Genomic DNA, 60,948 nt, shown 5'->3' on the forward strand with positions numbered 1-60,948 from the left:
GAATCTGATCTACCCGATGGACTGACTGTCCTCATTATATATTCTGATCTGATCTCTGTGTCCGGGTGCCAATCTCATGTTCGGGTCTTGATCTACCTTGGTTGCTATAGTAATGGTAGTGCACCTGGAAGTAATGCAGACATTAAACTTGTAGGGCACTCGGAGAGAACGGTCAGACCTCCAAAAGCCAAGGCCATATCTTACAACATCAGTCAAACTGCCCCATGAGTCGGACACACTCCAAAATTTGATGCATTCTTCCTTGGTCCATGCTGCACTTCTCCATGAAGTTTCATGAAAAGCGCTCCAGTAGTTTTTGCATAATCCTTCTCCACACAGACAGACAAGCTGTACCGAAAACGTAACCTCCGTGGTAGAGGTAATAAAACCAACATGAAGGGAAATGAACTAATTGACCCCAATGTCATTGTGCAGCTGCAGTGTAGGATTCATGCAAGTCTTAATTAGACAGCTTCAGAGACTGAGGAGATGGCTTCCCTGCACAACTCCCTCTGCCACCAAAATAGCAAGTTGTGTGATGCAGGCCTACACATGAATATTTCTACTGAATCCAAAATTTGATATAGACAAACACTTTGAATTCGAAGCAGTCACATAAATGGATTTCCACACAGAAATACAAATACAAATATGAATGGAATGTGAGTTTTTGGCTATTTAGACTTGCTTCCAATATGCACATAAATTGGATTTTTGACTAACATTCTGAACATAACAGCAATGGTTGTGTTCATACAACAGAAATAGTTGAAAAGTAGAATGTTTTGGTTTAAACTGTACTGCATTTATGTAATAGTCACTGAGACACTGTGGGGAAATGTCTGATGTTTAGTGCACAACATATCCTCAAATGGGAAATACAGAAACTGTTGAGGAGAACATCCGATGATCTAACTCACTGCTTGTGCCTAACAAATCAGCACCCGCTGACCATCCAGTGTTGTCCAGATTTGGACAAAACAAACCGGCACGGCATTAGATTGTAAATTTTGTCTGACCCCTGGGCGACCTACAACTTCCTGAAAACATCTGCACGTGACTGGGGCCTTGATGTGGAATGTTTGGGAGGGAAAATCCAGGCCAGGCATGGAGAAAGTGTGCAACACTGGGAACACAACCGGAGGGAAAATCAATTGCCTTGTCTCTTTTCTTTTTTTTAATTTAATTTTGGCAAATGTGGACGTGTGCTTGTGGGTAACATGACCACAGCACTGGAAAGGTGAGAGGTTGAGACCTGCAACAGGAGAATGTGCAATGCCTGGGAGCTGTCCATTTCGACAGACAGACAGAATGCAGGGTAAAAAGCATGAGTTTGCCTCATGAGAGCCCGTACGTTACTGCATCACGTTATTGTTAAGTGTTACGCAAGCCAAGGGAAGGAGGCAAGCAAGAACAAGACAAAAAAGAGAGAAAAGAAAACAATGAGAACAATAAATGAAATTAACTCAGCATTTTAACTCCCCATCTTTGGAACCAAGAGTATGTCAAAATGGGATTCAAAAGGGAGTATGTGTGTGTGTGTGTGTGTGTGTGTGTGGGGGGGGGTTAAAAGCATGCCACTTACGTAACCTGACTGATGAGGGACATGGCTTTTCCATGCACTGGCCAGCGACCACGCAAGGGAAGACTGGGACTTGGACAGGCTCGCGATAAGTCATCTCACCAACACGGCCGTTAATCTTGTGTGGCCTGTTAAAACAGTAACAAGTTATCCAAATATCTGACACCTGGGAAAGCAGCCAGATGTAGAGCTGTCACTGAGGCCTGCCGTCACACATGGCGAGCCACCCAGGGAATGCTTGGGGAGGGATGGGGGGTTGGGGGGGTGAGAGGAGAGGATTTGCAATTAAGAGTTCTTCTGGAAACAAACAAGTTTTCAAAAGTGTGCCGATCCCTCTCTTCTCCTTACTGTTATCCCTTCAGGAGCAACCATCTCACACATACTAGAGTGGCTAAGCGACATTAATCAGTGGTATAAAATGTCAGAGGCTGACACAAGTTGACCCTTTCCTGTCACAACCCACCCCTTTCTCTCCCACTCTGAGTTTGTGTCCTTCAGACACTTGGCAGCTTTCAATTGACTATGGAGGCCCCTGCCCCCCCGAAGACAGTCAAGTGTAATTATCAAAGACGTGTGCGCAAGTCCACAGTCAGCCTCTAGCGGGAAATGTCCCAAACGCCTCTTATGTCTGTTTCCCCCCTAGTGTGAACAGACTGTGGCCTGGTTGCTATGGCACCTTCACTGCTGACTGGGATATTACTGGAACTGAGGACTGGGTCATCCAAACACTCCACAGAACAGAACAGAACCTCCATATTGAACGGTCACCTGCTGGGTAACCACAGAAACAGAATGATGGCCACCATTCCAATAGAATTAGAACCCCAGGGTTACCCTGTGTGAGGTCATCTCCTCCCCGCAGTCCAGTCATCGCATCATGAGGCCGAATACAAAGCTCTCTCCCATTTTATGGTAACTGAACTTGCACCCTTGGCAACAAAAGTGTACAGCAATAAATTCAATGAACCTCCTTTATCCGACATGTCCAATTATCTTGATGATGAGTGAAGGAAGCACAGATGCTCTTTCGTGATTGATACTCAGTGTATTGTGCATAATAGATAGATGTAGATATCTCAGGGTAAAAGTGATTTAAAAACGTTGATGACAATGATGATTGTGGATTTTCTTCAGATCAAGCTGCAATAAAACAATCATTAGATGGGATAAATTGATGGTAATAAATAATTGAACTAAAGATTGAGAAATTTGAGGGACTATTGTGTCTGGACCTTTCAAACTGTCTTATTCGTTGAAATGCATACTGTTCGCCATTCTGTGACAATGCCGGATAAAATATGGATCTGGGCAGACCAGCATATTCTTTTATGAGGGGAATGGTTGGCTTGCTAGTCATTTCTGCACTGACTTATTCACTGCTTCTCTGCTAGCAGCATTAGGGAGTCATTGAACTCCATATAAGGCTTTTCCCCTAAGAATAAAATAAGGGTAGCAGTCAAGTGGCAAATATTTGACATCTTTATGGAAGGAATGCAGCCTATATTAAATTTATACATCACACAGGAATGGACTCTATCTCCATTCCTGATTTGGTCATTGAAAGGGGTCAAAGTCTATAATTCTGTGGTCATGTGTGTGTGTGTGTGTGTGTGTGCGTATGTGTCAGACTATACTGTTAACCTGGCTGCACGTGTGCTGTGTAAAATACTCAAAATTCTCCTCTCATCTGACAGCGATTACTGACATGCCATTCCGGCAACAGCCTTACATAAGAGCCGGGCCACGTACAGTGGTTTCAGGAGTTTGCAGAGCACTTTATGTAACCTCCAGGACGTCTTGGACGGTGACGGACGCGGGCAATTATGCCTGAGACGGCGTTCTGCGCTAGCAGCGTCTCATCTTCAGCACATTATCCTTCAGGCTAACACAAACAGTCCCCCTGCCAGATCCAGCCTCTCTGTTATCCCCGGGCCCATCAGAGCGCCCTTAGATTCCGATCTGATCTTAATTATCGCCGATCCTACAGAGGACGCAGGCTTCCCCATAATCCTCCTCTCTGTTGATGTTGGCCATGGGCTCTGCTGGGGAACCTGGAGGCAATCTCTGAGCACCGAGCACTTCTCTTTCCCTCTCACTTGTCCACATGTTGCAAAACAGCTGTGCTGATTCCAACACATGTAGCTCGGAGAGCGCTCACATCGTGTGCAATAACGCATAAATCTGAACACACATGACTGGGATTTTTGGCCAAATCTACACAGGAAGATGGTATGAGCTTCACAAACGGAAATGTGATCCGACGAATCCAAAAGAAAATTCTAAAGGATTATAAGCTTGAATGTCAACTTGGATCACAGTTAAAAGGGTTATAATTTAAAAGATTACAATGGCTGCAGACAACCAAGCTTGAACACCAGCAACAGGTAAGAAAGCATTTGGGGTCTCTACAAAGTATGTTAAAACTGCCTGACAGGAGAACTGGAACTTGCCATGCAAGAAGAAGCCACTTCAGATGTTCCAGGTTACAATGGAGCATCACAATGTCAGTGTGCAAAGCTGATCATCCATCATCCGCCTGAAAGGTGCTGCCCTCTTACGTAAAAGCAACCTGTCATCGACTATCGCCTGGACAACCAAGCGTTTGAACAGTGGATAAACGTGGAAACGATAATCGGTCAATTCATCTTGCCCTTCCTGAGTTCCTTTGCATCAACAAAATCAAAAGCTCCAAGTACAGTTAACGTCCGTGCGGACATCCATCCTCATTAGTTGCTCAGCCATTGTTATGAGAGCAGCCATTTCTTTTCATTGTCACTTCAAAAGCCCAGAGCATTTTTCACGCACGCTTAAAAACAAAAACAGAAGCGCTTCACACGACTTGAGTAATGCCACTACACAGCAGCTTTTATCATCATAGATAGATAGATAGATAGATAGATAGATAGATAGATACTTTATTGAGCAGCAAATTCAAGGTCACAGTAGCATACAGACAACACACACACATTCACTAACAGCAGAACGTAATTAAAAGTATATGGTATAAAAAGCACAACTAAGCAATAAGGACAGTAGAAGATAAATATATACTAAATATACTAAAATACAAATTATACTAAATAACACAATTTTAAAAAAAACAGTATCCACATAGTGGGTGATTAATCAAACAAGATGCGCTTGCAATGACTGAGGCAGGGACTGAGCCTGTGATTCTCTGTGCATAAGGTAAGGTAAGGTAAGGTGCTCTGTGTGAATGAGTGTCATGGTGATGGTGCAATGAGTAAGTCAAACAGTGCAACAGTGCAATTATAAAGTCTATATATCTATATATATATAACTATATTAAGGAAGGTATAAGTGTGGTCACAGTTCGGCTGTGGCATGGAGGGAGGGGTTGTGCATATGTGGTAATATAGCACGCAAACAGTGAGGCAGAAGACAGTGGTAAAAAGTGGCTAGTGGACAGACAGTTCAAGACATGGAGGTGGTGAAGAGGCAGACAGATTATGCGGAGAAGTCTATTTCTCCTCTTCCCTTAAGTGAAGGGGGGCCCTGGGGACGAATGACTTCCTCAGTCTGTCTGTTGTGCAAGGCAGTGAGCGAAGTCTCCAGCTGATCAGGCTCTTCTGCTTAACAATAGTGTTGTGGAGTGGATGACACTCATTGTCCAAGATGTTGATCAGTTTGTTCAGGGTCCTTTTGTCAGATATTGAAGTGATGCACTCCAGTTCAGCTCCCACTACAGAGCCAGCTTTCCTTACCAGCCTGTCAAGTCGCCCCGCATCCTTCTACTTTGTGCTTCCTCCCCAACATACCACTGCATAGAAGAGGACGCTGGCAACAAGAGACTGGTAGAACATCCTGAGGAGCTTGCTGCACACATTGAAGGAGCGTAGCGCAGCCTGCTCTGCCCTTTCTTGTAGAGTGCGTCAGTGTTGGCTGACCAGTCCAGTTTATTGTCCAGGTGGAGACCCAGGTACTTGTTGGTGCTTACCACCTCGACATTGACCCCATCAATGGAGACTGGTAGCAGAGTGGGCTTAGACCTGCGGAAATCCACCACCATCTCCTTGGTCTTTGAAGTGTTGAGTTGCAGAGCCTCCACCAGGCTCCTGTACTCCTCCTCCTGCCCGTTCCTGATACACCCCACAATTGCAGTATCGTCAGAAAACTTCTGCATGTGGCATGACTCAGTGTTGTAGCAGAAGTCAGATGTGTACAGGGTGAACAGGACTGGAGAGAGCACAGTTCCCTGTGGCGCTCCGGTGCTGCTGATCACAGTGTCAGAGAGACAGTTCTTCAGTCTGACGAACTGTGGTCGCTCAGTCAGGTAATCTGTAATCCAGGTTACCAGATGAGCGTCCACACCCATCTGCAAGAGCTTGTCTCCCAGTCTGAGGGGTTGGATGGTGTTAAAAGCACTGGAGAAATCAAAGAACATGATTCTCACAGCACTTTTCCCCTTGTCTAGGTGAGAATGTGTCCTGTGTAGAAGATAAGTGATGGCATCGTCCACGCCCACTTTCTCCTGGTATGCAAACTGTAACGGGTCTAGTGCATGGCGTACCTGGGGTCTGAGCACCTAAGACCAAACGCTCCATTGTCTTCATCACATGTGATGTTAGAGCGACAGGTCTGTAGTCATTAAGCTCACTAGGATGTGGCTTTTTAGGGACAGTGGTGAGACATGATGTCTTCCACAGTGTTGGAACTTGTCCAAGGCGTAGACTCAGATTGAAGATGTGCTTCATCATCACTGTTCCCCTCCCTTATCGTCACGCACTCGGGAACATCTCTGACCTTGTCTGATTATTTCTTTATAAGTCCAGAAAGCTTTGATTAAAACCACTGCGAAACACACTTGTCTGCCACGGCCGCAGCTGCTGCCAGGAACACCGTCTGGTCCAAGACCTCTGGTCCTCCTACTTTTCCACTGCGACTGCAACACATCTTGGTCACAATTAACAATGAAACCATAACACGGTAACACATGGCTTTAGCCCAAAAGCCATTAAAGCCATGGCCAGGTGGTGTACACTGCCATGATTTTCTATGAGGAATAATTTCTAATTACTTCTGAACCAGGTTTGATAGGTCTCATTTGTTGAAGCCAATTGCAGCTTGTTAACATGTGACATCTGTTATAGCATGTAATAACATTGGTTACTAACTGTTAGAACAGGTAATTACTGGATACATAATCTGAAGTGACATATCTATAAAGTCAGGTTCATCTTTTGATAGAAGGTATAATTAAGCTGAGTGTGTTGTAGTGATAAACTAAAAATCTAAACACTTTCAAAGAGAGCAAGAGCATAGGCTGATTGCATGAGTATCTGCAATAAGATGTCAGCCTGCAGCCAGCCTGCATCAGTAAAGTACATATCAGCGTACAAACTGAAAGCAGCTCACGTTCTGCTGCCTTCACCACTACAAGGAAAACATATGCAACAAAGAAAATACATTTAAACACAAGCACACAAAGAGAGAGAGAGGGAGAGAGACAGAGAAACAAAGGAAGAAAGGAATAGGAGACAGGACAGAGAGGGAAAAGAACAGACAGCTAGAGAGAGAGATAGAGAGAAGACAAAAGAGAGAATGGATAAACATTTTCTAGTGCCCTTAAGCACACAACAACAAATGAGAGAACCAGTGCCAGCGTTGCCTGTGAGAGACGCAACGAGCCAAATCAGCAAGACTTATTCCTCTCAGAGAACAACAAATCCTCAAAGCAAAGAGAATGGACTTATGTATCATGTTACTTTGAAGCCAGAATGCCAATAAGGTAAAAGGAACAATGTTACTCTTGCTGTTCATACATCAGCACTTTGTACTACTTTTCTAAAAAAGGGGCTCCATGCATATGGAAATGCATCAGCAGAAATAAATATTTAAATCTTTTTCCTAAAAAAAGACACTACTCTGTAAACATAATATAGTCAATATAAAAGCAGACATTGACGAAAACAAAATACGGCGTACACTTTTATGACAAAACACATTCCATATGACTAAATGAGTGGTTGGACGAAGACTATAGGCTCTGTTTTTTTAAGTATATGTGCAAGTTGTGTGTTTGTGTGGGTTCTATATGTCTGTCTACACACACAGGGGAAAAACACATGGATCTGATTACTCCTTCAAACATTTGATGGTTATGCATAAAAAATAAAAAATAATAATAAAACTTAATCTAATTTTGTTCCATTTGATTATTTTGCCAATTTGGCGTAACGCCTGCATTTGACAGACATCTCAGACTGTCCGAGTCTGGACCTTTAGTACATCTGGACAATGTGGACATCAGAAGACTACTTTTTGCCTGAGAGGCTATTAGACGAACAGATCGTCAAGATATTGGCCATCTGTAGATGGCTCTTTTATCTGATTCAGCGACGACACAACAGTAGCAATCATAAAAACTAGTGACCTGACTGGTTACGCAATGAAATGGAAAAAATTGGAGCATGGAAGAAAAAATTACACATCATTTAAAAATGTACACGGCCTTGCATTCCTCACTTCACTGAGGACTTTGTCCCAAACACATGCATACGAAAATGGTCATCAAAGCAGCTGTATTCCTGATGGTGAAAAGAAGGACAAAGTGGACTCCATGTGAAGTGTTTAAACACGCACAGGGTGCACTACTGCATAGGGATATCCATGTGCAGGTGAAATTGCATCTTTTGTTTACAACTCAACCGAGAACGGCACAAAAGCACAAAATAAACATCAATCTGTCCTTCAAGGCATTGGACAAGGAAATTATTTTTTTTGTTCCAAAGTCTGTTTTGCAACGTCAAAAATACCTTTGTGCACTGAGCACTCCCTCTTTAATCCTGCACATAGTCTTACCTAGACATCTATTAACAAGGGTCATGTAGTCCACTCTGAGGGATCGTTCAAATATAAACCGCAGGTTTGATTTATTTCAGATACTGTAGAGGGCAAGAGGCCTATTACAGCACCTCTATCATCTGAATGAGAAACAACTCCTGGCCAGTTAACCTACGTCACCCAACAGACCTTTGTTTTTGTTATGTCTCCAGTATCACTACGCTTGCCTCGAATTGATTTGAAAAAGTAGGCCACAGGCGTTGTGATGACTTGTGCTTGACAAACATAAATGTGCATGCAAAATCTCACCGTGTCTAGGCTGAGGTGAAACTTGGAAACATTGTTCATGTACTTGTGTCAGTGCGCACCTGTCTGACTGTGGGTGTGTAAGTCTCCATGGATCAGTCTTCAGCTCTCTGATGCAAAAAAAGGACACAGTGACCTAGAAAGATGTGTTGAGTAGGGCAATTCTCTATGAGACCTGCGGCAAATGGTCAGACATACAATCAGCACGGTGAGAATATACTGTAAGTAGGCAACCTACTTAAGCAATGGTCACTACAATATAATGGTGATGTACATGGAATTAATGACATTGATCTTGTACAGTGCATGCATGAATAATTTAAACTTATATAGGAATCACATCTGAAAGTTCAAATGAATATGAGACTAAGTTTTTATCTGTTTTCATTTTTTGATATAATTACAAAAACAGGTTTAACACCAATCAAGCAATGATAAGCTTGCATGTGACATATACAGTATGGGTTCACCACATGTTATGCAGTACTAACATAACAGACAAATGTGGTATACAAATATGTTAAACTGGTCTATAAAAACTTGCTCTATGTTACAGTAAATATACAGTTTAACAGATACTGGTAAAAAAACAAACACATATTTACAACTCAGATACTAACAGGAAGTGATTCCTAAAACCCATTAGTTGATTTAATATGCCAACATCACATCTTGGTCTTGGTCAAAACTGTATCCACACTAGTAGTCACATAGTCATATCGAGACCCATTTTCAATTAAAACATTTCCATCTGTTAAACAAACCTGATTTGCCATTTGCTATTGAGAACGAATAAATTGGCAACACTGACATTTTAAATCTACGTTCCAGACCAACCATATAACCATTTAAAAGTTCTTGAATTTGAACAAGAATGCTATACAGAGCAGTGGCTTAAAGGACATCTCACATCAACAAAAGTGTGGAGAGAGGGAGAGGGTTCATGGAGATGTTGCGGTTCTCTCCACATCTCGGGAAAGACTTTGCAGAAGGGATTTCTGAAATGCCTCCTCCGAGGACTCTGGAATCAGAAACTCCAGCAGCAGATCGAAGATGCAGTACACCAGGTGCCTGAACATATGACGAGATGTCAAAGGGGTGAATAGACTGACACCCACCTGGGCCGTCAGTTACACACACACACACACACACACAGATACACACACACACACACACACACACACACACACACACACACACACACACACACACACACACACAGTACCATAATGAGCACATATTCCAAATCCCATGAAGGCTCAAAAAGAGGCTGATCTTTCCACTATACCAGACATCCTACATACCTCCCTGATGTGACAAAAGCACATTCATCATGGCATGTTACGTGAGCATTAAGTGCAAATAGAAACTGGATGCGAGTTCATTTTGCACTGAAAGTGTGGTCTCTGTGTATGACTGAGTGGATTACCTGTTGATGTTGGGGTCCTGCAGGGATCCAAGCATATGCTCCCAGCTCAGTCTGTACTTCTCAGAGCCCAGCATCTCCGAGATGAAATCTACACACACACACACAGGCTCATACAAAAGACACTGATGTGAATTCAAGACACTAATGCACTGCATTAGTTGGTGGTATTGTTGGGCTTTTAATAACCCACGTGATTTTTTTTTTACTTTGCCAATGTATTCCGAAATGCTAAAGGCTAAACGACTTAAAAAAACACATTTTTTGCAGTTTTTCTAACTGATATTGCGATTTGATTTGATTTGTGAGCATGACTGTCACACAAAGACAAAATGATAAAAAAAAAAAAATTAATGAATGAATTTAATTGAAGCCTTTGCGATTTGCTTATTGCATTAAATCAAATACCGTTAGTGATTTAGATTCTATTGCGATTCTATTTCAATTAATCTTTCAGCCCTACAAAAAGCCCAATAAATAAACTAGGCAAATGAAAACCATCGTTTTTAAACCCATATTTGGAAAACAATCCTCTACAAATGACATCCATATGTGTCTAATGACTGTCTGTTTTCAAATACAAAATGTATTAAAAAAAATTAAGTCCTCTGCAACTCTGGAAATGTTAATACTGTCAAAGTCTTGAGGGGAAAAAACAGCCACAGAAATGTTACATCTTAAAAACATTCACCAAAATCAGCCAACTAGAGAGCGACATTCCTCTGAGCTATCAACAGGCTTAATAGCACCAATCAGTCGTTTAAGATTATTTGCACATATGGCCTACTGATATATCTTTTTGTTGCCTTAATAGCATGTTGTTGTACTGACTGACAGCATTACTCAATATAGCCACATTAATGCTAATATCTGACACAGACTGACTGGTAAATCTGGCTCCACTCTCCCAAGTCATTAAAGAGATACAGTTTAACAAGCACAGCATTAAAGCGTGTGCATATTTTGTACACTCCCCAAAACGTATTAAACTGTCTTTACACAGGCTGGTGCTTTGGAATGAGGACAAAACAATGTGAGATCGCAACTCTAAATCCTCCAGACACAGACGTAGCTGGCTGTGTTGTGGTCTGGAGGCGCAGGGGGTGATGGAGGTGAGGATTGGGTGGGTGGGATGGCATGGCATGGCATGGCATGGCTGACCTGGCAGCATCTGGGTGAGGCAGTCAAGGCACTGCTGCCGCGTCTCCTCACGCTGCTCGGGGCTTCGCTCCGGCTGCTGCTCGGCCGGCAGCTCCCCGCCAGGCCACACCGCCTCCTGCAGCACCCGCAGATAGATCACCCAGCACGGGGCGCTGGTCAGGTGTCTGATGCCCACGTCCAGCCACCTGGAAGTGTGTGTGTGTGTGTGGGGGGGTTGGAATTGGGCATGGCGTAGAAAAACACATGCTGTTAATTAACTGGTAATCCCTCTTAACTTCTCACATCATTCTCCCTGACAGCCTGTGAGAGCGAACAGGCACTGCATGAGTTCGTTTGTTTTGACCGGCAAGTTTCACAGCGTCCTGGTGTGGGGGGGTGCAAGCATGTGCACATCGGAGTGACGTCCTAGACGCGTGGAGTCGACCTCGAGTTCACCCACTCAGACAGACAAACAGCGGGGGTCTTTAGCCCTATGGGTTTTGGGGAATGATCGTTTTAAGTGTTGACGCACATACCTCAACACATAAACACACACACACGTAGACACACATCCAGACTTGCACACACAAACACACACAGAGAGGGGTCACCGACACCGACAGGATGATACATAACACAGATCTGTGTTCACGTAGAGTGCCTGGGCCTCACCCCGATCGCATGATGTCGAGTGCGGAAATTTCGCCTGGACATCTTCAGAGCTGTGCGTACACAGTGCGCTTACGGGAATGTAGATGGACACTTTCATGGAGGGAACAATAGAACAAAGCAGTAAAGACCACTGTGGACTCGTAAATCCGATTTAGCGGCACACAAAAGTAAGTTCACGTACACTGTGCATACAGTGCATCCCTGAACTCTCGCTGCTTTTACAATAGGCTTATGCAAGATTTAACATTCACAATCCATCAAATCTGATAGAGGCAAGACAAGACCAATGAACATTAAAATAACGTATTACAGATGTTGTTATGCAACGCTGAGAATTCCTTGAAAATCACTAGAAAATTACAACACGGGTCCGTCTCCTTCAATCACAATTTGTTTTGCCCGCTCTCACCCGACTACTCCGTGCATTTCTGTGCGTCTAATCTAATTAGCCTTTTAAACTGTTTTGACTTCCTGGTTTTTGGGCCGAGACTTGCACAAAGCTGCAGCTGCTCTTTCAGGGGTGCAGAAAAGGGGGAAAAAGGAGGGAAAAACAGACAGAACAGAGAGAAGAAATGGAAAGTGTGGACATCACTCTGTTTATATATCCATTGGGAGGCTGTTGTTTTTTTTTTTTTTTTGCTTTTTTTTTGCTTTGCTCACTTTGTTCACTTTTATTCATACGACGTGACAGAGGCTTCCAACGAACACACAGCTCGGCCAGACGGTTACGATCAACCACAAGCGTCCAGACATCATCTGGGAAGGGATTGCTGTGCCGCGTCTGAGAGATTGGGTCAGACAGAGGGCCGTTCACCTTCTGGTCCACTGTGTGCACTTACTGCCACGGCTGCGGTGGGTTGAAGCTCTTTCAGGCTACGCTGTGGGAGCGTCCCTAGCTTAGCTATCCTCAGCCCCCTAGCTTAGCTAACCTCAGGCATCTGCACTTCAAGGCCTATGAGAGAAGTTGGACTAACTGTTGGAATGGGGGTTTCTCTGCCCCCACCCCTCCACTACCCCCCCTGCCCCCTCTTTGGCCCCCCACCCCACCCCCCACTAGAGCCCATCAACAAGGATCAACGCTGGCGCCATGTGAGACTGTGTAAGTGTTTCATTCACGTAGCTGCTTTCACCAGTCCCCCCTGTGCATCTCATGCACGCAGCGAACATTCTGGTATCCAGAGCGGGATCCAGACGCATTGACACAGTCAATGGTGAAATGGCCTGCAGAGCAATGGCACCGGGACTGATGCAAATCTCAACCTATTTCAAAAAGAAAAAGCAGTCAGTGTGGATCAACACTTCAGCGCGCGCTAAAATTCTGTTTGACACATCTAACAAGGCAATTTGGCATGACACGCCTGGATGGAGACTCGCCGCTCGCTGCGGCTCTTTGAACCCCGGCTGCGTCGCGCTGCTGCGGTCTCGCTGTCTCCACTGCCCCAGAACCTTAGTCTCAACATGTCTCTCAACTGAATCAAGTCGCACGCAGCTTTTACGGAGACGGACTGGCTGTGAAGTATGAAACATATAAGCCATCAGCCGATGAGAGAGGGAAAATGTTTCCCCGAAACGCACCGAGAGCTCAGATAATGCTCTGGTAAAAGCTTGTAGGAAAGCTCCACACATGTTTATTTTCCACTATGGCGTGTTTTGCACAGTTCTGGAGGTGGCCAGACCATGCTGATATCACATTCACCAGAATAGATGGAGAGAGGGAGGGAGGTCATTTGTGCAGCAGAAATAGCAGGATGGATAGAGGGCATTTATTTTTGTGAGCCATCAGGGTCACGCACGCACAAATACACACACACACACACACACACAGGCACACACACAGACACAGGCATGCCCGCCCGCACGCACACACACGTGTGTGTCTGTCCGCAGACTAAACAAGAGCGACTCCTGTGCAGGCCTCCGGCACAAAAGGAAGGAAAACAGGACACCCCTCATCAGGCCTACAGACACCAGACATCCCTCGCCTTTCCCAGAATTCCCAAGGCCTTCGCGGAAAACGCTCCAGATCCGCACCTGCACCTGCGCCCTCGACTCCTTCATGCAGCTCGCCTCCCTCTCCCTCTCCTCCGCCTCCTCCTCCTCCTCCTCCCCTGTCAGTGATATCATTCGGTTAGTTTAGAAGCTGATGCCATGCTTTAGCTACCTCTATCCTCATTGAGTCTAAATGGTTTCAGACTAGACTAAATCCAGTGTTATTCCTCTGTGTGTGTGTGTGTGTGTGTGTGTGTGTGTGTGTGTGTGTGTGTGTGTGTGTGTGTGTGTGTGTGTGTGTGTGTGTGTCCCATTCCTGACATTGGTGCAACTTGAGCTGCCCAGAGGTCACCGTCGAGAGTGTGCCACAAAAGACCCTGTGGAGATCGGGTGTTCCTGGAAAATAAACACCTCACAGCTTTTGTGAACACACCAATTTCAACCTTTAAAAGGAGAGGTCAAAATGTGGAGCGATTTCCAGGCAATGGGACAAAGCGTGTGGCTCACTTTACTGTTAGCTAACCCTCACAGGAATGCTCACTAAGATCAATGATGATGGGTTATTGATGGGCAGTTAAGACGTGATAACGGCCTGGGCCCCTCTCTCCTCTCCTCTTCTCTTCTCTCCTCCTTTCCTCTCCTCTCCTCTTCTCCTCTCTGTCTGCAGAAGTGTAATGTTGTGGCCATGGTGGATGACTGGGACTTTTCCCCCATCTGTTAGCGGACAGCGTCGGTCGGTCGGCACAGCCGTGACTCCAAATGACCTGATGCTGGCTCAGATCGCCTGGGCCCAGTCGCACTTCGAGCACTGAGGCATAGGAAAAACGTGAAGTGCCTCTAGGGCGACTAAGTAGAAACACGCTGTTGAGTTAAGTCCATGAAAAACCACGCTTTTGCCAATCACATAAAAGAAAATATGGCTTGGAACCAGACCTGAAAAAAAAACTGTCTAGGAATCAAGTTGCATAAGCATGTTCTAGTACAAGTATAAATAGAGAAATAATAAAATATGACCTTACCACACATTCAGCAATTGCCAAAAGTTTATCTATATGCTTTTTTGAAAAAATCGTTTGAACTGGACAAACATAAGCAATAAATCTGCTTAGCTATTGTGAGGCTTTTATAGTGTCTTTGTTATGTGCTCACAATTAACTGGAAAAAAGCGTTTTTTAAAATTTAAACTTTTGAGTTTCTAGATCCCAGTGTCCTTTAGATGAGCATTTAGCCTTACTAAGCTAACCCATATTCTTGAGAACAATACCTATCTTTCCCTGAATAATACTTATTTCAAAGTGAATAGGCTACCCTCACTGTGTTGTGGTTGGCTTTGCACTGCCCTGTGCTCCATTCTCATGTGCTGTTATGTGTTGTGTTACCAAGTGACCCGAGCCTTGATCTAATCACGCAAACGCTCTGACTGGCACGATGAGGAGAAAACAAAGGAAGCGGAGCGTTCCGTGCCGGGTGTCTGTCTGAGAAGGGGCCCTCGTCATCGGCCGCACATCCCACCGCGCTCAAGGTTAAAACGGGATCACACACCAGCGCGTCGGCGGCCGTGGGCTCCGGGTGAGGCTTTGATTAAGCCGGGCCTCCCACACACAGCGCCAGCTCATCGCCATGGATCAGAGGGCCTTTCCCAGAAGGCTGCTCGCGGAGGGGCTTGCTAGTAACTCCTGAATAGGCCTTGGCACCAACTCATCGGTCACGGGCATAAGTGGATAGAGGACGCACAGAGAAGGCACTGACGAGAGACTGGGCCTGTGGTGAGACCCATTATGTGCCCCGTTCCTGACAGACAGGGTTGTCTGCCTGCCAGAATATAGGAAGATTGCAGCTATACATTTGCAGTTTGCATCATATATCATCATATTCTTGTTATTGTGGTAACCCCCTACCCCCCATCCTCCCAGTTTGTTTCTGAAAAATATTACCACCATGCTGGTAATTTATCTTTTTCCACAAAAACAGAGAACATTTATCTAACATCATATCAGGCAAAATATGAAGTGACACACTAAGTGGTTTAATAAACCACATTCCAATATTTGTGGAAATATGTTTGTAAGCCCTGTAAATTAACTTGACTGGCTGCATGACTGTATAACCGTGCGATGATGGTGGAAAAATATTTAAAAAATGATGGAAAAATGAAATGCTTTTTAACAACCACCAATCAATTTGCATTTGGTCCCAACACGCAGATCTGAGTGAAGTGATTTTCTCGGCAGTGTTTTCACTGAGAGCAGAAACAGAATCAGAAACAGACAACCTCTCTCATCAGTCATGCACTAGTCTGCCCCCTGCTGTTGGCACCTGGCACACCTGGTGAGGATGCTTCGCTCCCGCTCACTCTCCAGTTTCACGCCAGCGCAGTGGCGTCTGGTGGTACGCGAGCCAAACGGATTTTTTAACAGACCGATGATCTCACCCTCCACCCTTTTATCAAAGGCAAGACAATGTCAAACAGCTTCCTGACTTTTCAGGCCTGGATGTCCAACTGCAGATGCATTTCAGTTGCATTTTCTTGCATATAAGCAACACTGAATAACACGTGTTGCAAAAACTCTGAATTGGAAAAACAAAGGTGAGCATTGCTTATTAGCAGCAGTTTAATGTTGGATTATTATTAAATACGCTTGGCTGCATGCATGCATGCAACATCAGCTGCAGGCTGTGACCCATTACATATATTTGCTCCTGAGCTCTAAATGACCACAGCTAGGACAGACTGTCCTGGCACGACCTAGGTGTAACTGTGACCCGGTCCAGTCCAGTTGGAAACAAATGGTCATACATCTGCATGCCAATACACACAGACACATACAGGGACAGATGTGCACAATGCACTGCTGCACAAGCCCTTGAGGTACGATTAAAACCTCTTCTGTACAGTGTTCAATGCTAAACGGCAAGACTTTTGTATCTCTGTCTGTTTACATGTTAGGATGGGATCATTACTTGCATACCATGCCCACATTTGGGTTGTGCAGTCATGGTCTCAATTAGACACATTACGATACCGCCTGGCGGTGTCCAGAGCTTATTTGGACATCACATTTGTCTAATTAGCTTTTATGGCAATAGTGTGTGCATGTGTGCCTGTGTTTGTGTGTGTATGTGTGTGTGAGTTTGTGCTTCAACAAGAGTTTCCTTTCATTTGAAGTGTCACGTGTTAATCAACAATGCCCTGTTTTAAGTTCCTGAGACTTCATTCAAATCCAGAACAGTCTGTTCTATGAACAGGGAACACCTCATGTTGAGAGAGGGAGACGCGAGTCAAATGGATCGAGACCATTGTGTAATAAGTCTGTTTAAAGGCGTTCCATCTCAGTCATGCCAAGATATGCGTTAAACTGTGAAAACCAGATCAGGGCTCCCAGACTGCGCTCCTGCAGCGAGATATTTGTCCAACCATAGGAAAACTGGTAAAGAAGTCTCTCAAAGTAGGGAATTATGGGCAATAACAGGCAAGTGCCAATGCTCATGGTGAAGAAAAGCCAAGGGGGTTTCAAAATCAGATTATACAGAACTGCTCTCAAATCCAAAGCAGAACCCCTATTTAGGGACTCATAACTCAAGGGGACAAACAGAGCTGACTCCCCCTCCAAACATACACACACACACACACACTCACAGACAGACAGACAGACGGACACACACACACACCACAACCACACACACACCACATCATACACAGCCAGACGGACACACAAACGCACACGGACTTGGAAACATAACCAACCCACCCACGGAGTGACAGTGAGGTTCAGACCTCGTAAAAAATGCCTGCACTCGCCGAGTGCCCTCTCCCCGCAGTAACAGCGCTCCTCCAAGCTCCACTCACACCTTTTATGTCAAACTCGAGCCCTCAAACTCTTAAAATGGCAATTGCAGAGAGATAGAGATAGAGTGTGAGAGAGAGAGATAGACCATCATTTATAATTTTTCCAAAGTGCCTGCACCTTTTACCACGTTACTGTATCAGTCCGGAGCATCTGGCCAGCAGAGAGCTGGCTTGTGCAGTGGGACAGATGCAGACGGGGTCAAGGAGGTTGAATAGTTTCGTCCTGCTCCAACTCATTAGAAATTTCCTAACTTCTTCGACATGCCTGGAGAGGAATGCTCGTCACTGATAAAGAGGGCCTTTGCCAGATGGGGTTAGAACCAGAGGTCTCGGTGTCTGACTCTCCGTTAATCCATTAAAAAATTTAAAAAAATAAAAGTAAAACCCAGACCAAGGAACCGCACAAGCTTCTCGTTGTCTTCACTCAACTTCTTGACTTCCTTTCTTTGGATTTTGCCCATAATTTCAGGAACCTGTGTCTACACTCCCACCTTTGTTTCCCCCTACGACTGAAAGAATGAGTTATGGTCAGGATGATTGACCTGTTTTTGAGGGTGGAAGTACGCAAGAGGAAATTAAGACAGGAGTTGTGGTTTTCATCTTACAGGCACTCCCCTTGACATACTCACCCATAAGTAATGCACCAGCACATTGGACACTGGGCACATGGAGTGCTTTCTGGTTGGCCGACTGTGCAACCTCTGGCCTCCCCCATGCCATGTTTTTGTGACACTTTTCAGGAGTTTATGAAATCCACAATGACAAACCTTATGCTCTGGAATTTAGCTGCACTGGAAATGCAAGGTGTGCAACTGCAAATCAAGATACAAAATGGAAGCAACCTCTATCTGTGGTGAATATTGAATGTCAGGTGTTATCACGCACCTGTCTGTGATGGTGCAATCCATCTTTATGGCCGACCTGAGCTCTGTGCAGAACATGGCAGAGTTTTCAGGACACTGACCCCACGATCCTCATGCAGTCGTGGCTCTGAAGCCCGCTCGCCGGTCCAGCCTAGAGAGCCAGGGGCTCTTCACACTAGGCCCCGGAACATTCCGTGCCCCAGACACAACTTTATGGGCAGAGTCACCACGGGTGGGGGTCCTGTTTTAGTCCGGGATGAGCTAACTATACGCGCTATCAGTTACCGTCTTCACTCCCCCAAACCCATCAACACCCCCGGTCACATTAGGCACATTAAGCGGGTAAAACAATCTCTATAATTATTCCCACATTCAAGTGCTAGCGGGCTATGTCATGGGGCAGCATATAGCACTCGCAGGCAACTGTGCCAGGCCTGACACTTTGAGGTCTTCTTATAGACTAGTCCCCACTGACACATATCCGCACCCAATAATGACATCAGCACAGAATCAGGCGCAGGCAGCAGGGGATTGGGTATCACCACAACAACGTGTCATCACTCACAGGGCACAGCCGCATGAGTAGTACTACACACACAAACACGCTACACTTGTCTGGTGGGTTGTGGGTGGATCATTTCACACTAAGAAAAGAACTCACTGCTCCTGTTTACAATTAGTTTTTTTTTTTAGAAACGAAAACCCTGCTGACACAAGGTCTGCATAATCTAAACATTAAGAAAAAAAAAAAAGAAAATAATTTTCTAAGAAGCTTTACGATGCCTGCATGCATTTCTGCTATTAAACCCCGCCATCTAGCTGTTTAACTAAGCTTCGCTTTTATGCATGTTTTGTAAGGGCAACATTTTTAATATTATCACCTCTTTTATGACGTTCATACTTAATAAGCAATAGCACGCCACAAGATAATTGAATGCACAGGGAGAAAAAATGATCTACTGCCAAAGTTCAGCATTCCATAGCAGAGAGACTTAGGCTGGGCCTGAAGGAATGCTTTCTGTGCGTGCAAATAAACATTACCAATTGAAAGCGGAGAGTGGGAACATTTGGCTGGACTGACACCGACAAGCCCATTACTATCTGGGCTAGGATGGATGCAACCCCTGCTTCCCTAAATCAGCTATTCTCTGCTTCCATGTTGGGTCAGCACCGGCCACTCGGGGCAGTCTCCCACCCTGCTCAGGTCTCTCTGAAGAATCTAGCATGTTTATTCCAGAAGGAGTTGTCAGAGCATTCACCTCTTTTTATCGCCGCCTGACGTCAAGCGCTCAGAAAACACCTGCCAGATGTTTCTTTTAGCATGTGCTTTCAACGGTTAATAATTTCCCCTCAAAAATAAAACAAAAGGAATCCATTTCTCTCTGTAAACTGGGGCTCTGGAGAAAATCAATTACGTTTAATCTCAGAAACGGCTTGTTTGTGATGAACCCAATAATCGTTTCGTTCTCTTGCCTCCCTGGCCGTGACTGTTCGCTCCACAGCAGAAATTTTATACGGGAAAGTCTGTTCACCCTCACTTGGCCTGATTCGCTGACATTTCACCAAGCTCGGCTATCAGCGTCCAGTCTCAGCAGCATACATTTTATAATAGCCCTTTGCCCACTATATAAATAAAATTAGCCTTTTAAATGAACACAGATTCATCCAAAGACCCATTATTTAAATAAATAAATCGGAATATTATGCAACAAGCCCATTTAATCACATCTGCTTGTTGAGCACTGTTGTTTTTGGAACAGACCTCGACAGCTATTGTTCATTATTCTATGGTCGCAAATGGCCCAGTCAAGATCTCACTCAGCCATTCCTGGAAGCGTGCTGTCTAGGCAGCTGACAAGCCAATTCATTACACACTGCGGACGTGTCTATCATGTGCTATTTGACCCCGGCTATAAGACATGGACTGGCCAACACACTAATAAAACAAGACTAAACAAGTTTTGTTTAGCAGGACCACAAGTGCACTCTGTGGGCAACACTGTGTGTATAAACTGAAGCCCTTGATCCAACTCTCCAAGTCCATAAATGGTTCTGGGTGCGCTTTTCTCCCCACAGTGTTTCCCTCACATACTTACAAATACCCAAATACCCAAATTGACAGAGCATGAACAATATTAGCATGATCTTAACGTTTTACAGGCCTTCTGAATTTTCCCTCCTCAGAGATAGACATCAGTGCCGGGACAGTACTGCAGCAGGTTGTTTAGAGTTGTGTTTAGTGTTAAAGTATAATATGCGATTATGTAATTCCACAACATGATACTCCCTACATGGTGTGATGTCTCTTGAAAACACTTGTGCCTGCGTGTTGCAACAATGGGAAGTCGGTAAGTCAGTTGAGGACACTGACTATTCTTGGCCCAGGACTTGATGCTGTCCAACAAAGATACAGTGTCTGTTATCAAAGCTCTGGAACTTATCAAAGTCGGATTCATTTTCCTGGTAGTGCAAAAAACATGGCTGTGTGTCATTAATATAAACAGTGTGATTCTTTGATACAGCAGTGGAAATGAGACACTGTGCATCCATAATCATTCATTATTTAACATTCATCAACAAACAACAGACAACAACCATTGTTGGTTAGAGTTGTGGTAGAAAAGTAAAGGGAATGATTCAATGGGAGTAACATAAATGATTTTACACATATTTTAATTTCAGTGATTTTGTTCCACATTGGCTAAACCTGTCTTTAGAAATAAACATCTACACTGAACCCCTCAGTGTTGATGGCAAATACACTGTTACCTTTCAATGAAGGTGCCAAACAGCAGTCTGATGGTCTTCTGGATATTCTCTGTGCACAACCAGCTCCACTGGTCTTTCATCAGCAGACAGAGGATGTTCAAGGCCACGTCAGCCAGCGCAGTGTCTGCCAACGCAAAAACACGTTAGAGTGCACATACAAGCAATCACACTCATTTACAGACACACACACACATGCACGCACGCATGCACATGCACACGCACGCACACACACGCACGCACACTTAAACCCTTTTGACTGCGTGGTGGAGTGATACTGCCTCCTAGTGGCTGTTTGATGTCTCCATGCAAAGGATGCAAAAAATGAGTCAGTGTTTGGCCAAAACTGAGGTGACACTTGAGAAATGGAAAACGGTTTACTTCGGTTGTCTTCTTTGTTTGAGGATCCATCTTATTTGGGTGCCGTGCCATCCGTTAATACCTGATGTCTTACTCTAATCCCACTGACTCCATTCTGGTTTGTTTTGCAAATTCGAAACTCATGATCATTCAAACATCAGCCAACCCTTCTGACAAAAACATTTGGGCAAAGGTTTTCAAGAGGCTACCTGTCGATCTTGATCTTCTCTCCAGAGTTCTGGAGCGCTCCCGGCCTCCTCTCTGGTCCACTCCGACGGCTTGGCCCTCCTCAGAGGACATCTTCTGCGGGCCACACAGCACCCGCTCCTGCTCCCGGATGAGACCCTCCAGACCTGTAATGGAAAGACCCTGCAGCACCTAGCAGGACGAACATGAAACATTATGTCCATTACATACCGTATGAGCTATATGGCAAATGGAATGCATATATCCATCCTTGATGCATATCCATCTTATTCTCACTTCAGACTGGTGTTATACTTTATATATACCGTATTTTCCGGACTATAAGTCACACTTTTTTCATAGTTTGGTTGGTCCTGCGGCTCAGGTGCAACATATATATATATTTATATATATGTTTTTTTCCTCTTCATGACACATTTTTTTACTTATACTCCGGTGCGACTTATAGTCCAGAAAATATTAGTACTTTATATATTGTTGTACAATGTTGCCACATACAATTGTTTATTAAAGGTTAATTACTGTGAAAAGAAGCTCAAATACAGCAGCTATGCAAAGAACATAAGTGCGACACAGACTAAAAACTTTACAGTTTACTTACAGTGCTCCCCTCGCTGAAAGTGTACATGACTTTGGGTTGCATGTCAGGAATATTGAGGCTTGGCGCAATCTTGCTTGAAAATCTCAGGCGAGATCTGCAAAGAGACATTCAAGTGTGAGTTTATGTGTGTGTATGTGTGTATAGAATGTTAATAAATATCAGTCACTGAGCAGAAACATGAACAATGCCATTTTTATATGATTGTGCTCATTATTCAGTTTAATAGCAGGGTTCCCACTCTAAGTCAAATGTAAAATTCCATGACTTTTCCCTGACTTACCCTGACAAAATAAAAAATTACAGGACTTACTATGAATGGTACTATATACAGTCCGACCAATGATTTTTAGAGCAGCTGCGTAGTGTTCAAGAATCTCGGGAGATGAATGAATGGGCATTGAATAAACAAAGTTGTGCCAAACAGTAAAGCGAATAACCAGATATACACCAATTCAGCATGGAAATATTTGCATTAATGTATTTTGGCAAGTAACTTTTAAACTGCTACAACAAAATCCCCTGATACACTGCAAAAAATGAAATCTTACCAAGTGTTATTAATCTTATATTAAGATTAAAAAATCTATTTGGTATTGTTTTTAGTATGAAAAGACTTACCTAGCGCCCTCTCAAAAGAACATTTTGACTTGATTTAAGAAGACTTTGACTTATTTTAAGGAGTCTTATCAAGACAACTTTGCTCAACGCACTGGCAGACAAATTTGCTTGTTTTTAGGACACATTTGCTTAACGCACTGGCAGACAAATTTGCTTGTTTTCAGGATGAGATGTCTTAAAATAAGTAAAACTTTTTTTTAAATTAAGTCAAATGTTTTCACAAGAAAGCGCTAGGTAAGTCTCTTTATACTGAAAACAATACCAACTAGTTTTTTTATCTTGATATAAGATTAATAACACTTGGTGAGATTTTGTTAGATAAGCAGTTTTTGCAGTGTATTCCATGACTTTGCCCCAAAAATTATCAAATTCCCTGACTTTCCATGTCTGGAATAGACTTTCCAAAATTCCATGATATTCCAGAAATTCCATGACCTGTGGGAACCCTGTAATAGTCATCCAGTAAGTGTGCTGGCACTCAGGAATGCCCCTTACATTCACATTTATTCATTTAGAAGACGCTTTTTTCCAAAGCATATATGTCAATTATATTACAAGGGCTATTGTCCACGGAGCAACTTGGGGTTAAGTGCCTTGATCAAGGGCACAATGGTGGAAGCAGGGAATTGAACCCACAACTTTTCAGGCTATTACATGCTAGACCAGCTCCTTATCCACTACGCTACCACCACCCCTTACCTGATCTTCTTGCCATCTGGTTGGTTCCGTCCATCACAGTCTCCCTCAGCCTCTTCAGTGGGGCTTTGTGGTTCCGAGCGAGGGAACGCTGTCTTCAGTGTGTCCACTATGGCATTCACTACCAACTGCCACCAAACAGTCAAACAGAGGAAACGTCAACAATGACCCAAACTGTCATCTTGGCATCAATATTTTTCATGAAAAAATATGTAGCTGACCTTGTCGATCCGTGAAATGCTTGGCTTCTTCTCAAATGTCATTCTGGCATCTGTGTTGAGACCCAGGAATTCCTGCACCTCATCACTGTTGGCAGTCTCAGGGATGGTGCAGAGTTGCTGCCAAGCACACACACACACACACACACACACACACACGCACACACACAAATGCCTTCATGCAATTCAAGACCTTTTTGCAATTCAAAATGACCAAGGCCCAATGACCATGGCTGTGTCCGAAACTGAAAAAATTCTGTCTTCTATAATAGCATTCGGTGACAGTGAGGCATCAAGGCATGTCCGAATCAAAATTTTCTATAAAATGCTCCCTTCTTTGTTTTGCCGAATTTTGAAGGCAGCGTGTATGCCTCCTTCATGCTGCCTTCAACCAACATTCTTTAGAACGTCACTGCTTCAACTCAACCCATTGATTAAAGTCAGCTGTCAGTATCCTGGCAACGGATGCTATCTTGCTAGACCGTCCGAAAGTTCATAGCTGCTACTTTGATACCTGCTATGGCAAGTGACTCGTTAGACAGTTGAAGGCAGTGAGGCAGCCGGCAGCTGCCCTCCGTTTCGGACACAGCCCATAATTCCGTAACATTAAGGCAGGGGGTTACTTTGAGATATGTCTCCAGCTGGCCTTTCCGAGCCTCCACCTTATCTACATCAGCATTCCCAAAGGGAAGATCCAGGAAGAGTCTCTTGGGGCCTTTCACATCTGTAATGACAGTTGATCATCACAATCAAGGCAAACATCTAGACTTTTGGAGCAATTTGACATATTTACTATATTACATACTGTTACATGTTATAACAATATAGTCTGACCAACATCTTAAATTGTTCCCTGTTAAATTTAAGTATTGTTTTGTATTTGTATGTCGCTGTATTTGTATGACAAAAGCGTCTGCCAAATCCCATAACCAAATCCCATAACCATTTACATGTATTAATTTATATACAGAGCAGGGTAGCACCTCGGGGTAAAGTGCCTTGCTCAAGGGCACAACGGTGGAAACCAGGAATTGAACTTTTTGGCTACTGCATGCTGGCCCAGCTTCTTAACCACGGCGCTACCACCGCCCATATTTACACACTTCAGGGATGCAAACAAGTGAGAGGGGAAAAGGGGTTGGGAAGTGCATGAATCACCTAAGTGACCCATTTTGGTATCAGATAGTCTCATCTAAAAGTTGAGCAGGTTACATCCCTGACACATACAATTGAAACCAGAAGTTTACATACCCTTAGCATACACATGCTAAAGTTGACTAAAAAGAGGAATAAAAAATCATCTTTTGAAAATTGATCTTAAAGTCTTAAATTAAAAAATGAGGAAGAATCCAACCTTTAAGGACACCAATTTTCTTTGTGAATGAATAATGTATCGTAAATAAATAAATGCTCTTCCTTAAAATACAGGTGCTCATAAGTATACATACCCATATGTTAAATTCCCATAGAGGCAGGCAGATTTTTTATTTTTAAAGGCCAGTTATTTCATGGATCCAGGATCCTATGCATCCTGTTAAGTTCCCTTGGCTTTTGGAATTAAAATAGCTCCACATCATCGCATACCCTTCACCATACAGAAGAACATTTATTTATTTATTTATTTACTTACGATACATTATTCATTCATTCACAAAGAACATTATGTACATTTATGAGCACAACTGTACTAGCATACTGTAGAATGACAGGTGGCTTACTTTTCACCACCTTGCGGAGTTCTGGCTTCTCTTCCAGTCGAGTCTGTAGGTTGAGGAACTCACTATAGCGGCGGTTCACTGTGTGATACGCAACAGACTGGTCTGTTCCCGAGCCGTCCGAATCTGTAACAGTCTCATACTGCATACGTTCACACAGAGAAACAGAGAGTGAGTGGCACAGAAAGAGAGTCAGAGAGAGAAAATGAGAGAGAGAGAGAGTTTTAATTTTAGTGTAGAGGAGATTTTTGAGGATAAAAATAGCACCCCAGACAAAGCATCAAGAGCACACCGACATGGCATTACCTTCACAGTGTAGAGTGTGTACGGGTGTGTGCTGCTGCCTCTGTGCTCCTTGGCTGTGACCGTCCCAGTGATGTGCAGATTCTGGATGACCACAGGCCCCTCGGGGCTGCCAAGAGGTTCGAACTTGAAGGGGGGCAGACAGAGGCTCCCGGGGGCCGTCACCGAGCTGCCCTGGTGGAGCGAGGCCGGCATCTCCTCCACCGGGCTCTCGGGCCAGGAGTGCTGACCGGATACCCTGACCTTCGGCGCCGAGCGCTTCCCCGAGCTGAGGAAGCCAAAGGGCTCTTCCTCCAGGCACACGAGTCCGCAGAAATCGGTGGTGGACACGCAGTCGCAGAAGCGGTCCGTCTTGTCCTCCTCGAAGTTCAGGGAATCGTAGGAGATCTTCTTGCTGTCCGAGGACGGGGACTCCAGGTCGGAGGAGTCGGCCTCCTGGTCCCAGCGGGAGCTTCGAATCAGGCGGAGGAGGTCCGTGGGAGGTCTGGCTGGGCCGACACGTCCCGAGAAGAGCCGCCCAGTCCCGCCGCACTGTGTGGGTTCCTCCAACGAGGAGAGGCTGTGGGCACTGCTCTCTGTGCTGGTCGGGCCCACTGAGGAATACGAGGAGGCTTCGGTCAGCGTGACGCTGGACATTTCCGGCGTCCTCCACATCATTGTGGAGTCGAGACCACAGCTCCAGGAATCCTGTTGGGCCTCATAAAATGCTTCCTGCGTCTCTGCCTCATCTCCTGGCGAGCTGGGCTTTGTGAAAACGTCGACGATGGTGAGGTTGAGCCAGTCGGGACTGGACACTCTGGCCACAAGTGGCAGGAGGACGTTGCAAGTGATGAGCTCGACCACCATGAATCGGCCCGTCCGGGTCTCTAGGAGAGGGTACGGCACCAGCGCGTGCATGAGAAGGTCCACCACGGACCTGGAGTAGCTAAGCTCAGCCGCGCCACTCGCCAGGGCTGGGTGGGGGTTGAACGCCTGGCTGTACAGCTGCCACAGGTCCAGGACCTCGCCACCGCCCCGCGCATGTGGCTCTGAGCCGGGATCAGGCCGCGCCTGGGCCTGCTGCTGCTGGTGTTGCTGCCGTGCGCGGCTATAGCTCTGGAGGTGGCAGCCGCATAGCTCCAGGGCCCGCTGCGCCAGTGCCCGCCTGTCCACGTGGCGCGCCCGCCGCTTCAGCTCGGCCGCCGACGCCAGCATGGCGTCCCGCACCACCCACTCAAACTCACCCTCCTCCTCGGCCACCAGGGTGCGGTACCACGAGGAGACAAAGTCACGCACGGCTTTGCTCACCGCGCTGTGGATCTCCCAGTCGAGCCGCCGCTCGCTGTCCACGGCAGGCTGGGCCGGGGGCGACTGGTACAGCGGCAGGAAGTGCTCCAGGTGGAGGAGGCTGTTGCCGTCCAGCATGACCCGGGACCCAAGCCAGCCTCCGAGCACCACCAGCAGGCTGGTGAAAACGCACAGGAGCCATACATTTACCAGCAGATGGAAGAGGACCAGCCAGGCCAGAAACACCCCACATCCCAGCACCTTCCTCTGGGCCAGTATGTTGGTGGCCGGCATCCCTTTTCAAGCTGACAAGAGTGTGTGGATAAACTAGTCAGGCAGCTATATCTGTAATTAAAGAATTGGATGACTACCAGTATATTTCTAATAGCCCACTCATAGAACAATTATGATTAGGCAAAAGCCTACCTAAGAAGCCTACTTATTCCTTAGTAGCCTATAGGCTAAACATTTACAAGAGCACAGTGAATGGTTCTGCTCTTCTGATGTCATGGTAGCTCACTAAGCCTACAGTAAAGTAGGCTTGTTAGATTTACAGTAACGTTGAATTCAGTAGTAGATTAGAACGTTAGATTAATTTAGATTTACAGTCCGTTTGATCTCACAAATGTCATACTGCAGACAGCAGTATATATTTTATGCCTATTTTATTTTTGTAATGAATCACATACGAGGTTAATTGGCAGAAAGTCAGACATTCGTTTTACGATTAATGAAAGGGTAATAAACTGTAGGCTACCCAGACCAAGTACTGTAAACCGGCGTAAACCTACATGGACAATTTAGCTATTTAAAGTTCTAACATTATCACCATATTAGCTATATTTCTCAGCGAATATACTATTTCAAAAAAGATAGCACGAACCATCCGTGTAGGCTACTTCGTCAGGCATTTCTTGGCGTTGCATGCGATGCGATTACTAACACTAATCCACTTTGCCGGTCTGGTACATCCCCATCCCACCTGTGCTTGCCATGGTGATGACTTCCTCTTTGTCCAACAGCAGTGGACACGATTCTGTTTATAAAGCCTGCTGCCCTCTGCTGTTCTGCATGACGTCAAACTGTTAGTATACTATTGTTATTATTATTTATTGTTCAGGTAACTTCTAAGAAAAAAAGTTGTGCTAAGTAGCTTAAAGCATGTCAGTGATAAGAGTCTGATGATGTCTTCTGATACCAACATATTTAAGAGGATTTGAGATTTGAGCTACAAAAGGACAGATTAATTAAATTAATGATTGTTTTTCCTTGAGTGTTCGTTGTTCAAACAATTAGCCCTACAATGATAACCACATGCACCACACTGCAAATAAAGAATGGCCTACATGTTTTTATTTCAGTGATGGTTAAATTACACAGGCCAAGGCCCAATATATTGGAATGTTCAAATAGCACAGAGTAAACAAAATACAGCGACTAAACATAATAGGCTACTACAGGTGCACTATGGATGGCATGCATGTTTGCGTTGGAAGGGGCAAATGTTCTCCCCACAGTCCCAGCAGGGCTGGATGTCGTGCCGACCAGCTGGTTTATTTTGATGACAGCGACTGCACATATCATCTGTGCCATTCTGGCGATGTATCATTTTACGGAGATCCTTGCGTTTGGCATCATCCATACAGCAAGCCACGTCAACCACCGTGATTCTTTTGGGATCCCACACACAGTCCTCTTCTCGTCCTGTCCGGATGGCGCTAATACTGGAGTTGGGGGGCACCCAGGCGCAATCATATCCATTCTGGTGCCAAGTTTTTTGCATCGGATGGTTGTCACAGTCAATCTTTTTGACCCTGCCAACACGTACCTTCAGCTTAAACACAACTTTTTCCTTTTTGTCGGTATTTAGTGGGTAACATTTCGCTTTGTCAATGTTACGGCTGACATACACCCCAGCACCTAGCATTCCGTCCTTAGATTGTTGGAAACCATTGGTGACTATTGTCTTTGCGATGCGCAGGTGTGTGCCATGGTACATTGTGTAGGTACGTCCAGATTTTGGGTCCTCGTCGGCTGACAGAGTGTTATCCGAAACAGACTCCCAACCCGAGAAAGTTATCGCATCGTCCATTTTCCCTACAGGAGAATTTTCGGTTAAATGCATTGCTGAAATAGACTACTGTAAATGTATGTAGGCTATGTATGAATGGTGCTAAATAAGGTGCTGTTGATAAGGCCTACCTTCTTATCCCGTCTTGTTGTTTGGCGTCGTTTCCTGGAATTGCACTTGTTTGTGGCACTTTAGGAGAAAGACAACCAAGACTAAAATAGTGTTGTGTTAAGTGACTTTCGTTTTCGATTTAGACAAATGAAAACCCTTCTCAGCCACTGCGCATGCGTTTTCGTGCGCTTGTCTACTGATGGTTTTTTTAAACCCCTAACTTCATTTTGAATAGTTGAAAATGATCAATTGTTCCTATTTTCCATAGCAGTGGTTCTCAACCTTTTTTCAGTGATGTACCCCCTGTGAAATATTTTTTTAGCCAAGTACCCCCTAACCAGCGCAAAGCATTTTCAGTGTCTAATTTATTAAACTTTGGAACTAATAAACACATACACATACAACTTATATTTTCCTGAAATATTTATTAAATAATTGTTAAAAAGTATTTTGCATGGATTCTACTTTTTAAATATATGAATATTTTATCCCTTAGTTTTTTTAGGGCATTTTCACTACCTTTAGTCGAGGCTATCCAGATCTGCCATCATTTCATGTATTAGTACTAGCATTGATTTTATTTTGATTTTTAAAGAATTAAAATATAAAAAGCGTATTATAAAAAATCTTATATTTTGACATGTATCTCACCACAGCAAGCTCATAACTCTACATGTATTTCATGTGTGTGTAGGGCAGACTGTCCTGAATCTGGCAATATCATTGCCACGGTGGAGGGATTCTCTGGGGCTGAGCAATTTACAGGCAAATGTGGTGTGCGCCTTACAGAAATAAATGACATATTTTTTAATTTAGTGATTAAAAATTACCTTTCTGCGCTCCATATCTGGAACACGAACTGATCTGACCTGACTTGACCCGAGTTTACGTGTGTGTGCCTATCTGCACTCATTATTCTCTACAACTTTTTACTGCGTTGCCATGAACAAAGTAACGGCAAAAAAAGTGTTTCTTTGTCGAACAAATTGGGATGCAATGTGAGCCTTGAGTTGAATGCCATGCAGGAATTTGCTAGGATCTCAAAACTGGATTATGAACATTCTTTCCCATAGAGAAACACAATAGCGTTGGATTATAAACATGCTTTTCCACAAAAACAGACAAAAACGTGAGGTAAGTCGAGCTATATGAAGTTATTATTTTGCTGTGACTTCGTCTGTTTTATAACCCAGAAGGATGTACTTGGTATCAAATGATAGCTCTGTGTCTCATCTTTCATCTGACATGCGTGGCATATCTATCCGATCACAGGTCCGCGAGTAATTCAAACGATAGTGTGCAGTTGGTTTTTGTACATGACGTTATTATTTTGCAGTCACTTCGTCTGTTTTCATAAGCCAGAAGGATCGACATACTTGGATGGATACCAATGGATTACAATGGAATCCATTACCAATGGATAGCCCTGTGTCTCCTCTTTCATATGATATGCTTGCCATATCTATGCGTTCACGGGTTCGCGAGTAATTCAAACGAGAGTAATGGGTGCGCAGGTGAACGCAGAGACTGTAAATATGATGCAAAATGATTTAATTTCATGATTTTTTTTATCTTCATACTTTAACGTACAGACAAGTGCGTGGTCTCGTTGGAAAGCCTCACTTCTGCTCTGTGACACAATAAAGGCTTCTCGCTGAGTATGAACAGTTGCGGAGCAATAACAGAGAAGAAATGGTGTGTTTTTTGACGCACTTTGCGTAATCGGCTTCTAAGGGTTAAAATCTCACGTAACCCCTGGAGTGCCTTCACGTACCCCCAGGGAACCACTGTTCCATAGAAAGCTTAATCATTAAAAAGCACTGAACTGTACGGTTAGGCAACCAGCAACAGCTTGCAAATGGGATAAATTCCAGGGGTAAAATTTTAAATTATAAATTAAGACAACGTGTTGATAAAGTGTAGTGTTATGACTGACCTTAAGGTATTTATGTGTCAGTAGGCATGTGTGTCTGTTTGTGTGTGTGTGTGTGTGTGTGTGTGAGCATCCCTGAGGTTGTGAGATGCAAAAAAAGAAGACATTTACACTGTGATATTGAAGTTCGTTCGTGTCACTTTAGGCCTCTGTAGGCTACTCTGTACTCTGTGCTCACCCTTAAAGTGCTCTATGACTCATGTTTCATTAATTAGAGAGCACACAGAGTTATCAGAGTTTTGTGCTGGCAGGCCAAAGTCCATGTGAATAGAATTTGGTATCATATCCTACTGAGTCTTGAGACATTCAACTACGGCAATATTGTACGGTTTATTTGCATTTTTTTTTATATAACACCAAACAACAAGACGGGATAAGAAGGGCCTTATCAACAGCACCTTATTTAGCACCATTCATACATAGCCTACATACATAGGCCTACATACATTTGCAGTAGTCTATATATACAATAGGATGAGGAGAATCAGTTGACATTTGTCCAGTGTAAGATAGAAACATGCATAATATATACGTGTGATATTATTTCCGTGGCTTCATTGAAGACATCCAGGGGAGTAGAGGAGTACAGCCGTTGAGTACTGGGGAAACCCCATCAACAGAGAACAAGTAGTCTTTGTAAAATCAACAGTCACACAGAACCCTACAATTCACAAATGCAGCTGACAAAGAATGCACACACACAACCAATACTTTCATCATGACAGCAGTCTAATCATCCTTTCTGGACATAGTCCTTCACCACCCCTTTGCTGTCATCACAGCAGAGAGCCTGTCATATTTTCCATTAGCATGGTCCATAGTTCCTCTAATCTAGAATGTTGATGCAAATGACTGTGAAACGTCTTTCAGCCAATAATTTGCATTTATTAAAATTGACTCGCAAGGCACACTGTGTGGGTATATAGGTTGAATGATCCACAACACATCCTCATAAGGCCAAAGGCAAAGATTTGTCCTTCTGCTTGATATAATGACTAAATGAAACATTAACTGGAGTGACTAATTCACATGTCTATTTCCCCAAACTCCTGGAACAACACCAACGCCATGGAAACAGGTATGTTTGGTTGCTGAATAGATTAATATACAATTTAACAATTTACAATATGTTTAGGCTGTCTGATGGTGATAGGGTAGGTTATCGCAAACATTATTTCCCTAATTTCTGTAAACTATAATCTACTTTTATTCAGATTAAAACGTTGTGGCCTAATTTACGAGGAACGTGTTCTGAAATAATGTCAAATCGCTTTCAACCCTATTGCGTTGCTTAGATTAAAGTGAAAAAATTATAGACATGTTTAAACAGCCATACATTTTGTGTCACAATTGATTTGATTCATTTGATTGGAAATTAAACACAATTAAACAAGAACAAATAGGCTTCACTGTAGTCTAGAACTTTACCCCTGGGGCCGGTCTACAAGGAAGATGCTCAAAGCGTTGTTTTCTCAACGATGCTCAAAGTCTTGTTTTCATGCATGCGTGCGTAACACTGTGCGTAACACAATGCTCGTTGTTCCAGGTAGCATGCGCAACATTTTAAGTAATTCGGTAAATAATCTTACATACATGCTTATACATGATTAGGCCAAAAGATAAAAGTAAATAAAGTAAAAACATTACATTACATTTCCAATGTGGCCTACTGGTTAGCACTTCGGACCTGTAACCGGAGGGTTGCCGGTTCCAACCCCGACCAGTAGGCATGGCTGAAGTGCCCTTGAGCAAGGCACCTAACCCCGAGCGCCGCTGTTGATGCAGGCAGCTCACTGAGCCGGTATTAGGGTTGCAAAATTCCGGGAATTTTCTAAATTGGAAACTTTCCATGGGAATTAATGGGAATTTTTAATATGGCAAGTTAGTCTATAACAGGGAACTTAAATGTAGTGGACAAAACCCTATCTTGCAGTCTAATATTAGTTAAAACAACCTGATTTAATGCAATTTCAGTCGAATTTCTACCCTGCACATATGTCAATCACATGCACACAGCAATAGGCATAGGCTGCTAGACATAAAGGAAACCTATGGTGCGTTTATATGCATGGGGGAAAAATGTTCCAACCAATCAGATTTTGTTGTTGAGTGGTGTGGTGTATCTTGGGAAGTTCAGTGTTGCTAGTTTAGCACTCTAGTAAACCATAGGCAGAGAATGCTAGCTAGCTTTGTATGTTAGGTTAAGCAAAATACCAACATACAAATCATATTGCTTATTTCGAAACAAAATGTTAATGTTTGTATATGAAACAGTTTGTATGAATTACCCAAAATTCCCAGTTAATTCCCGTAAATTCCCATAAATTCCCATAATTTCCTTTAATTCCATGATGGTTTCCAATTTGGAATATTTCCAAAATTCCCCAGCTTAACTTCCCATGGTAAGTTTCCGGAAAGTTTCCAGAAATTTACCGGAAATTTTCCGCCCCTTTGCAACCCTAGCCGGGATTAGTGTGTGCTTCACCTCACTGTGTGCTGTGTGTGTTTCACTAATTAATGGATTGGGGTAAATGCGGAGACCAAATTTCCCTCATGGGATCAAAAGAGTATATATATTTATACTATATATAATGTTTCTGCCAGAGACAAACATTTACATTTACATTTATTAATTTGGCGGACACGTTTATCCAAAGCTAAATGCAATGGAACATTTAAGCTATTAACATTTAAGCATTTTAAAATTTAAGGCACAGAGCTACAGCAATAGAATAACATTCAAGCTAACATTTAAGCCTTTTAACATTTCAACTTTTAAACTACAAAGTTATAGCTACCTAGGAATTACCACTGCATTAAAATAGTAGAGGATAGGAGTGCCTGCGTATTAAGTATTAAAAGTATGGAGGATGACAAGAGGTAGAAAAGGAGGTAGAGAGGGAAGTGGAGAGGGAGGAGGGAAGAGGGGGAAGAGTGTGGTAAGTGCTAGGAGTGTGTGAGGTTAAGTGCTAGGAAAGGCAACGTTTAATGTGGAATGTGTTAACAGGAAATGTATGCACCCCTGAATATTGAACAACACTATATTGCCAAAAGTATTGGGTCACCTGCCTTGACTCGCATATAAACTTAAGTGACATCCCATTGAAGTACGACAGAGTTTGGTGTGGATGAACTTGACTGGCCTGCACAGAGTCCTGACCTCAACCCTATAGAACACCTTTGGGATGGATTAGAGCAGAGACTGAAAACCAGGCCTTCACATCTAACATCAGTGTGTGACCTCAGAAATGCACTTCTGGAAGAATGGTCAAAAATTCCTCCTAAACCTTGTGGAAAGCCTTCCCAGAAGAATTGAAGCTGCTATAGCTGCAAAGGGTGGTCCGACGTCATATTAAACTCTATGGATTAAGAATGTCACTTCACTTCATATGCGAGTCAAGGCAGGTGACCCAATACTTTTGACAATATAGTGTATTTGCAAATAATTCAATATAGGCATACACATCATATTAACTAACTCTGAACAACCAGCTAATTCTAAATGAAGGTGACTGTAAGTAACCTGCTTATTACTGTGAAACCTGTGGATACAAGTGCATCAAATGTTAATAAATTGCAGGATGTTGTGGCATGATCTTGGCATTTTTGCCAAGTAATACTAATCTTTGACTTGTGCAAATAGGCCTAAATATGATCATAGGATAAGCTATTATTTTTGGGGGGCAGGAGTGTGAGTGTGTGTGGTGTATGTGAGTGTGTGTGTGTGTGTGAGAGGGAGGGGGTTCTTTTACCTCTGGAATATTATTGTTTTCCATATATTTCTCAGGCGTGTATATAGATCACTCACTTGTGATTATTGTTTCAATCCTTGTATGTGCAGATTATTCCAAAAGAGTCTACCAGGGTGTCAGAGTCAAACATACTGTTAAAGATCTCCTTGCAGAAAAACGATCAAGGCAGACTAACGTTCCCCGGTTTAATGTGAGTTGTGCATCCATTTACATTTACCTGTTTTGTCCTGTTTTATTCTTCCACTATTATAAACATGATTCAGATATATTCTATGATTTCATTTTATGTGTAACACCCATGCTAAAACCTCATAGAAGACAAAATCCGGTTTGTCCATATAAGCAAATTAGAACACCCATATGCTCATGTACTCTGTGGCCAATCAAAGTATGCTGTTCTCTTAGTATTGTGAATCCTCTAATGGACTTCAAAACTTTCAGCAGTTAGTGTCAATGGTATCATGACACATACCGGTTATTATGGCTGAACGTAACAACGAAGTACTCTATCCTAAGTTGCTGGACACTATGAGATTGACATCAGACTGTGCCTGCCAAAACCACAACCTTCCTGTACCTTCCCGTCCTAATATCAATGGGCCGTTGTTCTAGAGGCGGTTAGCTCAGCTGGTAGCAAGTTAATCAGTAAAGACCTCTATCTGAGACAATAGAAGAGTTCAAGGCAGTATACTGTTGCTGGTATTAAGAAGCTAACTCTGTCAACTCTGGAGATTTCACTTATAAATTAACAGCAAAAGCATGACTTGCTGATTCTATGTGATCCCAATATGTTTACAACAAATTTTTCTTTTACCACTATCATTGAAACTAGAAGTAGAAAAAAATCCTTAACAAAATATGTTACAAGCTAGTGCATGCTCTGACAAGGTAACACAATTGTGATCCAATTATGTCAACAAGAGTAACTTTCAAAGTTCCCTTTGAAATGGCGTAGGTCTCTCCTTGATCAGAATGGCAGGTGGGATACCTCACAAGTCATCCATTCACATATTAACTCTGGGAAGAGCACGCAAAAGGTCCAGACACGCAAACGGAAGAGCTGTGGGTGCGCCTCCACTGTCACATGGGCAAATCACATTCAAATATCCACCCACAAAATTTGCCTGTCGTCTAGTTGCCTCAGTCCTTATTTTAGTTTTTTTTTTCTAAGATGTCTATTTTAGCTCCATGTCTCTCATTGTATGGAATCAGCAGTAATGTGTTACAAATTTCAATCCTTTACTTTTTTACTAATTTCAACGTAGTGAGATTAAATTGTAGCTAGTGGAGTGAAAAAGCCAGCATGCTAAATGGGTGGGTGATAATGGATCATAAAAACAAAATAAAGAAATCTCTCATGCAGTATGTGGTGTCTGGGCACAGGACAAAGGTTATAAAATAAATAGTATAGAAATGATTTTTTTCTTTTCTGGTTCACAGGCAGGGACCAATCCCTCACAAGCAGCATTTGTTCAGATGCCAGGTGAATTCTCATATTTCTATACGTTCATCGCAAACCATAACACTGTAAAAATAAGAGTACTACTGAAAAGGATCTTTAGATACACTGACAAGAGCAAAGGGGCCAAATTCAGAAAAAAAATCCATTCTCCTCTTACAGTCTCACATGTTCTTCCAGGTTACTACAGCATGCGGAGACCATTCCTCCAAGACTCTGAGCTCTGCCATCCCATGAAGCAGTACTCCACAGACACATACTCCTCTAGCCTTGGGGGCAAGGCTTTCTCTTATGACCACCCCTCCAGCTACCCCTTCATTGACAGCTACTACCCGAGCGACTCTTTTGGCGATTACCGCACTGCTTCGACATACAGCACAAGTGGAGGGTCTCTATTCCCACCGTCATCATTACCACCTCTGTTGCCACCCATGTCTGCAGAGTCATCTACGTCGCACCTTCTTGTGGTAGATATGCTTTTACTGCAGCTAATGGTGGGGTTGTTAAAGGCTACAGCATTGGCCTGCTCAATGGTAGTTTTCTAGGAGTAATTTAAGAGGTTATCTGCTGATGTGAGAATTAAATGTGAAATTAAAACTTCACTAAATGACTTCTTTTTTCCCCACTAAATTATAATGAGCAACGGGCTGTAAGCTATAGTAGCCTATGCATGAAGGGTGGCCATTTTTCATTTAAACCATTTATAAGTTTCACACCAAAAAAAGCTTACAGACTTGACACTAGGACACATGCATTATCTCTATTGTATTCTATTCCACTCATTCTAAAGCCTTGGCTGTGCCACACCCTACAGAGAGACGCATGGGATCAGCCAACTGAAGTCCCAGTGAGTCAGCCAGATGTGTTGTGTCCTGAGGGGACCACTCCTGTGACCGGATCTCCTTCCATGGCTACCCAAGATTCTGAGAGTGCCTCAACATACCGCATGCCCACTTCACGCACTGGTGGATCAATGTCGTCCAGCTCCCAGCCATATCCAGTGGAGCCACTGGAAGAGGTTCCCTATCCTGCCACGTCATACGCTCCTGTGTCCAACTTCTCCCTTACCCCGTACATGACTGTTCCTGGAGACCTTGCTGTGGCAAAGATGCCAACCATGTCTTCAGAGGAAACTGGCGATGGCTCAGTGGCCCAGAGTGACACATCCACCTGGGCCAAGGATGACGGCAATGGTTCCTGGCTGTCTTATGAGACTAGAAGGGCTTTTTGATGGGTCCTCTTACGGAACTTATTAGGCCTAGAGCAGCCAGAAGAAATTTGACTCTGCACGAGAATATTTTTCAAATGGATTTTTTTCATGACATGCATTAACAACATGAAGGACACTAACGCTATCTTATTTTTTGTCTGTTTTTATTAGTATCAGTGTGGTTGTGTTGTGCTGTAGTATACTAGCGATACGATACCTTAATAAAACAAGCAAACCAGGGGATTTCTCGAAGGTGTAACTTAATGTCATCAACGTTAGAAAAACATGCAGCACAGAAACGTCCAAATAACTAGGCAAACCCCTATTTCCTTTCTTGATGAGTTTGTGCGAAAGACGGACAGACTTGGCATATGGTTGCTAAGACGCAAAGGTGTTGTCATGTTCAGGCCCCATTAGCGTTTAACTGACAATAGCTGTTCAAGGTTTCGCCTGCATCGATAGGGATAGATTTGGTGCTTAAAGTTTAAAAACTAGCTACAAGTTATAATAGGTTTGCGTCATTGTTTTAAATAATGTATGAGTGTTTCAGTACTCGTGTTAGTTTTGGATTACCGCTTAAACATAAGATTACGTTATATGAGTTTTCGAAGAGGCATGTGTTTCTCAACCACGAAGTTGCTAGGCGCCTTTTGTTTTCATTCCTGATGTTACAGATATGTCAAGCGTGCTAGCATCTAGCTCTAAACTTTTTGTGGATCAACTTTTTACTACGCTGGCTAAATTAAGTTAGTTGTTGTATCTAAATACGGGAGCTAGATATATTTGATTTGTTGTTGTGTTTAGTGATATATTCGGAGAAGCTTCTTAATTTATCATGAGATACATTATTACAATGGAGGTGGAGGAGGGGAATAACGTTACAGAAGTTTTCGTCCATATGCTATTTAGCCTATCAACTGCTAGTTTCTTATCCTAGCTGTTGGATGTAATATCTAACTTGAAACAACTAACGTTAGCATATCTGGGGTAGCGTCCGTTGAGTCGGTAACATTACATTACCAACGTTGGTTTTCATGGTCAGACAAGGACTGCTTGAAATCAGTAAAGATACACTCTTGCTTTCTAGCACTACTGTAAGTAATAGAAGCTACAGTTAACGTTATGAAAATGTATGTGAGTGATGATGGCTAACGTTACATTATCAGGTTACAAACAGTAACGTTATTTCACGTTTAACAGGCTTAACAAGCAATAACGTGTATTTAGTCTTAGCACTTCGCACTGTTTATATAAACCTGAAGCTACAGCAAAACCTTTGGGATTGACAAACAATTCAAAGTCAAACTTACAGCTAATGCCAAACCATGGAACTGTACCATGTATTGGAGATGATAGGAGAGGGCTCCTTTGGTCGAGTTTACAAAGGTCGCCGAAAGTACAGCGGGCAGGTAAGCTTGACATGGTTATTCGAAATCTGTTCAGGCTAGGTGGAGATGTATGGTTTTTGACATCTTCTTTCTCCTAACATTGTACAGGCGGTGGCGCTCAAGTTCATACCAAAAGTGGGTCGCTCAGAGAAGGAGCTTCGCAGCCTCAAAAGAGAGATTGAAATCATGAGAGGATTAAGACATCCCAACATAGTATTGCTCTTGGACAGCTTCGAGACTGACAGGGAGGTGGGAGAAACTATCATATCCGATCTTACTGTACAGCATGCCCTATTCCTAAAATGGCAATTCATTTGTATGTTAAACAGACAATTTTGACATTACATGAAAACAGGTTTAGGTTTTACACTGAACTTGTGTGTGAATAAATGAATGTTTGACTGACCGACGCTTCTTGTAGGTGGTTGTAGTTACAGAATATGCTGAAGGGGAGCTGTTCCAAATACTGGAGGATGATGGCAGCTTACCTGAGAGCCAGGTAGACTACACAAGAACTTGATATTTGTCATCTTTTCAATGCAAGACTTTTTTCCCCCAGATCAACAGGGAATAGCTGCATATAACCCATTAAACTTACCCATATTGCTCAGAAGGGCTTTGCTGGCAGTTACACAAGCAGCTTTCAACTTGAGCTCTTAATGACTTAACTCTAAAATAAATATGAATATGAGTATGTTAAGCCATATTAGAGTAAAATTTATGTCAGCTATGTCAACTAGATCAGCTGTTATAGTACTGCTTGATTATGCGTTATCCGTCTTAAACTTATAAGCTCAGCAGCTGATCCATCGAATCTAAACCTGTAAACATACTTTAGGCCTCATGATTATGGTGACTGAGCTAGTGCTATACTGCAAACTCTTGTGTATGTAGGTACGTGCAATTGCCTGCCAGTTGGTGTCTGCCCTGTACTACTTGCACTCCCATCGGATTCTTCATCGAGACATGAAGCCGCAAAACATCCTACTTGGGAAAGGAGGAGTTGTGAAGCTGTGCGATTTCGGGTATGTCTATCTCTACCACACTCTAAGCTAATTTGTATTAGTACATTTCTATTTGTGTGTAATGTTAGATTTATACTCACCAAGATTTCGTAATCTTGTGTCAAGACAGTGGCAGATGTGTGCATGTGTTCTTTAAAACCGTTTATGCATTAGTGTACAAAATGGAAATTTCATTAACAAAGGACATGCATGACGTTAACCATTGCATGCTAAAATGTATTCAGCAATGTTTTCCTTACATATGAACCCTCTTGATTTCCTAGCTTTGCCCGTGCTATGAGTGTGTCCACTCTGGTGCTGACCTCCATAAAGGGAACGCCACTCTACATGTCCCCGGAGCTGGTGGAGGAGAAGCCCTATGACCACACGGCTGACCTCTGGTCCCTGGGCTGCATCCTGTACGAGCTCCACACTGGAGTGCCCCCTTTCTACACCAACTCCATCTTCCAGCTGGTGCAGCTGATCGTCAAGGACCCCGTGAAGTGGCCGGAGACCATGAGCCCGGGCTGCACGGTACTGAAATGCTGCATGGTCATTGGTCGGTCCACATGTTTACACAGGAAATGTTTTTTGTTTCAGTTAATGTTGACAGCTTTGACTGTTTGTTTGTTTGTTTGTTTGTTTTACTGGGTAGAACTTCTTACAAGGTTTGTTGACGAAGGATCCCCAGAGAAGGCTGTCATGGCCTCACCTCCTTCAGCACCCGTTTGTTGCTGATGAAGTTCTAGGTGAGTTTCACTGTTGTGGCGCTGTGTTTTATTTGACCCTAAATCAAGATATGTATAACATTCACATTACAGCATATTTTCCACAAACCTTGCCTAATGGTTTGGTGGGTTTGGGTTTTGGTAGTGCTCTCGGACGAGGGTTCATCCAGTCCACTGACCGTCACTCCCAGTCCAGATGTGCAGGCCCAGAAGCAGCTGCAGACTGCCGAGAGGACGGCTCCCTCCGCTGGGGAGAGCAAGCTGCTGCGCAAAGCCAGGGAGCAGAGGGACAAGGAGAGGCGAGTCAGACAGGTGAGAGCAGCACAGTGTAAGTGCAACCATGAAGTCACATAGCAAAAGTCATAGTAATTTATTCTAGTAGTGACTAAATGATAAGAAAAGATCAGTAAAATCACACTATTCTGTGGATGCTTTTGAGTTCTAGTAGTGTATGGATGTACGCACATCTATAAAATTCAACAGGTGCTGGATAGTAGCCAATACAAGGAAAAAGAATACAAGGAAGAAACAACGTTTCGATCATTTAGGTCTGACGAGGACCTGAGTGGTCGAAACGTTGCACCATTAAAAATGGGAGCAGGTAATGGCCTCCTTACACCAAACAACTTTGACAAGATTTGGGAAAGATTCTTGAAAGGTTGGAGTCTTTTAACTAGTGCCCCCCATTCAAGCTATACTCAAAAGACTACAATCTTTCAAGAATCTTTCCCAAATGTTGTCAAAGTTGCTTGGTGTAAGGAGGCCATAAGACAGTGTGCGGATATCTCTTCTTTTTCCCTGCTTTTGAGTTCTCGCCTTTTGTTTAATGATGAAATTTTGCCTGAAAACGAAAGTTAAAACTCTGTTTCCTAAAAGAATGAATAGTCCAAAAGGAGGAAATAAAGGTTTAACTGGGAAAATGTTAATGGATAAAGGTAGCTATAGAGAGGAGGAGCAGAATAGTGGTGCCTTCAGTCTTGTAAAATTGATGGACTTTTTTCAAGTCCTTTTACATAAGTAATATTTCCACATGGACTTCATTGACTGTTGTTCTTTCCATTCCGCTGACAAGGATCAGATGGGAACGTCTAAAGCGGTTCCACCAAATCATACCCGCTCCAGAACTGCACCAGCTGGGAAAACCTCCTCTGACAACTCCACCACCGCCTGCCCCCAGTTACAAGCAAATAGCACAAGGGTCATAAGGTAACCTACTGTCTGTTAAACCCACCCACCAACACACACACACACATGCACACGCACACGCACACAAAAGACAAAAAAATCCACTATAGAAGTTGTTACAGTTTTCCTGTGGGGAACCGTAACAGAAGTAAATATAAAGTGAAAGTAGCTTTGACAGTATTGTGTTAAAATATACGCTGACATATATTGAAATATACACTGACATATATTGAAATATACACTGACATACATGGCATATGCACTGGGACGAGGCATAGTGCAAGTGCTCATGTCTGGCTGGGCCTGCAGGGTGCATTCGGCTCCGAGTAAAGGTCAGATCAGCAGGGACTACGATCGGGAGTTCCCCTCGGTGGAGGTCGGCCCCAGGCAACTGCTGAAGTGCTCCGGGTCAAAACAAAGCAACCTGGGCTCCGTGCGGATGGACAGTGAGGTAAAGAGCACCGTCACAACATCTCCCAGTGATGTGCCTGGGGAGAGCTGGAAGTCAGGGACCACTGGGAAGAGCCAGTCTGTCATGTCTGCATGTTGAAAAAGATGGAATAAGTTAAGAAGTAGAGGTGTGCAAAAGTGAGGCAGAATTTTCTGAAGAGAGAGATTTAGAATGATAAAATGTATCATTTACTACGTATGTATTATGTTGTACAACTCCATAACACATCACATCAGTGCAAGAACAACATGACAGTGAACAACAGGAAGATCACAACTGCTGCATCAGTCAAGCAGACTTCTTATTGTCCAGTTTTTGCAATGCACCATAATTATGTCTTCCTGTAGGACATTGACAGTGATGAAGAATGGCAAAAGTTTGCTGAAGTGACGGATTGGACATGTCAGGTTTTGGCCAACTCAAATATTTTATCCCGCCTGAAGGGAAAACTGCTTGCTTCCAAAGAAAAGGTAAGAAGTGCTCAGTTTTGTAAAGTATATTGTCATCAGTTTCTGTAAAGTTTACTCCATGCTGTTATTGTGTCCAGGCTATTGCATTTACACCTGGGTGCTGGTCATATAATTAGAATATCATCATAAAGTGATTTATGTCAGTAATTCCATTCAAAAAGTGAAACTTGTATAATGTATACATTCATTCCACAAAGACTGATATATTTCAAGTGTTCATTTCTTTTAATTTTGATGATTATAACTGACAACTAATGAAAACCCTAAATTCAGTATCTCAGAAAATTAGAATATTGCGAAAAGGTTCAATATTGAAGACACCTGGTGCCACACTCTAATCAGCTAATTAAGTCAAAACACCTGCAAAGGCCTTTAAATGGTCTCTCAGTCTAGTTCAGTAGGTTACACAATCATGGGGAAGACTGCTGACTTGACAGTTGTCCAAAAGACGACCATTGGCACCTTGCACAAGGAGGGCATGACACAAAAGGTCATTGCTAAAGAGTCTGGCTGTTCACAGAGCTCTGTGTCCAAGCACATTAATAGAGAGGCGAAGGGAAGGAAAAGATGTGGTAGAAAAAAGTGTACAAGCAATAGGGATAACTGCACCCTGGAGAGGATTGTGAAACAAAACCCATTCAAAAATGTGGGGGAGATTCACAAAGAGTGGACTGCAGCTGGAGTCAGTGCTTCAAGAACCACCACGCACAGACGTATGCAAGACATGGGTTTCAGCTGTCGCATTCCTTGTGTCAAGCCACTCTTGAACAAGAGACAGCGTCAGAAGCGTCTCGTCTGGGCTAAAGACAAAAAGGACTGGACTGCTGCTGAGTGGTCCAAAGTTATGTAAATTTTGTATTTCCTTTGGAAATCAAGGTCCCAGAGTCTGGAGGAAGAGATAAGAGGAGAGGCACAGAATCCACGTTGCTTGAAGTCCAGTGTAAAGTTTCCAGTCAGTGATGGTTTGGGGTGCCATGTCATCTGCTGGTGTTGGTCCACTGTGTTTTCTGAGGACCAGGGTCAATGTAGCCGTCTACCAGGAAGTTTTAAAGCACATCATGCTTCCTGCTGCTGACCAACTTTATGGAGATGCAGATTTAATTTTCCAACAGGTCTTGGCACCTGCACACAGTGCCAAAGCTACCAGTACCTGGTTTAAGGACCATGGTATCCCTGTTCTTAATTGGCCAGCAAACTCGCCTGACCTTAATCCCATTGAAAATCTATGGCGTATTGTGTAGAGGAAGATGCGATACGCCAGACCCAACAATGCAGAAGAGCTGAAGGCCACTATCAGAGCAACCTAGGCTCTCATAACACCTGAGCAGTGCCACTGACTGATCGACTCCATGCCACGCTGCATTACTGCAGTAATTCAGGCAAAAGGATCCTCAACTAAGTATTGAGTGCTGTACATGCTCCTACTTTTCATGTTCATACTTTTCAGTTGGCCAACACATTTCTAAAAATCCTTTATTTGTATTGGTCTTAAGTAATATTCTAATTTTCTGAGATACTGAATTTGGGATTTTCATTAGTTGTCAGTTATAATTATTAAAATAAATAAACATTTGAAATATATCAGTCTGTGTATAATGAATGAATATAATATACAAGTTTCACTTTTTGAATGTAATTACTGAAATAAATCAACCTTTTGATGATATTCTAATTATATGACCAGCACCTGTATATTTTAATTTATTCATTTAGATTATACGTTTGTCCAAAGTGATTTTAAAAAAAGTGATTTAAAAAAATAGCACAATCAAGGTACAGTGTGAATAACAGACATTTTTGGAACAAAAAGTACTACTTTACATAAAAATCAAGGATGGCCCTTCAGAGTCAAGTTAAGTCAAGGGGTGTAGAGAAGAGGGATAGACAGGACATTGTTGCTCTTTATTCCTCTTAGAGAGTGGAAAGACTTTGTCAGAGATGTGATATTGCAAAACTTAAATTAGGTAATTATTTTCATAGTTGCTTAAACACACAAATTACGGTAGGGGCCCTAATAAAGGATTGGCGAAGTGCGAGAACAAATGTCATGCATGAGCTAAAGCTACTGTGTGACGTGTGGGAGCATCGAACTGACCTACCAATGTTTGATCTTGGTATTTAATGGGCAAATAGACTTTGCCAAGTGATTAAGTTAGCTTTAATTAGACATTAGACTTTCCCTTTGCCCATCGTTTAAAATGAGGCCCAGAGCTCCGCCTGATCTCTACCCCGTCTCTTCACTAGCTGCTGGATGGCATGTTGGAAGGTGCGAGTCAGATTCGGGAACCCCTCCAGGTTCTGAGAAATGTTTTGATCTCTGACCCAGAGCAAGCCCGCCATGTTTGTCAGGAAGTTGGTCTGCCACACTTCCTGTTTGATCTCATCGAGGATGTTCTTGGCAACACAGTAGTCCTGCAGGTAAAACAGCCAAGAAACATCAGCTTCTATCAGCTATCTGCATTCACTGAGACTGTATTGAGGTTCGGTACTATTCAAATGAGGAGTAGATGATCTACAGTAATTGTGTTTTGTCTCTGGGGCTTCATCTCTGTAGCAGGCCTGGAGTGGAGCAGTCTTGGGAGACCTGATGACTGTGCTGCTGGTGTACTGGGCAAGAGATCCGGACTGGGAAGTCGCAGGCAGGAGGTATATGTCCACTCCTCTCTCTTTTTCCTGCACTTTTGTGGTTTGAATCTATGGAAAGAAAATCTTTACATTTGCATATACTAATTTTTTGACAGACACTTTTAGTCATTTGGAGGGCAGCAGTTCGATTGTATGTAGCCAAAAACATTGATGAAGGGACTGCTGGCACATTTGCTTGTGCGGTAGCAGCAGACATGATTAAGATATCTGCTCAGACTGAACAAATATCGGGGCTGGATTACTGCTTTGGCATCCAGATATTTAATGTTGGCAGCCACCAAAGACGTTCGCTGTGTGTGGAAAGTCCCTGTCAGCAGGTGTTCACTGTGATAAACAAATCCAAAATCTTGGCATTGGCCAACATCCTGTTCAACCAGTTGAGCTACACAAGCACAGTAGCTGTACTTAAACGTGATATAATAAATCACTCCAAAAGATGCAGAGTAGTTTCTCTCCATAGAAAGAATCATCACGGTTTTATACATATCCTGTAGCTCGTTTGAGAAAGGTTCTTTTTTAAATCTTTACCATAATATATACAACATGCAAATCCCCATACAAATACACACTAGTTCAAATAGTATTTTTACTGTATATGATAGGATAAAACTGATCACAATGACGTGTTCCCTTGAACAGACTGGAAGATCTCTCCAAGCTGTTCCTCCCAGTGTTGCTGCGTCCCTGCCCGCACCCTCTGGTGGTATGTGTGTTAGCACCCTTCTGACAGCCGCTCCCACAACAGATGTTTCTATCAATATTCATGAGATGGCTAGATGAGCAGCTAGCACGGCCTGCACCCCTGCGGCATGTTAAAATGAGCCCAGGCGCTCTGTACTGCATGTCTGAGCCCACTTGTTTGTTTGTTTGTGTGTGTGTGTGTGTGTGTGTGTGTGTGTGTGTGTGTGTGTGTGTGTGTGTGTGTTGCAGCCTCTATCAGCCTCAGTTCTGACCCTTTTCACACATCGTGGTGTGCATGTGGAGGTTGGGATGGACAGGCTGATGCTCATGTTGAAACATTTGCTGACAGACCCTGAAGAGGTATGTCTGTATCCTCTATATAAAATGACATTGATTACATTTAATATAATATATATTTTTTGTATTTAAACTACAATCGATATACATATATTAACATTATAGAAATCTGTCCTTTTGATCACACCAAACTGTGTGATGCACATCAAACTGATGGATGCAAAAATTGATTCTCTGTCCACAGTTCTACCACCTCCCAACCCCCCACTGGGGCATCTGTGATGGGTTACTCTCACTGTTGCTCTATACAGTCTCAGAGGTCATTTAACATATGTTTCTGTATTATTATTTTATCCCGTACGTCTGATTTCATAAGGGGATGCGACTGTCTGAAACATTGTTTACTTGTGTTACCTGTACCAGGGTGAAGTAGACTCTTTGTCTGGCCTGTTGGACTCTGATGTTTGGTGCCATCTATGGGTAAAAGTTGGAACCTCACTGGAAAAAACAACGAAGAGGAACTTTGTGTCTCTCAATGGTACAGATTCTTTCTTTCTTTTTCTCTGAAATGACTTGTTTGATGAGCAGATGTTTGTACGTATACTTGCTCTTTCCTCGGTGTAATCTGCTGCCCCTTCATCCCCGTTAGGACTGCACGATCTCCTGTCTCTGGCCACGCTTGCCTTCAGCCACGAGCCGTACAGCTGTGTCCCTCTGCTCTCCGACAGCTCGACCGCCTGCGTGTCCACCCTGAGCCATCTGCTGAACGCTCGCCGGTCCGTGGACATCTGTCCTTTAACGCATCTCACAAACACAACAAACAAGCAGCAGCATCAGCAGCACACAAGTAGACACAGCAACAGCAACCAGCGTGTCGCTATTGCATTCATGGCATGGGTTGTTACAGATGCGTTGGCGTGAGATTATACGCCTTTGTGCTTCCTCTCTTACGTCAACAGTGGCGAGCTGACTGGCAGCAGAGGCGGCGAGCTCTGGGGCGACGCGGGCGCCAGCAACCTCCCTGTGATGAGCTGCCACCTGCTCTGCTTCCCCTTTGCCCTCGAGTTGTCTCCCGAGAAGATGGCACAGCTCCTCCAGTGCTATCACAGTGCCAGCGTCGTCAAGGGTCTTGTGCAGGTGCAGCACGTATTTACACCCTTCTGCAGTTTCTTCCTGTAACATCTTTTGAACTGAATACATTGCTGCATCCTGTTAATTGCCCCACTAAGAGAAATGTGCTTTATAAATGTTGATTCCTCTGCCCGCATGGTTTAGTGTGTGAAGTGGGAGCGGTCACTTAGTCTTTGTCTTGTTGTTGTCTGTTTGCCTGTCTAGGTCATCCAGTCCTTGCCCCCGTCCTCCCTGCTGGAGCTGCCCCTCACCTTGCTGTGCCGTCTGTCGCTGTGCAACCCTCAGCGCTCCGTGCCCAGCTTCACCGCCGCGGCCTGGGACCGAGGCTTCTTCTCCCTGCCGGGGACGCTGGACCGGCGAGGACTGAGCAGAGCCACGACCGGTCACAGTCACAGTGGTCAGGGAGCGGAGCGGGCCGGTCCACACGCAACCCGCTCCCCACAGAGAGCAGCGAGGATCCGTCAAAGGACAGCAGGATGAGGGGAAATGGTGGTCACCACCAGCCAAAAGACAGGACACAGCAGGCCATGGGGAGGGCAGAGCAAATGTGGGGAGGAGAGGGTGTGTCCATCAAAGACAGCCTTGACCAGCACAGTGCCCATGTAGAGGAGATTATGGACAGTTTAGAGAGCTCCAACCTACTCAGTGAGCACAGAGCCCAGGTTAAGAGGACCCAGACCCAATTCAGAGTTGGTTTAAACCAGTCCAGAACCGTAGATCAGCCCACAGGGAAGCCCAGCCAAGCTAGTGCCATGGGGGCAGGAGACCAGCCCATGGAGCCCGCTCGGGTCCGGACAGCCAGCGCTCTCCTGCTGCTCCTCCTGGAGGAGGTGTCCCTGTCGGGCTGCGCGGCCGAGCTCCTCTCCCTGCTATCGCAGGTGGCCCGCAGCTCCATCCGCTCCTCCCTGCTCCTCATCCCCCTGGAGCCCGCCACGCTGCGCACCGCCCTGGGCCACCCGGAGGACAGCGTGCGGGCCGCCGCCTGCAGCCTGCTGGGTAATCTGGACCCCCTGGTGGGGTGGTCCACGTCGGACGCGGACGTCCGCCTGGGTTTGGCCGCGCCGCCTGTCCTCCTGGAGGACCTGGTCAGCTGCTTGCGCGACCCGTCTCCGTCCGTGAGGAAGAGGGCGTGCCGGGCGGTCGGGACGTGGCTGGGGCTGATCGCGCTGGCGGGGCCAGGAGAAGGGACGCTAGGCCAGTCCCACGAGCTGAAACTGGACAGAAATGCAGGCGCTTCAGGTGGCAGCTCCCTGGCCCGAGCGAGGGGGAGAGTGGACAGACGGGGCAGCACAGGCACAGTCACTGGGGGGGGGACGGGACGGGGTTGAGGGATGGACGGAGGTGGCGCTGGGCGCGGTGGCACCGCTGGCGTCGCTGCTCCGTGACCCGGACTCCCTGACACGCCAGCACAGCTGCTCAGCGCTGGGCAATGCTGCCGGCCTCCGCGGGGGAAGGACCGCGCTGCTGGACGCCGATGCCCAGTGCCTGCTCCTGCACGCGGCCCAGGCCGACTCCCAGCATGCAGTGCAGCGAGCGGCGGCCGCAGCCCTGTGCTTGTTTGAACAGCAGGACACACAGCAGCAGCAGGTGAGGGGGTGTGGTGGACAGAGTGTCGGTACATGACACACAGTGTCTCAAAAGCACAACTGTCCTACAAACTGAATAGAACTGGGAGTGTTCGCACAGATCTAAGAATGCTGAGCCACCAAAATGATACATCGTGTTCTCAACAGTCTGGTCTAAATAGTGAAATTAATAATGTGGCACATAAAATCTCTTACCCCAGCACACAAAGCACACTTTCCCCAAATGTTTGTGTTAGATCTTATTGTAGGTATACTATTGACATATACTATACACATTCCCTAGCAATATGTCTGAAGTCATCTGTAGCAAGTGGAATAAAACAGTTTAATCTGAGATGTCGTTCCAATGAATGGATTAGATGCTTTTTCTCTCATAATTATTTAGTAATTTTGTTGAGTCAAGGCCCGCCAACAGTGACAGACAAAGTAAAGATGAAATCTATCATTTGGTTTGTGAATTGGAATAAAAAGAATAAAACATACCACAAACCTTTCATGTGCTTAAATCAAGATGAGATGGTGTCAAGCCCAATTAATTTCACATGTCATGGCTGAGTACCCAAAGTCATCATCAACATCAATCCCCATATCTTGCTCTGTCACTGAAAACATATTTTCACAGCACGAGACACATCTTGCCGAGTATGCGGAAACACCAAAGCCCCAGCATACGTTGATTACATTAATGGTGCTCCAGCATTTCTGCTTGTATCGGGGAGTCATTAAATTCAGGACAACTCGGCGGGAGCTCTGTTTGAATGAGCTCATTAATCATCAGACACCTGCATTCAGAGACACTTTCTGAAGCAGAATTAATCCACGTCAGTGGAAACAGACACTAGAAACAGTCCAACGCCATGCCTAGCGTACAGCACGGAGTGCCCCACCCTGTTCCCACTCAGTGTGAGATACATATGACAGACAGAAAACCCCTACATTTACTCTTGCTTGCTAAGAAAAGTAGCCAACACTAACCAGCTTCACAAAAATCAAAAGATATGCGTACAAAAAAGTGCCATATTTCTCCCACTGTTTATTGCATGGATTATGTTGTTTGTCATTCCATATCTCTCCGTGTTTATCATTTCATGTAAACATTTACATGTGTAATGATACATTGGAGGATTGAGGACAGTTGAAATGTTCCTTTCGATACAGAGCCAAGTTTGACATTAGTTTGTTTTGCTGTGGTATTAGAGGCCTGTGGCTTTGGGGGGCAAAATGGCCTGATTTACGTTCTGATCACAACATGTTTCTCAGCCAGAGCAAAACATATTAAATTGGGGGATATTAGGAAGCAGCATAATAGGGCTTACCAAATGGGCTTGAGAAACAGAGGGCCGCAACACCAGCTGTCTAGACATTAGTGGAAAAAATCTTCCACAACTCAGGCAATCAGTATGGGAAAAGGCAGAGTATCACGCTAGCAATCTCATGGAATAAAGTTGTTTTGGAAGGAATGTACATGTGTCCCCATCAGCATATGGGACATGCTATGATGCTTTGCTGTAGTTTATCCAGAGATGGTTGTTTAGTGTATGAAGGGGCCAATTATTGGATTGCAGTGATTTACATTGAAGGACGCCCCACTGCTCTTATGGATTATGTGTCCTGAAATAATTAAGGGACTGCATAAAACCCCATGCAATTCAGTTAGAGATCTGAAAAGAATGTAAGGCCCAGGGTTTGTGCCACATGATGAAATGGTTGCCTATAACTTTGCCTTGCATTGGAGTTGCTGATACCTATGTGACTATATGTTTATCATTGTATGGTGGCCTTTCTTTGATTATCATGTCCTGAACACTTGCCCCCCCCTCTCTCTCTCCTTCGCTCTCAATCTTTCACAAGGCTGTGAAATCCCTGCATGCCTGCAACATCCTTTGCCACGCGGCCTCAGACTGCCCCGCCACTAGATGATCACGATCACTGACTGCATGTTGAGAATGGTAACAAATGATGTACATTTTCCAAATAACGATGCGTTCTTGAAATGTTACTTGAGCATTTGAGCTAATAGGAATCAGTTTTATTTCACCTTGATTACGAACGCCAACTTGTGTCAGTGTGTTTGCAGCTGCAACGAAATTAAATGCTTTGTACACATATGAGTTTAGACCTAAAGCAAAAGTTAGATAAATAGATTCGAAATTAAATGCAGTAAAATGTCTGATAATTTCCATCTGATCGTTTGAAGAGGGGTATTATTGGTCGAACAGTTCATCAAAATGCCACCTTTTCCTCGAGACGTGTAGAGTAGGCCTAATTAAGAAAATGCTAAATCAGAGAAAAGGTAGTTCTTATTTTTATGCTAATAGCCCAATTCTATGCTTGTCAAAACATGGCTTTAGGGGATGAGTGGATGAAAAACAAGCTGATTTGAAGACATGAGAGAAAACGTTTGCGCCAAACATGACATCTGGTGATTCAGTTTGGACAGCCCGCGTATCTGTTTGTGCCAACGGGCCGGGATTAGGTAGCAGGTCCTGTCATCTCCGCAGAAATAGCATGACTCATTTGAGTTAACGTGTGGTTTACCTGTCGGCCAATTTAAAACAAAGTTTTAGAGCGCATTTACACCACGATGTCACAGATGATCAGCCAAAATTTACCCAAATGCATGAAGCGCGCCAAAACAATTGCATGTCACATACATTTGCGAAATGTGTGAATAGGAGTTTCTCCACAACAGCTCACACGTTTTAAGTTAAACAAAAAGAGGAAGTTTGTAACACTCTTAATATCCAGAAAATTGTGGGAAAAGCGTGTTGGTATGTAATATTTAAAATTCCTGTTAAAAGACTCTCAGGTGTAGGTTTGATTCAAGCTTGAATTGTCTTATTCTCTGATAAAATTGGACCCTTTCAAAATATAGCAGAAGTGAAGACAAGCATTTTTTTTTTCACAAAATCTGAATTGTCCTATAGGATGATTTTTTATTTTTTTTTGCAAATCATAATGGGCAAAGCATTTTTTCCCTTGATTCGAGTCTACAAAAATATGAATGGTTTGATGGGGGTTTTAATGTTATTTCAAAAGCTCAAAAGTTTTTCATTGACCAGTTATGATTATTTTTTTTTTCATCAATTTCAGTAATTGTTACATAACCTGACATAGCCATTGGCACTGCCACTGTCGGGGTTGTCAATGTTGTGAATTATTATGTGCAATTTTTTCCTTTTAAAATGCGTAATTACTCGTTGGCCTACGTATCGTAATTATTTCTATCTACATACCGTATTTATTTTATTTTTCTATATTAAAAAAACAAAAAACATTTGTGTTATACAGGCAAATGTGTGTCTTGTGTTAAGGTCTGGGTGGTCTCGTTTCGAAATATAAAATAGATTCGTTTTATCCACAAGGGCCCAATATTCCCGCACAGAATGTGTACTACGGCTTAATACATGGACAGGTCGATCAGCACTAAGAGAAATAATTGAAAATTAATTCATTATCGCATCTTGGTGCTCTGCATACCTAATAGACTGAGTTATCGTCTCAGTCAGAAATAAAGTGTTTCTGAGGTCGTCACTACAATTTGATAACGTAATTGCCGTGTATTTTTATTTTTGTGTCAGTTACTGGCAACACTAGATTTCTGTGAATGCGGTAAATAGACGATTATTGTTTTACTATTTTAAGTTAATACAATTAGCTTTCTGTGATATTTATATAAACGTGAAACATTCTTCGTTTATTTCAACGTGGACAGCAACATATATCAGCCTTGTGGGTGGATGGGAAGCCTAGAATCTCAGTTCGTGGAAAGGTCAGCATGCTGTTTGTGTGGTGGTGAATGAAATGAATACAACTTGGTGACCGAAATATATTTCATTTGAGACCAAGACACCCCACCCCACGCCACACACACACACACACTCTCTCTTTCCCCACACGCACACTTACTATGCTATAAATAAACATTTTACCCTTGTGAGTCTTTTGATGCCTTTCAGTCTATTTTAGCCAACACATGGGCACACTCTCTTAGATGCTTCTCTGGCACCGATATCCTCCAGCACCGCGCATTTTTTTTCGTAATTGTGAAAACAAAGTTCAAAGCTCACATGTCCTGCCACAACATAGAATAGCCTAAACCACGTGTTTTGCACAAGTCTGCTCAACTGGCCTTACTAACAGATTCATCAAATAGCCTGATCGATTTTAAGGGTTACCCTAAAGGTGACACGCATGGCTCTCCTCTTGGAGACATTTTCCTACGCAAATATTTGTGCAGGACAAATAGCCCTTGCGCTTTATGCTAATGCAGACCCCTTGTTTGAAATGCGATTTTCCTCTCTACACTGGTAATCTCCGGTTAATTGTAATTCGTGACTCAATAAAGAAAACAAAGTATCAGAACGCAAATCCTGCTTTTAAAGCTGAATTTTGCTACCGTGCCAAGAATTATAATCTATCCATACAGCCAAATCTCCGAAATATTTTACAACACACCAGCTTCAAAATGTATTACTGCGGTCACAAATCACTTTATTTGGGTAAGAGGAATGACATGAAGCACAAAGCAAATATGATGACACATCGACATGTCTCCTACAAAATGGCTACTGTTGGTATTTCAGCTGGTGTAAAATATCAAAATAGTGAAAGCTCAACTGCGTGTAGCCCCATAATTGAAACACACATCTAAACCACAAAAATGACAGAAATCACATTGCACTGTTAGCTATATTTCATAAACATGATTGTATATCGCCAAACTGTAAAATATCTGTCATCAATAATCTGTAGCCTATAGAAGAAATACAAATTATGGAAAGGAAACATTGGCCTCTATTGCTATATCATTTAAGGTGCATGAACTAAAATAATAAACAACTCATAAATAAAGATTCACATTTCAGTAGTTCAGGCATTTGTGTCCTCATGCCCACTCATTCTGTTCAACTGAACTCAATAATCAGTTTTCAAAACCATAACATTGATTTAAATGTTGATGAAATATTGCTAAAAGCAGAGACATGGCATCCTATGCTGTATGTATGGACATCAAATGCTACACAAACACTCTAGTGAAAAATATAAAAAGCTGTATAACTATAAATGTCTTTTTTTCTCTCACTCAAGAAACAATTCAAAGATAGAAATCAGAGCATTCGAGCCTTATAAAATCACAAACCCTGATTGTTCTCGCAAATACAGCAGTGACATTGGGCCAAGCAGTAGTTTGTGAATTAAAATACCCATTCACATCACTGTTACATGAAATGACTGGGCAAGGAGTGAGACACTGGCATTTTCCTTGCTGGAAATGAGGGACTTAGCACTCTGAACTTGTGCACTGGTGGTGTGCTATACAGTCTCAGGAACAAGAAAACAAAAAATACATGAGAAGCCATGAAGTCTTTGCCATGCAGAGGAGAAGAAAAAAATGACCAACACACAGAGCTTGTAGCACACACAAGTTACAAACTGACATTCCTCCAGACCTTTGGACATGTATAAACCTGAGCTGCAGAACTTACTTAGTAGGGAATAAAACTTTGTTTAGCTCATTTTCCTGAGGGAATACAATTTTGGAACATATATCATGGACAAGAACTTCCTTTCTTGCTTAGTGCACATCCTTTTTATAGTTCAGCTCATAACTCAATCAAACATTAAAAACAAAAACAGTAGGTGGTTTTCATCACCTTTGCTAACCAAAGTATATGTGCTATTCTTAACACTAAATTAAAATTGATCATATATATATATATAAAACAATGACCCGCTTTAATTGGTAGTCTTGGAGAGAGGATACCCATGGATGCGGAAAGCTGATTGTCACCTAAGACATGACAGGATCACAGTGCTGACTTAGTTGGGAGTTCAAGCGGAGCTCATAGGGGAATTTGTGCTGCAGCTGGTGGAATTTGTCAGTTTGTAACAACAAAATTAAAAATAAAAATAACAAACACTAATAACGTGCAAAACCCCTATCCCTTTTCTTAGAAAAAAACATTCAACGCTCTTGAAAACATTCTAACTCAAATCGTATTCCCTGTCATAACGCTCTCGGATCTACTTGCAGGGGCTTCGGTTAACAGGCGCTTGGCATCAGGGGTTTGGTGCAGGGGTTCAAGCGCTGGCCTCCTGTTTAAGGCGCTGGCTGCGGGCCTTGTACACCTCGATCAGGAGATCTTTGACATACTGGATCTCACGCTCCACCGACTCCGCCTTGTCTCGGAGTTCACGGTTCTTTCCTTCCAGGCCGTGCAGCTGTTCCTCCAAGCAGTCCAGTTCTGCTCGCTTCCTCTGGCGGTATCTTCATGGTTTTAACAAAAAAATTAAATACATTTTGTTAATTTTTATTTTATTCAAAAAATGAAATTAGAGAAAACAAAAATGAACAGTAACATTAAAAATGGCTCGTAACTAACATAAGCTGTAAAGTAAAGTATGATGCCTACATCCTTGATTTATTAGCACTGGTATAACAGGTAGTATTTAACATGTAATTTGATCTGCTGCATTAAAAAAAAAAAATCATTCAGTCTGTATGTAGATATCTCAACAATAGGGATTACAACCATACATTATAATGTACATTACTTCAGCTTGTATCATACCTATGAGCAGCTGTCTTGTTCTGGTCCCGCTTCTTCTGCCTGCGTTCTCCGTGATGCACTTCCATTGGTAGGTCGTCTAGTTCAGACTTCAGAGAGCATGAGTCCTCCTTCAGCCCACAAACCACCCTTGGGCCTGGCGATCCCATGTCGGATCCCTGCCTGTCCCCAACCAAACACTCGGACCCCTGTCCCTCTAAAAAGCCACAGTGGAATTCGCTATGTTGGCGATGCCCCATTGGCATGCCTTCTGCTTTCAGTGGTTCACTCATAGCACCTAGGAAGCTGTGGTAGGCCTCCATTTGGGTTGAGCCCTGGAGGAAGCATCCATCACTGGACTCTGACTTCCAAGGGATGTTGTTGGCCTTTGCAACTTCACCACTGCCTTTGCTTTCACTCATCATTGCTACTTCATTGCTTACGCCTATACCACTAATGGTAACTTCCCTTACGCCATACATCAACATTTCTTCTTTCTTATGTGGGCCTTCAAGAGGCCCATTGAAGCTATACCCATTGCCAATAAGTTTGCCTCCACCCATGGTTTCCTCTGTATAACGGCAATTTTTCTCTTCCTTTGGTAAAATGGCGCACCTTCTGATCTCAACCGCACTGCCCAGGCAGTAGCCTTTGCCCACCACCCTCTCATCTTCCACACAGCTGTAACTACTGCCACTAAGTGCCACCGCTGGGTTACCTGAGCTATTTCCTTTGGAATTCCAGATGCTATTCTCGTAGCCCTCGCCCACCCTTAGCCCGTCGGAAACTCGCTTTCGGCCGCAGCCATTGTTGTTGTTGTTGGGGCGACTGCAACTGTATGGGGCGTGTCTCGGGATCTTGGATCGGCCTATTGGGCTGCCACAAAAGCTCAGCAGGTCGAGTTCCCCAGTTGCTAGGGTAACAAGAAGTGGGCCGGATTCCGGTTGGTTTGAGGTGGCGTATGACGCATAGGGCAACTGGTAGTATGATGGGGGCCCCACTGGCGTCGGACCCTTGTCACATTTGCCCAGTTTCGAGGCTTTCTCAGGAAGTGGGTCGGACAGGAAGTAATCCTCTAGTTGAGCGAGCTCTTCTTGCAGCAGAGAGGTCATGACCTCCAAATCCGAGGGCACCTGGATGTCATGTTGGAGGGGTGAGGGGGGAAGGGAGGCATTTGGGGAGGGTGAGGAGTGAGGGGTTGGGAGGTAAGAGGAGAAATCCACTTCTTCCGTCATCCAGTCAGTGAGACCATCACCTATTGCAAGAGAGAAGATCATTAATTCTCAAGCAAGCACTCAAGCATAGTATTTGTAGTAACATATTAAAGTATTTTCTGAATCGTTTCATTAGTTGAGCATTTATGTTTTTTTTTTTTTTTGAAGAACACAAACAAATACAAAAAAATACCACAGTACTTAAGATTAAAGCGCATAATCAAGCGAAACAACATTCAAAGTCGTTCGAAAGAATGCTCTAAGAGGAGATCGATCAGTATTTTACTCACTGTTCAAGGAGAACGAATGTGCTGCAGTGCGGTGCCCACCTGAAACTGAGAAAAATAAAAAACTGTATTCACTGCAACTCACCAATTAAGTGCTGGCTCTCCTCAGGCCCCTCCCCCCTGCGTCCCTCCGATTGGCTGTGGTTAGCCTGTGGGTGAGAGAGAGCGAGGGGTTCTGCCGGGCAGGCGAGTAAAGCCTTCCAAATAGGTGCCGACACTGCCATCATCTTGTCCGTTTGCCTTACAGTTTAGAGGTCCGAGGGCACGCTTCGAGTTTGTGAAGTTCGAGTGATGAGCCACAGAAAAAAGGGCTGGGTGAGCATTATGAAACCTGGGGAAAAAACAGCAGGTGTAAAACTTCATCAGCTCCAATAGAACCATATCACACATAGTCAGATCTGATCATGTTTTCACTTTTGCTTATATCAACAAAATAAAAACAAAAACAACCAAGCAATAAGAAAAAAAAAGAAAGCCCTTTTTCACAACAGTAAACTCAACAGGTTTAAAATAATAAGTTTAAATTAATTGACAAATTATAAACATGATTTGTTTTAATTAGAGACTTACCAGAGCACTTACAAATACACTAGCCAAAAAAAAAAACTCATAAGCTTAATAGTCTAATCCCAGTTGCCAAAAAGTGATCAGACATCTCATTTTCATTCAACACAGTATTGCAATCACCATGGGACCAATTTACCAACCTCCAATGTTCCTCTCAGAAAATCTCTAGTGCCCAGTTAGGAAACTCAGTAGAACTCCCTATGTGAGCTGATGGGTGTAAGCCCAAGGCAGGGTTTACCAGCTGTTTGTTAAGTCCAGTCTCCGCGCGTGAAAACAGGCACAACAAAACATCTGACTCCACAAGAGAGCACGCGTATGCAGACGATTAAAAAAAACCCTTCCTTGTTATAATTAAATGAAATTTCCTGAATGCGAGATTAAAAATATAATACTAACAGAAAACAGAAAATACGATTCTATCTGCCGACATTTCTGGTGCACAATAATACCCCACCAAAGAGTTAACTGTATGTCTGTACTACAGCTTGTATGCTGTGTTTACCCACTGTGATGTAGTCACAGGAAAAGAGAAAGTTGCTGCCTTCGGATGAACTAAACCTTGTTACAGCGCTGCAACTGGATTCACTCTGGCTTAGAATGAAAACAAAGTTGTCCTACTACTTGGCACACTATTAAAAATTTGACAGAAGGGGTGGCCAGAAGACCCACATAATTGAATCCCGCGGATAATAGATTAAGCGCCCAAAGCATAAGGCAAGTGCATAAGCAGATGATCTCGAGATGCTAGGCACACACGTGGTTTAGCTTCTGCCAATGACGTAATGCACAACAGTTGGCAGTACTTTTGGAATGACCCAGGTCTATTGTTCGCGATCTTGAGTAGACTATGCTGTGTCGCCCTACTACATTAATTCACCACATGGAAAACCAGCTTAGATTTCAATTTCAGAAACGGTTAGACGGCTAAAAATACTCAGGTAGTGTACTCAACCCATCAAAACATGCAATTCAGTAACTGTCATGCGGGCTATGGGCTGTGGGTAAACACTGCTCTCTTCGTAAAAACATGTTTTAGAATGTCCGCAGTATTACGCACGGCACTAGCCATTGTTTCCAGACTTTGGTTTATGGTCGTTAGCTGTTCTGAATGTCACCTGATGGCCATACATGACAATACACTGCATAATAAACTGTTGAGCTAATTAATAGCTGTAAGTAATACTAAGCCTGCTACACAACAAAGAAGTGCACCAACAACAGCTTTGGCTAAATCTTGCCTCCGCGCAAGCAACAGTTGCACACATTGTGTCCAAAACTTTGAGTGTAGGCGAAAGTCTGACGTTATACACTGCATAGACATGCACAATGTATGAACAGATACAAATATTAACCAAAAAAGACCACCCATAAAACACAAAGACCCAGCAAGACGGACAAAGAAAGTTCAAATGGTATCAAGTTTTCACTTACTCCATTCTTGCTGGAAATGTAAGTTTTGAGTGCGTTGCAAAAGCAAAGCACGTTGGTCCCTGAGAGTCGACAAGTCTTTGAAATTAAAAAGCCATTGCTCCTTCGGAGTGTGCAGGACAGAAGTGCGGCTGAGCTGTTGCTTTGTTGTGATGAAGTTGATGACTGAGAGGCGACTAATTGAGCGAAAGCATCAGGTCATCCACACCTAGCAACCAGCTGCGTCACGCGGTCACCATTATACCTTAGATTCCTCCGCCCACAATGTAATTGTCAGATGCCCTCAACAAGGGTCACGCCACCTAACAATAATTGTAACCTATCAAGATCCTGAACTATTAATACAAACCCAAGAAAGTCAAGGGTGACCAATAGCTATCACAACAGAGGGGATTGTTGATGAATGAGAACTGTCCATGCGTGAATGGAAGAATGAGGGCGCTTGGTTTCTGGGCGATGTGAGAAATATTAGGGGTGAAAACGTCTGATTGCTCCTATATATCGAGTCCCCTAGATAACAAAAGAATGCTCTGTTATTGTTTCGGGGAACTATTTCATATCAAATACCGAGGAGGAACACTTTTTGCACCCTATGAGATACATGGCCGCTATTGCAGTTCAGTTGCATCAGCGCTCTAAGCAAGAAGCAGATTCGTTGGATCGGCTGAACCTGTCGCGTCGTAATTGGCCGGACAAAGACTGTCTGATCTTCCCATTGGTTATGTGGTGATAGACGTTGCACCAAACCGAGTTTTTAGTTTACCGCTCTCCGTGCACATGTTCTACGTAAACATCCCGGGAGTAAAAACGCAAAGGCAGAAGATTTTCTGCAACGCCTGCTTGTCAGCTGTATCGTGTGACAATGTCATTGTGTTATAGGCTAAGCTAAAATCTTCATGTTACTTCGTAATCAGATTGAATTAATGCATTATGTCAGACTGTGGGTTAATAGCAGTTTGTTATTATTATGGTCTCATAGATATACCAAACTTTCATATTCTTTAAAAATTACATGTTCCTGCCTATTTATAAGACTAATCGTCTTTATATATATATATATATATATATATATATATATATATATAAAGTATTCCTATTGATAGTCTAAAACTCGTAATTGAAATACACTTGCAAAGTAGCCTATTGTAGATATTTTTCAGTAGGCCTATCATTCATTCAACAGTGTGCATTGGTGTGCGGTGATGGAATGTCTAGACAGAATAGTTTAGTAGGTTGTGACCTATGCTATGGATCACAATGAAAACTTGCTTTGTTTGCTTTATAGCATGATGATAGCAAAATAGTAGGCGAACCTATTGTCTGTAAAGAAGTAAGAATATGGCTTATTAAAGGATAGTATCACCAGGATCAGACTATTATGTGCTTATCCATAGCGCAATAATTTATTTTATCAACTGT

At 43.4% G+C, this 60,948-nt stretch overlaps 5 protein-coding genes across 5 annotated transcripts; 2 read left to right on the top strand and 3 right to left on the bottom strand.

The window, feature by feature from the left end:
- Window positions 1-8,601: 8,601 nt before the first annotated feature.
- snx19a (sorting nexin 19a) lies at window positions 8,602-28,628 on the bottom strand. The gene is made up of 11 exons (XM_048237610.1): window positions 26,117-28,628; window positions 25,814-25,952; window positions 24,719-24,819; window positions 24,099-24,215; window positions 23,881-24,005; window positions 22,564-22,657; window positions 21,965-22,133; window positions 21,399-21,522; window positions 11,280-11,464; window positions 10,122-10,209; window positions 8,602-9,763 (listed from the first exon to the last, which is right to left on the bottom strand). Exons 1-11 carry the CDS (start codon window positions 27,671-27,673, stop codon window positions 9,634-9,636), a joined length of 2,829 nt encoding a protein of 942 aa, XP_048093567.1. The 5' UTR covers window positions 27,674-28,628; the 3' UTR covers window positions 8,602-9,633.
- Window positions 28,629-28,710: 82 nt separating this feature from the next.
- On the bottom strand, window positions 28,711-29,712 carry gig2o (grass carp reovirus (GCRV)-induced gene 2o). The gene is made up of 2 exons (XM_048237611.1): window positions 29,582-29,712; window positions 28,711-29,476 (listed from the first exon to the last, which is right to left on the bottom strand). Exon 2 carries the CDS (start codon window positions 29,469-29,471, stop codon window positions 28,845-28,847), a length of 627 nt encoding a protein of 208 aa, XP_048093568.1. The 5' UTR covers window positions 29,472-29,476; window positions 29,582-29,712; the 3' UTR covers window positions 28,711-28,844.
- A 2,740-nt stretch (window positions 29,713-32,452) lies between these two features.
- On the top strand, window positions 32,453-38,154 carry pou2af2 (POU class 2 homeobox associating factor 2). The gene is made up of 5 exons (XM_048237656.1): window positions 32,453-32,572; window positions 35,336-35,436; window positions 36,687-36,729; window positions 36,886-37,172; window positions 37,520-38,154. Exons 1-5 carry the CDS (start codon window positions 32,524-32,526, stop codon window positions 37,934-37,936), a joined length of 897 nt encoding a protein of 298 aa, XP_048093613.1. The 5' UTR covers window positions 32,453-32,523; the 3' UTR covers window positions 37,937-38,154.
- Window positions 38,155-38,442: 288 nt separating this feature from the next.
- stk36 (serine/threonine kinase 36 (fused homolog, Drosophila)) lies at window positions 38,443-49,305 on the top strand. Its single transcript, XM_048267297.1, is given in 20 exon segments — window positions 38,443-39,324; window positions 39,412-39,552; window positions 39,725-39,802; window positions 40,198-40,328; window positions 40,592-40,841; window positions 40,963-41,056; window positions 41,181-41,347; window positions 42,108-42,241; window positions 42,530-42,671; window positions 43,019-43,141; window positions 45,386-45,559; window positions 45,696-45,787; window positions 46,427-46,490; window positions 46,718-46,828; window positions 47,010-47,084; window positions 47,189-47,303; window positions 47,415-47,541; window positions 47,725-47,902; window positions 48,101-48,231; window positions 48,234-49,305. Coding segments are annotated over 20 exon segments (3,402 nt in total). The 5' UTR covers window positions 38,443-39,240; the 3' UTR covers window positions 49,225-49,305.
- Window positions 49,306-53,959: 4,654 nt separating this feature from the next.
- Window positions 53,960-60,397, bottom strand: atf5a (activating transcription factor 5a). Its single transcript, XM_048267285.1, has 4 exons — window positions 59,533-60,397; window positions 57,620-57,865; window positions 56,058-57,288; window positions 53,960-55,753 (listed from the first exon to the last, which is right to left on the bottom strand). The coding sequence occupies exons 2-4, from the start codon at window positions 57,759-57,761 to the stop codon at window positions 55,567-55,569; spliced, it is 1,560 nt and encodes a 519-aa protein (XP_048123242.1). The 5' UTR covers window positions 57,762-57,865; window positions 59,533-60,397; the 3' UTR covers window positions 53,960-55,566.
- Between the last annotated feature and the right edge of the window lie 551 nt (window positions 60,398-60,948).

Source organism: Alosa alosa, chromosome 2 (assembly GCF_017589495.1).
Source record: "Alosa alosa isolate M-15738 ecotype Scorff River chromosome 2, AALO_Geno_1.1, whole genome shotgun sequence".
NCBI classification, from domain to species: Eukaryota; Metazoa; Chordata; class Actinopteri; order Clupeiformes; family Clupeidae; genus Alosa; species Alosa alosa.

Bases quoted from the DNA above. Each gene is read 5' to 3' on its own strand.
- snx19a (XM_048237610.1), bottom strand. From the start codon at position 27,673: ATGCCGGCCACCAACATACTGGCCCAGAGGAAGGTGCTGGGATGTGGG. The intron at 24,820-25,813 runs GTAAGCCACCTG...CTGTCATTACAG, and splicing joins ACTCCGCAAGGTGGTGAAAA to ATGTGAAAGGCCCCAAGAGA. The intron at 22,134-22,563 runs GTAAGTAAACTG...TCGTCCTGCTAG, and splicing joins CTTTCAGCGAGGGGAGCACT to GTGCTGCAGGGTCTTTCCAT.
- gig2o (XM_048237611.1), bottom strand. From the start codon at position 29,471: ATGGACGATGCGATAACTTTCTCGGGTTGGGAGTCTGTTTCGGATAAC.
- pou2af2 (XM_048237656.1), top strand. From the start codon at position 32,524: ATGTCTATTTCCCCAAACTCCTGGAACAACACCAACGCCATGGAAACA. The intron at 32,573-35,335 runs GTATGTTTGGTT...TTGTATGTGCAG, and splicing joins CACCAACGCCATGGAAACAG to ATTATTCCAAAAGAGTCTAC. The intron at 36,730-36,885 runs GTGAATTCTCAT...ATGTTCTTCCAG, and splicing joins AGCATTTGTTCAGATGCCAG to GTTACTACAGCATGCGGAGA.
- atf5a (XM_048267285.1), bottom strand. From the start codon at position 57,761: ATGATGGCAGTGTCGGCACCTATTTGGAAGGCTTTACTCGCCTGCCCG. The intron at 57,289-57,619 runs GTGAGTTGCAGT...CTCTTGCAATAG, and splicing joins GGAGAGCCAGCACTTAATTG to GTGATGGTCTCACTGACTGG. The intron at 55,754-56,057 runs GTATGATACAAG...AAAACCATGAAG, and splicing joins AACAAGACAGCTGCTCATAG to ATACCGCCAGAGGAAGCGAG.